Here is a 72,089-nt window from a genome sequence, read left to right on the forward strand (position 1 = left end):
ACACTCGAACACCTATACGGATTCTCCTGCACAGTGGCAGATATGTAAATACGGGGTTTACATACCATTTCTTGCGCATTACGGAACGAACACTCGAACACCTATACGGATTCTCCTGCACAGTGGCAGATATGTAAATACGGGGTTTACATACCATTTCTTGCGCATTACGGTTCGAACACTCGAACACCTATACGGATTCTCCAGCACAGTGGCAGATATGTAAATACGGGGTTTACATACCATTTTTTGCGCATTATGGTTCGAACACACGAACACCTATGCGGATTCTCCTGCACAGTGGCAGATATGTAAATACGGGGTTTACATACCATTTCTTGCGTATTACGGTTCGAACACTGGAACACCTATACGGATTCTCCTGCACAGTGACAGATATGTAAATACGCGTTTACTTACCATTTCTTGCGCATTAGGGTTCGAATACTCGAACACCTATACGGATTCTTCTGCACAGTGGCAGATATGTAAATACGGGATTTACATACCATTTCCTGCGCATTATGGTTCGAACACTCGAATACCTATACGGATTCTCCCGCACAGTGGCAGATATGTAAATACGGGGTTTACAAACCATTTCTTGCGCATTACGGTTCGAACACTCGAACACCTATACGGATTCTCCCGCACAGTGGCAGATATGTAAATACGGGGTTTACTTACCATTTCTTGCGCATTACGGTTCGAACACTTGAACACCTATACGGATTCTCCTGCACAGTGGCTGATATGTAAATACGGGGTTTACATACCATTTCTTGCGCATTACGGTTCGAACACTCGAACACCTATACGGATTCTCCTGCACAGTGGCAGATATGTAAATACGGGGTTTACATACCATTTCTGGCGCATTACGGTTCGAACACTCGAACACCTATACGGATTCTCCTGCACAGTGGCAGATATGTAAATACGGGGTTTACATACCATTTCTTGCGCATTACGGTTTGAACACTCGAACACCTATACGGATTCTCCTGCACAGTGGCAGATATGTAAATACGGGGTTTACATACCATTTCTTGCGCATTACGGTTCGAACACTCGAACACCTATACAGATTCTCCTGCACAGTGGCAGATATGTAAATACGGGGTTTACATACCATTTCTTGCGCATTACGGTTCGAACACTCGAACACCTATACGGATTCTCCCGCACAGGGGCAGATATGTAAATATGGGGTTTACAAACCATTTCTTGCGCATTACGGTTCGAACACTCGAACACCTATACGGATTCTCCCGCACAGTGGCAGATATGTAAATACGGGGTTTACTTACCCTTTCTTGCGCATTACGGTTCGACCACTCGAACACCTATACGGATTCTCCTGCACAGTGGCAGATATGTAAATACGGGGTTTACATACAATTTCTTGCGCATTACGGTTCGAACACTCGAACACCTATACGGATTCTCCCGCACAGGAGCAGATATGTAAATATGGGGTTTACAAACCATTTCTTGCGCATTACGGTTCGAACACTCGTACACCAATACGGATTCTCCCGCACAGTGGCAGATATGTGAATACGGGGTTTACTTACCATTTCTTGCGCATTACGGTTCGAACACTCGAACACCTATACGGATTCTCCTCCACAGTGGCAGATATGTAAATACGGGGTTTACATACCATTTCTTGCGCATTACGGTTCGAACACTCGAACACCAATACGGATTCTCCTGCACAGTGGCAGATATGTAAATACGGGGTTTACATACCATTTCTTGCGCATTACGGTTCGAACACTCGAACACCTATACGGATTCTCCCGCACAGGGGCAGATATGTAAATATGGGGTTTACAAACCATTTCTTGCGCATTACGGTTCGAACACTCGAACACCTATACGGATTCTCCCGCACAGTGGCAGATATGTAAATACGGGGTTTACATACCATTTCTTGCGCATTACGGTTCGAACACTTGAACACCTACACGGATTCTCCAGCACAGTGGCAGATATGTAAATACGGGGTTTACATACCATTTCTTGCGCATTACGGTTCGAACACTCGAACACCTATACGGATTCTCCTGCACAGTGGCAGATATGTAAATACGGGGTTTACATACCATTTCTTGCGCATTACGATTCGAACACTCGAACACCTATACGGATTCTCCCGCACAGTGGCAGATATGTAAATACGGGGTTTACATACCATTTCTTGCGCATTACGGATCGAACACTCGAACACCTATACGGATTCTCCTGCACAGTGGCAGATATGTGAATACGGGGTTTACATACCATTTCTTGCGCATTACGGTTCGAACACTCGAACACCTATACGGATTCTCCTGCACAGTGGCAGATATGTAAATACGGGGTTTACATACCATTTCTTGCGCATTACGGTTCGAACACTCGAACACCTATACGGATTCTCCTGCACAGTGGCAATATGTAAATACGGGGTTTACATACCATTTCTTGCGCATTACGGATCGAACACTCGAACACCTATACGGATTCTCCTGCACAGTGGCAGATATGTAATTACGGGGTTTACATACCATTTTTTGCGCATTATGGTTCGAACACACGAACTCCAATGCGGATTCTCCAGCACAGTGGCAGATATGTAAATACGGGGTTTACATACCATTTCTTGCGCATTACGGTTCGAACAATCGAACACCTATACAGATTCTCCAGCACAGTGGCAGATATGTAAATACGGCGTTTACTTACCATTTCTCACGCATTAGGGTTCGAACACTCGAACACCTATACGGATTCTTCGGCACAGTGGCAGATATGTAAATACGGGGTTTACATACCATTTCTTGCGCATTACGGTTCGAACACTTGAACACCTATACGGATTCTCCCGCACAGTGGCAGATATGTAAATACGGGGTTTACAAACCATTTCTTGCGCATTGCGGTTCGAACACCTGAACACCTATACGGATTCTCCTGCACAGTGGCAGATATGTAAATACGGGGTTTACATACCATTTCTTGCGCATTACGGTTCGAACACTCGAACACCTATACGGATTCTCCTGCACAGTGGCAGATATGTAAATACGGGGTTTACATACCATTTCTTGCGCATTACGGTTCGAACACTCGAACACCTATACGGATTCTCCTGCACAGTGGCAGATATGTAAATACGGGGTTTACATACCATTTCTTGCGCATTACGGTTCGAACACTCGAACACCTATACGGATTCTCCTGCACAGTGGCAGATATGTAAATACGGGGTATACATACCATTTCTTGCGCATTACGGTTCGAACAATCGAACACCTATACGGATTCTCCTGCACAGTGGCAGATATGTAAATACGGGGTTTACATACCATTTCTTGCGCATTACGGAACGAACACTCGAACACCTATACGGATTCTCCTGCACAGTGGCAGATATGTAAATACGGGGTTTACATACCATTTCTTGCGCATTACGGTTCGAACACTCGAACACCTATACGGATTCTCCCGCACAGTGGCAGATATGTAAATACGGGGTTTACAAACCATTTTTTGCGCAATATGGTTCGAACACACGAACACCTATGCGGATTCTCCTGCACAGTGGCAGATATGTAAGTACGGGGTTTACATACCATTTCTTGCGTATTACGGTTCGAACACTCGAACACCTATACGGATTCTCCTGCACAGTGGCAGATATGTAAATACGCGTTTACTTACCATTTCTCACGCATTAGGGTTCGAACACTCGAACACCTATACGGATTCTTCTGCACAGTGGCAGATATGTAAATACGGGGTTTACATACCATTTCCTGCGCATTACGGTTCGAACACTCGAACACCTATACGGATTCTCCTGCACAGTGGCAGATATGTAAATACGGGGTTTACATACCATTTCTTGCGCATTACGGTTCGAACACTCGAACACCTATACGGATTCTCCGGCACAGTGGCAGATATGTAAATACGGGGTTTACATACCATTTCTTGCGCATTACGGAACGAGCACTCGAACACCTATACGGATTCTCCTGCACAGTGGCAGATATGTAAATACGGGGTTTACATACCATTTCTTGCGCATTACGGTTCGAACACTCGAACACCTATACGGATTCTCCAGCACAGTGGCAGATATGTAAATACGGGGTTTACATACCATTTCTTGCGCATTATGGTTCGAACACACGAACACCTATGCGGATTCTCCTGCACAGTGGCAGATATGTAAATACGGGGTTTACATACCATTTCTTGCGTATTACGGTTCGAACACTCGAACACCTATACGGATTCTCCTGCACAGTGGCAGATATGTAAATACGCGTTTACTTACCATTTCTCACGCGTTAGGGTTCGAACACTCGAACACCTATACGGATTCTTCTGCACAGTGGCAGATATGTAAATACGGGATTTACATACCATTTCCTACGCATTATGGTTCGAACACTCGAATACCTATACGGATTCTCCCGCACAGTGGCAGATATGTAAATACGGGGTTTACAAACCATTTCTTGCGCATTACGGTTCGAACACTCGAACACCTATACGGATTCTCCCGCACAGTGGCAGATATGTAAATATGGGGTTTACTTACCATTTCTTGCGCATTACGGTTCGAACACTTGAACACCTATACGGATTCTCCTGCACAGTGGCTGATATGTAAATACGGGGTTTACATACCATTTCTTGCGCATTACGGTTCGAACACTCGAACACCTATACGGATTCTCCTGCACAGTGGCAGATATGTAAATACGGGGTTTACATACCATTTCTTGCGCATTATGGTTCGAACACTCGAACACCTATACGGATTCTCCTGCACAGTGGCAGATATGTAAATACGGGGTTTACATACCACTTCTTGCGCATTACGGTTTTAACACTCGAACACCTATACGGATTCTCCTGCACAGTGGCAGATATGTAAATACGGGGTTTACATACCATTTCTTGCGCATTACGGTTCGAACACTCGAACACCTATACAGATTCTCCTGCACAGTGGCAGATATGTAAATACGGGGTTTACATACCATTTCTTGCGCATTACGGTTCGAACACTCGAACACCTATACGGATTCTCCCGCACAGGGGCAGATATGTAAATATGGGGTTTACAAACCATTTCTTGCGCATTACGGTTCGAACACTCGAACACCTATACGGATTCTCCCGCACAGTGGCAGATATGTAAATACGGGGTTTACATACCATTTCTTGCGCATTACGGTTCGAACACTTGAACACCTATACGGATTCTCCTGCACAGTGGCAGATATGTAAATACGGGGTTTACATACCATTTCTTGCGCATTACGGTTCCAACACTCGAACACCTATACGGATTCTCCTGCACAGTGGCAGATATGTAAATACGGGGTTTACATACCATTTCTTGCGCATTACGGTTCGAACACTCGAACACCTATACAGATTCTCCAGCACAGTGGCAGATATGTAAATACGGGGTTTACATACCATTTCTTGCGCATTATGGTTCGAACACACGAACACCTATGCGGATTCTCCTGCACAGTGGCAGATATGTAAATACGGGGTTTACATACCATTTCTTGCGTATTACGGTTCGAACACTCGAACACCTATACGGATTCTCCTGCACAGTGGCAAATATGTAAATACGCGTTTACTTACCATTTCTCACGCGTTAGGGTTCGAACACTCGAACACCTATACGGATTCTTCTGCACAGTGGCAGATATGTAAATACGGGATTTACATACCATTTCCTGCGCATTATGGTTCGAACACTCGAATACCTATACGGATTCTCCCGCACAGTGGCAGATATGTAAATACGGGGTTTACTAACCATTTCTTGCGCATTACGGTTCGAACACTCGAACACCTATACGGATTCTCCCGCACAGTGGCAGATATGTAAATATGGGGTTTACTTACCATTTCTTGCGCATTACGGTTTGAACACTTGAACACCTATACGGATTCTCCTGCACAGTGGCTGATATGTAAATACGGGGTTTACATACCATTTCTTGCGCATTACGGTTCGAACACTCGAACACCTATACGGATTCTCCTGCACAGTGGCAGATATGTAAATACGGGGTTTACATACCATTTCTTGCGCATTACGGTTCGAACACTCGAACACCTATACGGATTCTCCTGCACAGTGGCAGATATGTAAATACGGGGTTTACATACCACTTCTTGCGCATTACGGTTTGAACACTCGAACACCTATACGGATTCTCCTGCACAGTGGCAGATATGTAAATACGGGGTTTACATACCATTTCTTGCGCATTACGGTTCGAACACTCGAACACCTATACAGATTCTCCTGCACAGTGGCAGATATGTAAATACGGGGTTTACATACCATTTCTTGCGCATTACGGTTCGAACACTCGAACACCTATACGGATTCTCCCGCACAGGGGCAGATATGTAAATATGGGGTTTACAAACCATTTCTTGCGCATTACGGTTCGAACACTCGAACACCTATACGGATTCTCCCGCACAGTGGCAGATATGTAAATACGGGGTTTACATACCATTTCTTGCGCATTACGGTTCGAACACTTGAACACCTATACGGATTCTCCTGCACAGTGGCAGATATGTAAATACGGGGTTTACATACCATTTCTTGCGCATTACGGTTCCAACACTCGAACACCTATACGGATTCTCCTGCACAGTGGCAGATATGTAAATACGGGGTTTACATACCATTTCTTGCGCATTACGGTTCGAACACTCGAACACCTATACGGATTCTCCTGCACAGTGGCAGATATGTAAATACGGGGTTTACATACCATTTATTGCGCATTACGGAACGAACACTCGAACACCTATACGGATTCTCCTGCACAGTGGCAGATATGTAAATACGGGGTTTACATACCATTTCTTGCGCATTACGGTTCGAACACTCGAACACCTATACGGATTCTCCAGCACAGTGGCAGATATGTAAATACGGGGTTTACATACCATTTTTTGCGCAATATGGTTCGAACACACGAACACCTATGCGGATTCTCCTGCACAGTGGCAGATATGTAAATATGGGGTTTACATACCATTTCTTGCGTATTACGGTTCGAACACTCGAACACCTATACGGATTCTCCTGCACAGTGGCAGATATGTAAATACGCGTTTACTTACCATTTCTCACGCATTAGGGTTCGAACACTCGAACACCTATACGGATTCTTCTGCACAGTGGCAGATATGTAAATACGGGGTTTACATACCATTTCCAGCGCATTACGGTTCGAACACTCGAACACCTATACGGATTCTCCTGCACAGTGGCAGATACGTAAATACGGGGTTTACATACCATTTCTTGCGCATTACGGTTCGAACACTCGAACACCTATACGGATTCTCCTGCACAGTGGCAGATATGTAAATACGGGGTTTACATACCATTTCTTGCGCATTACGGAACGAACACTCGAACACCTATACGGATTCTCCTGCACAGTGGCAGATATGTAAATACGGGGTTTACATACCATTTCTTGCGCATTACGGTTCGAACACTCGAACACCTATACGGATTCTCCAGCACAGTGGCAGATATGTAAATACGGGGTTTACATACCATTTTTTGCGCATTATGGTTCGAACACACGAACACCTATGCGGATTCTCCTACACAGTGGCAGATATGTAAATACGGGGTTTACATACCATTTCTTGCGTATTACGGTTCGAACACTGGAACACCTATACGGATTCTCCTGCACAGTGACAGATATGTAAATACGCGTTTACTTACCATTTCTCACGCATTAGGGTTCGAATACTCGAACACCTATACGGATTCTTCTGCACAGTGGCAGATATGTAAATACGGGATTTACATACCATTTCCTGCGCATTATGGTTCGAACACTCGAATACCTATACGGATTCTCCCGCACAGTGGCAGATATGTAAATACGGGGTTTACAAACCATTTCTTGCGCATTACGGTTCGAACACTCGAACACCTATACGGATTCTCCCGCACAGTGGCAGATATGTAAATACGGGGTTTACTTACCATTTCTTGCGCATTACGGTTCGAACACTTGAACACCTATACGGATTCTCCTGCACAGTGGCTGATATGTAAATACGGGGTTTACATACCATTTCTTGCGCATTACGGTTCGAACACTCGAACACCTATACGGATTCTCCTGCACAGTGGCAGATATGTAAATACGGGGTTTACATACCATTTCTGGCGCATTACGGTTCGAACACTCGAACACCTATACGGATTCTCCTGCACAGTGGCAGATATGTAAATACGGGGTTTACATACCATTTCTTGCGCATTACGGTTTGAACACTCGAACACCTATACGGATTCTCCTGCACAGTGGCAGATATGTAAATACGGGGTTTACATACCATTTCTTGCGCATTACGGTTCGAACACTCGAACACCTATACAGATTCTCCTGCACAGTGGCAGATATGTAAATACGGGGTTTACATACCATTTCTTGCGCATTACGGTTCGAACACTCGAACACCTATACGGATTCTCCCGCACAGGGGCAGATATGTAAATATGGGGTTTACAAACCATTTCTTGCGCATTACGGTTCGAACACTCGAACACCTATACGGATTCTCCCGCACAGTGGCAGATATGTAAATACGGGGTTTACTTACCATTTCTTGCGCATTACGGTTCGAACACTTGAACACCTATACGGATTCTCCTGCACAGTGGCAGATATGTAAATACGGGGTTTACATACCATTTCTTGCGCATTACGGTTCGAACACTCGAACACCTATACGGATTCTTCTGCACAGTGGCAGATATGTAAATACGGGGTTTACATAGCATTTCTTGCGCATTACGATTCGAACACTCGAACACCTATACGGATTCTCTCGCACAGTGGCAGATATGTAAATACGGGGTTTACATACCATTTGTTGCGCATTACGGATCGAACACTCGAACACCTATACGGATTCTCCTGCACAGTGGCAGATATGTAAATACGGGGTTTACATACCATTTCTTGCGCATTACGGTTCGAACACTCGAACACCTATACGGATTCTCCTGCACAGTGGCAGATATGTAAATACGGGGTTTACATACCATTTCTTGCGCATTACGGTTCGAACACTCGAACACCTATACGGATTCTCCTGCACAGTGGCAATATGTAAATACGGGGTTTACATACCATTTCTTGCGCATTACGGATCGAACACTCGAACACCTATACGGATTCTCCTGCACAGTGGCAGATATGTAAATACGGGGTTTACATACCATTTCTTGCGCATTACGGTTCGAACACTCGAACACCTATACGGATTCTCCAGCACAGTGGCAGATATGTAAATACGGGGTTTAGATACCATTTTTTGCGCATTATGGTTCGAACACGCGAACTCCAATGCGGATTCACCTGCACAGTGGCAGATATGTAAATACGGGGTTTACATACCATTTCTTGCGCATTACGGTTCGAACAATCGAACACCTATACAGATTCTCCAGCACAGTGGCAGATATGTAAATACGGCGTTTACTTACCATTTCTCACGCATTAGGGTTCGAATACTCGAACACCTATACGGATTCTTCGGCACAGTGGCAGATATGTAAATACGGGGTTTACATACCATTTCTTGCACATTACGGTTCGAACACTCGAACACCTATACGGATTCTCCCGCACAGTGGCAGATATGTAAATACGGGGTTTACATACCATTTCTTGCGCATTACGGTTCGAACACTTGAACACCTATACGGATTCTCCTGCACAGTGGCAGATATGTAAATACGGGGTTTACATACCATTTCTTGCGCATTACGGTTCGAACACTCGAACAACTATACGGATTCTCCTGCACAGTGGCAGATATGTAAATACGGGGTTTACATACCATTTCTTGCGCATTACGGTTCGAATACTCGAACACCTATACGGATTCTCCTGCACAGTGGCAGATATGTAAATACGGGGTTTACATACCATTTCTTGCGCATTACGGTTCGAACACTCGAACACCTATACGGATTCTACTGCACAGTGGCAGATATGTAAATACGGGGTTTACATACCATTTCTTGCGCATTACGGAACGAACACTCGAACACCTATACGGATTCTCCTGCACAGTGGCAGATATGTAAATACGGGGTTTACATACCATTTCTTGCGCATTACGGTTCGAACACTCGAACACCTATACGGATTCTCCTGCACTGTGGCAGATATGTAAATACGGGGTTTACATACCATTTCTTGCGCATTACGGAACGAGCACTCGAACACCTATACGGATTCTCCTGCACAGTGGCAGATATGTAAATACGGGGTTTACATACCATTTCTTGCGCATTACGGTTCGAACACTCGAACACCTATACGGATTCTCCAGCACAGTGGCAGATATGTAAATACGGGGTTTACATACCATTTCTTTGGCATTATGGTTCGAACACACGAACACCTATGCGGATTCTCCTGCACAGTGGCAGATATGTAAATACGGGGTTTACATACCATTTCTTGCGTATTACGGTTCGAACACTCGAACACCTATACGGATTCTCCTGCACAGTGTCAGATATGTAAATACGCGTTTACTTACCATTTCTCACGCGTTAGGGTTCGAACACTCGAACACCTATACGGATTCTTCTGCACAGTGGCAGATATGTAAATACGGGATTTACATACCATTTCCTGCGCATTATGGTTCGAACACTCGAATACCTATACGGATTCTCCCGCACAGTGGCAGATATGTAAATACGGGGTTTACAAACCATTTCTTGCGCATTACGGTTCGAACACTCGAACACCTATACGGATTCTCCCGCACAGTGGCAGATATGTAAATATGGGGTTTACTTACCATTTCTTGCGCATTACGGTTCGAACACTTGAACACCTATACGGATTCTCCTACACAGTGGCTGATATGTAAATACGGGGTTTACATACCATTTCTTGCGCATTACGGTTCGAACACTCGAACACCTATACGGATTCTCCTGCACAGTGGCAGATATGTAAATACGGGGTTTACATACCATTTCTTGCGCATTACGGTTCGAACACTCGAACACCTATACGGATTCTCCTGCACAGTGGCAGATATGTAAATACGGGGTTTACATACCACTTCTTGCGCATTACGGTTTGAACACTCGAACACCTATACGGATTCTCCTGCACAGTGGCAGATATGTAAATACGGGGTTTACATACCATTTCTTGCGCATTACGGTTCGAACACTCGAACACCTATACAGATTCTCCTGCACAGTGGCAGATATGTAAATACGGGGTTTACATACCATTTCTTGCGCATTACGGTTCGAACACTCGAACACCTATACGGATTCTCCCGCACAGGGGCAGATATGTAAATATGGGGTTTACAAACCATTTCTTGCGCATTACGGTTCGAACACTCGAACACCTATACGGATTCTCCCGCACAGTGGCAGATATGTAAATACGGGGTTTACATACCATTTCTTGCGCATTACGGTTCGAACACTTGAACACCTATACGGATTCTCCTGCACAGTGGCAGATATGTAAATACGGGGTTTACATACCATTTCTTGCGCATTACGGTTCCAACACTCGAACACCTATACGGATTCTCCTGCACAGTGGCAGATATGTAAATACGGGGTTTACATACCATTTCTTGCGCATTACGGTTCGAACACTCGAACACCTATACAGATTCTCCAGCACAGTGGCAGATATGTAAATACGGGGTTTACATACCATTTCTTGCGCATTATGGTTCGAACACACGAACACCTATGCGGATTCTCCTGCACAGTGGCAGATATGTAAATACGGGGTTTACATACCATTTCTTGCGTATTACGGTTCGAACACTCGAACACCTATACGGATTCTCCTGCACAGTGGCAGATATGTAAATACGCGTTTACTTACCATTTCTCACGCGTTAGGGTTCGAACACTCGAACACCTATACGGATTCTTCTGCACAGTGGCAGATATGTAAATACGGGATTTACATACCATTTCCTGCGCATTATGGTTCGAACACTCGAATACCTATACGGATTCTCCCGCACAGTGGCAGATATGTAAATACGGGGTTTACAAACCATTTCTTGCGCATTACGGTTCGAACACTCGAACACCTATACGGATTCTCCCGCACAGTGGCAGATATGTAAATATGGGGTTTACTTACCATTTCTTGCGCATTACGGTTCGAACACTTGAACACCTATACGGATTCTCCTGCACAGTGGCTGATATGTAAATACGGGGTTTACATACCATTTCTTGCGCATTACGGTTCGAACACTCGAACACCTATACGGATTCTCCTGCACAGTGGCAGATATGTAAATACGGGGTTTACATACCATTTCTTGCGCATTACGGTTCGAACACTCGAACACCTATACGGATTCTCCTGCACAGTGGCAGATATGTAAATACGGGGTTTACATACCACTTCTTGCGCATTACGGTTTGAACACTCGAACACCTATACGGATTCTCCTGCACAGTGGCAGATATGTAAATACGGGGTTTACATACCATTTCTTGCGCATTACGGTTCGAACACTCGAACACCTATACAGATTCTCCTGCACAGTGGCAGATATGTAAATACGGGGTTTACATACCATTTCTTGCGCATTACGGTTCGAACACTCGAACACCTATACGGATTCTCCCGCACAGGGGCAGATATGTAAATATGGGGTTTACAAACCATTTCTTGCGCATTACGGTTCGAACACTCGAACACCTATACGGATTCTCCCGCACAGTGGCAGATATGTAAATACGGGGTTTACATACCATTTCTTGCGCATTACGGTTCGAACACTTGAACACCTATACGGATTCTCCTGCACAGTGGCAGATATGTAAATACGGGGTTTACATACCATTTCTTGCGCATTACGGTTCCAACACTCGAACACCTATACGGATTCTCCTGCACAGTGGCAGATATGTAAATACGGGGTTTACATACCATTTCTTGCGCATTACGGTTCGAACACTCGAACACCTATACGGATTCTCCTGCACAGTGGCAGATATGTAAATACGGGGTTTACATACCATTTCTTGCGCATTACGGAACGAACACTCGAACACCTATACGGATTCTCCTGCACAGTGGCAGATATGTAAATACGGGGTTTACATACCATTTCTTGCGCATTACGGTTCGAACACTCGAACACCTATACGGATTCTCCAGCACAGTGGCAGATATGTAAATACGGGGTTTACATACCATTTTTTGCGCAATATGGTTCGAACACACGAACACCTATGCGGATTCTCCTGCACAGTGGCAGATATGTAAATATGGGGTTTACATACCATTTCTTGCGTATTACGGTTCGAACACTCGAACACCTATACGGATTCTCCTGCACAGTGGCAGATATGTAAATACGCGTTTACTTACCATTTCTCACGCATTAGGGTTCGAACACTCGAACACCTATACGGATTCTTCTGCACAGTGGCAGATATGTAAATACGGGGTTTACATACCATTTCCAGCGCATTACGGTTCGAACACTCGAACACCTATACGGATTCTCCTGCACAGTGGCAGATACGTAAATACGGGGTTTACATATCATTTCTTGCGCATTACGGTTCGAACACTCGAACACCTATACGGATTCTCCTGCACAGTGGCAGATATGTAAATACGGGGTTTACATACCATTTCTTGCGCATTACGGAACGAACACTCGAACACCTATACGGATTCTCCTGCACAGTGGCAGATATGTAAATACGGGGTTTACATACCATTTCTTGCGCATTACGGTTCGAACACTCGAACACCTATACGGATTCTCCAGCACAGTGGCAGATATGTAAATACGGGGTTTACATACCATTTTTTGCGCATTATGATTCGAACACACGAACACCTATGCGGATTCTCCTGCACAGTGGCAGATATGTAAATACGGGGTTTACATACCATTTCTTGCGTATTACGGTTCGAACACTGGAACACCTATACGGATTCTCCTGCACAGTGACAGATATGTAAATACGCGTTTACTTACCATTTCTTGCGCATTAGGGTTCGAATACTCGAACACCTATACGGATTCTTCTGCACAGTGGCAGATATGTATATACGGGATTTACATACCATTTCCTGCGCATTATGGTTCGAACACTCGAATACCTATACGGATTCTCCCGCACAGTGGCAGATATGTAAATACGGGGTTTACAAACCATTTCTTGCGCATTACGGTTCGAACACTCGAACACCTATACGGATTCTCCCGCACAGTGGCAGATATGTAAATACGGGGTTTACTTACCATTTCTTGCGCATTACGGTTCGAACACTTGAACACCTATACGGATTCTCCTGCACAGTGGCTGATATGTAAATACGGGGTTTACATACCATTTCTTGCGCATTACGGTTCGAACACTCGAACACCTATACGGATTCTCCTGCACAGTGGCAGATATGTAAATACGGGGTTTACATACCATTTCTGGCGCATTACGGTTCGAACACTCGAACACCTATACGGATTCTCCTGCACAGTGGCAGATATGTAAATACGGGGTTTACATACCATTTCTTGCGCATTACGGTTCGAACACTCGAACACCTATACGGATTCTCCGGCACAGTGGCAGATATGTAAATACGGGGTTTACATACCATTTCTTGCGCATTACGGAACGAGCACTCGAACACCTATACGGATTCTCCTGCACAGTGGCAGATATGTAAATACGGGGTTTACATACCATTTCTTGCGCATTACGGTTCGAACACTCGAACACCTATACGGATTCTCCAGCACAGTGGCAGATATGTAAATACGGGGTTTACATACCATTTCTTGCGCATTATGGTTCGAACACACGAACACCTATGCGGATTCTCCTGCACAGTGGCAGATATGTAAATACGGGGTTTACATACCATTTCTTGCGTATTGCGGTTCGAACACTCGAACACCTATACGGATTCTCCTGCACAGTGGCAGATATGTAAATACGCGTTTACTTACCATTTCTCACGCGTTAGGGTTCGAACACTCGAACACCTATACGGATTCTTCTGCACAGTGGCAGATATGTAAATACGGGATTTACATACCATTTCCTGCGCATTATGGTTCGAACACTCGAATACCTATACGGATTCTCCCGCACAGTGGCAGATATGTAAATACGGGGTTTACAAACCATTTCTTGCGCATTACGGTTCGAACACTCGAACACCTATACGGATTCTCCCGCACAGTGGCAGATATGTAAATATGGAGTTTACTTACCATTTCTTGCGCATTACGGTTCGAACACTTGAACACCTATACGGATTCTCCTGCACAGTGGCTGATATGTAAATACGGGGTTTACATACCATTTCTTGCGCATTACGGTTCGAACACTCGAACACCTATACGGATTCTCCAGCACAGTGGCAGATATGTAAATACGGGGTTTACATATCATTTCTTGCGCATTATGGTTCGAACACACGAACACCTATGCGGATTCTCCTGCACAGTGGCAGATATGTAAATACGGGGTTTACATACCATTTCTTGCGTATTACGGTTCGAACACTCGAACACCTATACGGATTCTCCTGCACAGTGGCAGATATGTAAATACGCGTTTACTTACCATTTCTCACGCGTTAGGGTTCGAACACTCGAACACCTATACGGATTCTTCTGCACAGTGGCAGATATGTAAATACGGGATTTACATACCATTTCCTGCGCATTATGGTTCGAACACTCGAATACCTATACGGATTCTCCCGCACAGTGGCAGATATGTAAATACGGGGTTTACAAACCATTTCTTGCGCATTACGGTTCGAACACTCGAACACCTATACGGATTCTCCCGCACAGTGGCAGATATGTAAATATGGGGTTTACTTACCATTTCTTGCGCATTACGGTTCGAACACTTGAACACCTATACGGATTCTCCTGCACAGTGGCTGATATGTAAATACGGGGTTTACATACCATTTCTTGCGTATTACGGTTCGAACACTCGAACACCTATACGGATTCTCCTGCACAGTGGCAGATATGTAAATACGGGGTTTACATACCATTTCTTGCGCATTATGGTTCGAACACTCGAACACCTATACGGATTCTCCTGCACAGTGGCAGATATGTAAATACGGGGTTTGCATACCACTTCTTGCGCATTACGGTTTGAACACTCGAACACCTATACGGATTCTCCTGCACAGTGGCAGATATGTAAATACGGGGTTTACATACCATTTCTCGCGCATTACGGTTCGAACACTCGAACACCTATACAGATTCTCCTGCACAGTGGCAGATATGTAAATACGGGGTTTACATACCATTTCTTGCGCATTACGGTTCGAACACTCGAACACCTATACGGATTCTCCCGCACAGGGGCAGATATGTAAATATGGGGTTTACAAACCATTTCTTGCGCATTACGGTTCGAACACTCGAACACCTATACGGATTCTCCCGCACAGTGGCAGATATGTAAATACGGGGTTTACATACCATTTCTTGCGCATTACGGTTCGAACACTTGAACACCTATACGGATTCTCCTGCACAGTGGCAGATATGTAAATACGGGGTTTACATACCATTTCTTGCGCATTACGGTTCCAACACTCGAACACCTATACGGATTCTCCTGCACAGTGGCAGATATGTAAATACGGGGTTTACATACCATTTCTTGCGCATTACGGTTCGAACACTCGAACACCTATACAGATTCTCCAGCACAGTGGCAGATATGTAAATACGGGGTTTACATACCATTTCTTGCGCATTATGGTTCGAACACACGAACACCTATGCGGATTCTCCTGCACAGTGGCAGATATGTAAATACGGGGTTTACATACCATTTCTTGCGTATTACGGTTCGAACACTCGAACACCTATACGGATTCTCCTGCACAGTGGCAGATATGTAAATACGCGTTTACTTACCATTTCTCACGCGTTAGGGTTCGAACACTCGAACACCTATACGGATTCTTCTGCACAGTGGCAGATATGTAAATACGGGATTTACATACCATTTCCTGCGCATTATGGTTCGAACACTCGAATACCTATACGGATTCTCCCGCACAGTGGCAGATATGTAAATACGGGGTTTACAAACCATTTCTTGCGCATTACGGTTCGAACACTCGAACACCTATACGGATTCTCCCGCACAGTGGCAGATATGTAAATATGGGGTTTACTTACCATTTCTTGCGCATTACGGTTCGAACACTTGAACACCTATACGGATTCTCCTGCACAGTGGCTGATATGTAAATACGGGGTTTACATACCATTTCTTGCGCATTACGGTTCGAACACTCGAACACCTATACGGATTCTCCTGCACAGTGGCAGATATGTAAATACGGGGTTTACATACCATTTCTTGCGCATTACGGTTCGAACACTCGAACACCTATACGGATTCTCCTGCACAGTGGCAGATATGTAAATACGGGGTTTACATACCACTTCTTGCGCATTACGGTTTGAACACTCGAACACCTATACGGATTCTCCTGCACAGTGGCAGATATGTAAATACGGGGTTTACATACCATTTCTTGCGCATTACGGTTCGAACACTCGAACACCTATACAGATTCTCCTGCACAGTGGCAGATATGTAAATACGGGGTTTACATACAATTTCTTGCGCATTACGGTTCGAACACTCGAACACCTATACGGATTCTCCCGCACAGGGGCAGATATGTAAATATGGGGTTTACAAACCATTTCTTGCGCATTACGGTTCGAACACTCGAACACCTATACGGATTCTCCCGCACAGTGGCAGATATGTAAATACGGGGTTTACATACCATTTCTTGCGCATTACGGTTCGAACACTTGAACACCTATACGGATTCTCCTGCACAGTGGCAGATATGTAAATACGGGGTTTACATACCATTTCTTGCGCATTACGGTTCCAACACTCGAACACCTATACGGATTCTCCTGCACAGTGGCAGATATGTAAATACGGGGTTTACATACCATTTCTTGCGCATTACGGTTCGAACACTCGAACACCTATACGGATTCTCCTGCACAGTGGCAGATATGTAAATACGGGGTTTACATACCATTTCTTGCGCATTACGGAACGAACACTCGAACACCTATACGGATTCTCCTGCACAGTGGCAGATATGTAAATACGGGGTTTACATACCATTTCTTGCGCATTACGGTTCGAACACTCGAACACCTATACGGATTCTCCAGCACAGTGGCAGATATGTAAATACGGGGTTTACATACCATTTTTTGCGCAATATGGTTCGAACACACGAACACCTATGCGGATTCTCCTGCACAGTGGCAGATATGTAAATATGGGGTTTACATACCATTTCTTGCGTATTACGGTTCGAACACTCGAACACCTATACGGATTCTCCTGCACAGTGGCAGATATGTAAATACGCGTTTACTTACCATTTCTCACGCATTAGGGTTCGAACACTCGAACACCTATACGGATTCTTCTGCACAGTGGCAGATATGTAAATACGGGGTTTACATACCATTTCCAGCGCATTACGGTTCGAACACTCGAACACCTATACGGATTCTCCTGCACAGTGGCAGATACGTAAATACGGGGTTTACATACCATTTCTTGCGCATTACGGTTCGAACACTCGAACACCTATACGGATTCTCCTGCACAGTGGCAGATATGTAAATACGGGGTTTACATACCATTTCTTGCGCATTACGGAACGAACACTCGAACACCTATACGGATTCTCCTGCACAGTGGCAGATATGTAAATACGGGGTTTACATACCATTTCTTGCGCATTACGGTTCGAACACTCGAACACCTATACGGATTCTCCAGCACAGTGGCAGATATGTAAATACGGGGTTTACATACCATTTTTTGCGCATTATGGTTCGAACACACGAACACCTATGCGGATTCTCCTGCACAGTGGCAGATATGTAAATACGGGGTTTACATACCATTTCTTGCGTATTACGGTTCGAACACTGGAACACCTATACGGATTCTCCTGCACAGTGACAGATATGTAAATACGCGTTTACTTACCATTTCTCACGCATTAGGGTTCGAATACTCGAACACCTATACGGATTCTTCTGTACAGTGGCAGATATGTAAATACGGGATTTACATACCATTTCCTGCGCATTATGGTTCGAACACTCGAATACCTATACGGATTCTCCCGCACAGTGGCAGATATGTAAATACGGGGTTTACAAACCATTTCTTGCGCATTACGGTTCGAACACTCGAACACCTATACGGATTCTCCCGCACAGTGGCAGATATGTAAATACGGGGTTTACTTACCATTTCTTGCGCATTACGGTTCGAACACTTGAACACCTATACGGATTCTCCTGCACAGTGGCTGATATGTAAATACGGGGTTTACATACCATTTCTTGCGCATTACGGTTCGAACACTCGAACACCTATACGGATTCTCCTGCACAGTGGCAGATATGTAAATACGGGGTTTACATACCATTTCTGGCGCATTACGGTTCGAACACTCGAACACCTATACGGATTCTCCTGCACAGTGGCAGATATGTAAATACGGGGTTTACATACCATTTCTTGCGCATTACGGTTTGAACACTCGAACACCTATACGGATTCTCCTGCACAGTGGCAGATATGTAAATACGGGGTTTACATACCATTTCTTGCGCATTACGGTTCGAACACTCGAACACCTATACAGATTCTCCTGCACAGTGGCAGATATGTAAATACGGGGTTTACATACCATTTCTTGCGCATTACGGTTCGAACACTCGAACACCTATACGGATTCTCCCGCACAGGGGCAGATATGTAAATATGGGGTTTACAAACCATTTCTTGCGCATTACGGTTCGAACACTCGAACACCTATACGGACTCTCCCGCACAGTGGCAGATATGTAAATACGGGGTTTACTTACCATTTCTTGCGCATTACGGTTCGAACACTTGAACACCTATACGGATTCTCCTGCACAGTGGCAGATATGTAAATACGGGGTTTACATACCATTTCTTGCGCATTACGGTTCGAACACTCGAACACCTATACGGATTCTTCTGCACAGTGGCAGATATGTAAATACGGGGTTTACATAGCATTTCTTGCGCATTACGATTCGAACACTCGAACACCTATACGGATTCTCTCGCACAGTGGCAGATATGTAAATACGGGGTTTACATACCATTTGTTGCGCATTACGGATCGAACACTCGAACACCTATACGGATTCTCCTGCACAGTGGCAGATATGTAAATACGGGGTTTACATACCATTTCTTGCGCATTACGGTTCGAACACTCGAACACCTATACGGATTCTCCTGCACAGTGGCAGATATGTAAATACGGGGTTTACATACCATTTCTTGCGCATTACGGTTCGAACACTCGAACACCTATACGGATTCTCCTGCACAGTGGCAATATGTAAATACGGGGTTTACATACCATTTCTTGCGCATTACGGATCGAACACTCGAACACCTATACGGATTCTCCTGCACAGTGGCAGATATGTAAATACGGGGTTTACATACCATTTCTTGCGCATTACGGTTCGAACACTCGAACACCTATACGGATTCTCCAGCACAGTGGCAGATATGTAAATACGGGGTTTACATACCATTTTTTGCGCATTATGGTTCGAACACGCGAACTCCAATGCGGATTCACCTGCACAGTGGCAGATATGTAAATACGGGGTTTACATACCATTTCTTGCGCATTACGGTTCGAACAATCGAACACCTATACAGATTCTCCAGCACAGTGGCAGATATGTAAATACGGCGTTTACTTACCATTTCTCACGCATTAGGGTTCGAATACTCGAACACCTATACGGATTCTTCGGCACAGTGGCAGATATGTAAATACGGGGTTTACATACCATTTCTTGCACATTACGGTTCGAACACTCGAACACCTATACGGATTCTCCCGCACAGTGGCAGATATGTAAATACGGGGTTTACATACCATTTCTTGCGCATTACGGTTCGAACACTTGAACACCTATACGGATTCTCCTGCACAGTGGCAGATATGTAAATACGGGGTTTACATACCATTTCTTGCGCATTACGGTTCGAACACTCGAACAACTATACGGATTCTCCTGCACAGTGGCAGATATGTAAATACGGGGTTTACATACCATTTCTTGCGCATTACGGTTCGAACACTCGAACACCTATACGGATTCTCCTGCACAGTGGCAGATATGTAAATACGGGGTTTACATACCATTTCTTGCGCATTACGGTTCGAACACTCGAACACCTATACGGATTCTACTGCACAGTGGCAGATATGTAAATACGGGGTTTACATACCATTTCTTGCGCATTACGGAACGAACACTCGAACACCTATACGGATTCTCCTGCACAGTGGCAGATATGTAAATACGGGGTTTACATACCATTTCTTGCGCATTACGGTTCGAACACTCGAACACCTATACGGATTCTCCTGCACTGTGGCAGATATGTAAATACGGGGTTTACATACCATTTCTTGCGCATTACGGTTCGAACACTCGAACACCTATACGGATTCTCCTGCACAGTGGCAGATATGTAAATACGGGGTTTACATACCATTTCTTGCGCATTACGGTTTGAACACTCGAACACCTATACGGATTCTCCTGCACAGTGGCAGATATGTAAATACGGGGTTTACATACCATTTCTTGCGCATTACGGTTCGAACACTCGAACACCTATACAGATTCTCCTGCACAGTGGCAGATATGTAAATACGGGGTTTACATACCATTTCTTGCGCATTACGGTTCGAACACTCGAACACCTATACGGATTCTCCCGCACAGGGGCAGATATGTAAATATGGGGTTTACAAACCATTTCTTGCGCATTACGGTTCGAACACTCGAACACCTATACGGATTCTCCCGCACAGTGGCAGATATGTAAATACGGGGTTTACTTACCATTTCTTGCGCATTACGGTTCGAACACTTGAACACCTATACGGATTCTCCTGCACAGTGGCAGATATGTAAATACGGGGTTTACATACCATTTCTTGCGCATTACGGTTCCAACACTCGAACACCTATACGGATTCTCCGGCACAGTGGCAGATATGTAAATACGGGGTTTACCTACCATTTCTTGCGCATTACGGTTCGAACACTCGAACACCTATACGGATTCTCCCGCACAGTGGCAGATATGTAAATACGGGGTTTACCTACCATTTCTTGCGCATTACGGTTCGAACACTTGAACACCTATACGGATTCTCCTGCACAGTGGCAGATATGTAAATACGGGGTTTACATACCATTTCTTGCGCATTACGGTTCGAACACTCGAACACCTATACGGATTCTCCTGCACAGTGGCAGATATGTAAATACGGGGTTTACATAGCATTTCTTGCGCATTACGATTCGAACACTCGAACACCTATACGGATTCTCTCGCACAGTGGCAGATATGTAAATACGGGGTTTACATACCATTTGTTGCGCATTACGGATCGAACACTCGAACACCTATACGGATTCTCCTGCACAGTGGCAGATATGTAAATACGGGGTTTACATACCATTTCTTGCGCATTACGGTTCGAACACTCGAACACCTATACGGATTCTACTGCACAGTGGCAGATATGTAAATACGGGGTTTACATACCATTTCTTGCGCATTACGGAACGAACACTCGAACACCTATACGGATTCTCCTGCACAGTGGCAGATATGTAAATACGGGGTTTACATACCATTTCTTGCGCATTACGGTTCGAACACTCGAACACCTATACGGATTCTCCTGCACTGTGGCAGATATGTAAATACGGGGTTTACATACCATTTCTTGCGCATTACGGTTCGAACACTCGAACACCTATACGGATTCTCCTGCACAGTGGCAGATATGTAAATACGGGGTTTACATACCATTTCTTGCGCATTACGGTTTGAACACTCGAACACCTATACGGATTCTCCTGCACAGTGGCAGATATGTAAATACGGGGTTTACATACCATTTCTTGCGCATTACGGTTCGAACACTCGAACACCTATACAGATTCTCCTGCACAGTGGCAGATATGTAAATACGGGGTTTACATACCATTTCTTGCGCATTACGGTTCGAACACTCGAACACCTATACGGATTCTCCCGCACAGGGGCAGATATGTAAATATGGGGTTTACAAACCATTTCTTGCGCATTACGGTTCGAACACTCGAACACCTATACGGATTCTCCCGCACAGTGGCAGATATGTAAATACGGGGTTTACTTACCATTTCTTGCGCATTACGGTTCGAACACTTGAACACCTATACGGATTCTCCTGCACAGTGGCAGATATGTAAATACGGGGTTTACATACCATTTCTTGCGCATTACGGTTCCAACACTCGAACACCTATACGGATTCTCCGGCACAGTGGCAGATATGTAAATACGGGGTTTACCTACCATTTCTTGCGCATTACGGTTCGAACACTCGAACACCTATACGGATTCTCCCGCACAGTGGCAGATATGTAAATACGGGGTTTACCTACCATTTCTTGCGCATTACGGTTCGAACACTTGAACACCTATACGGATTCTCCTGCACAGTGGCAGATATGTAAATACGGGGTTTACATACCATTTCTTGCGCATTACGGTTCGAACACTCGAACACCTATACGGATTCTCCTGCACAGTGGCAGATATGTAAATACGGGGTTTACATAGCATTTCTTGCGCATTACGATTCGAACACTCGAACACCTATACGGATTCTCTCGCACAGTGGCAGATATGTAAATACGGGGTTTACATACCATTTGTTGCGCATTACGGATCGAACACTCGAACACCTATACGGATTCTCCTGCACAGTGGCAGATATGTAAATACGGGGTTTACATACCATTTCTTGCGCATTACGGTTCGAACACTCGAACACCTATACGGATTCTCCCGCACAGTGGCAGATATGTAAATACGGGGTTTACATACCATTTCTTGCGCATTACGGTTCGAACACTTGAACACCTATACGGATTCTCCTGCACAGTGGCAGATATGTAAATACGGGGTTTACATACCATTTCTTGCGCATTACGGTTCCAACACTCGAACACCTATACGGATTCTCCTGCACAGTGGCAGATATGTAAATACGGGGTTTACATACCATTTCTTGCGCATTACGGTTCGAACACTCGAACACCTATACGGATTCTCCTGCACAGTGGCAGATATGTAAATACGGGGTTTACATACCATTTCTTGCGCATTACGGAACGAACACTCGAACACCTATACGGATTCTCCTGCACAGTGGCAGATATGTAAATACGGGGTTTACATACCATTTCTTGCGCATTACGGTTCGAACACTCGAACACCTATACGGATTCTCCAGCACAGTGGCAGATATGTAAATACGGGGTTTACATACCATTTTTTGCGCAATATGGTTCGAACACACGAACACCTATGCGGATTCTCCTGCACAGTGGCAGATATGTAAATATGGGGTTTACATACCATTTCTTGCGTATTACGGTTCGAACACTCGAACACCTATACGGATTCTCCTGCACAGTGGCAGATATGTAAATACGCGTTTACTTACCATTTCTCACGCATTAGGGTTCGAACACTCGAACACCTATACGGATTCTTCTGCACAGTGGCAGATATGTAAATACGGGGTTTACATACCATTTCCAGCGCATTACGGTTCGAACACTCGAACACCTATACGGATTCTCCTGCACAGTGGCAGATACGTAAATACGGGGTTTACATACCATTTCTTGCGCATTACGGTTCGAACACTCGAACACCTATACGGATTCTCCTGCACAGTGGCAGATATGTAAATACGGGGTTTACATACCATTTCTTGCGCATTACGGAACGAACACTCGAACACCTATACGGATTCTCCTGCACAGTGGCAGATATGTAAATACGGGGTTTACATACCATTTCTTGCGCATTACGGTTCGAACACTCGAACACCTATACGGATTCTCCAGCACAGTGGCAGATATGTAAATACGGGGTTTACATACCATTTTTTGCGCATTATGGTTCGAACACACGAACACCTATGCGGATTCTCCTGCACAGTGGCAGATATGTAAATACGGGGTTTACATACCATTTCTTGCGTATTACGGTTCGAACACTGGAACACCTATACGGATTCTCCTGCACAGTGACAGATATGTAAATACGCGTTTACTTACCATTTCTCACGCATTAGGGTTCGAATACTCGAACACCTATACGGATTCTTCTGCACAGTGGCAGATATGTAAATACGGGATTTACATACCATTTCCTGCGCATTATGGTTCGAACACTCGAATACCTATACGGATTCTCCCGCACAGTGGCAGATATGTAAATACGGGGTTTACAAACCATTTCTTGCGCATTACGGTTCGAACACTCGAACACCTATACGGATTCTCCCGCACAGTGGCAGATATGTAAATACGGGGTTTACTTACCATTTCTTGCGCATTACGGTTCGAACACTTGAACACCTATACGGATTCTCCTACACAGTGGCTGATATGTAAATACGGGGTTTACATACCATTTCTTGCGCATTACGGTTCGAACACTCGAACACCTATACGGATTCTCCTGCACAGTGGCAGATATGTAAATACGGGGTTTACATACCATTTCTGGAGCATTACGGTTCGAACACTCGAACACCTATACGGATTCTCCTGCACAGTGGCAGATATGTAAATACGGGGTTTACATACCATTTCTTGCGCATTACGGTTTGAACACTCGAACACCTATACGGATTCTCCTGCACAGTGGCAGATATGTAAATACGGGGTTTACATACCATTTCTTGCGCATTACGGTTCGAACACTCGAACACCTATACAGATTCTCCTGCACAGTGGCAGATATGTAAATACGGGGTTTACATACCATTTCTTGCGCATTACGGTTCGAACACTCGAACACCTATACGGATTCTCCCGCACAGGGGCAGATATGTAAATATGGGGTTTACAAACCATTTCTTGCGCATTACGGTTCGAACACTCGAACACCTATACGGACTCTCCCGCACAGTGGCAGATATGTAAATACGGGGTTTACTTACCATTTCTTGCGCATTACGGTTCGAACACTTGAACACCTATACGGATTCTCCTGCACAGTGGCAGATATGTAAATACGGGGTTTACATACCATTTCTTGCGCATTACGGTTCGAACACTCGAACACCTATACGGATTCTTCTGCACAGTGGCAGATATGTAAATACGGGGTTTACATAGCATTTCTTGCGCATTACGATTCGAACACTCGAACACCTATACGGATTCTCTCGCACAGTGGCAGATATGTAAATACGGGGTTTACATACCATTTGTTGCGCATTACGGATCGAACACTCGAACACCTATACGGATTCTCCTGCACAGTGGCAGATATGTAAATACGGGGTTTACATACCATTTCTTGCGCATTACGGTTCGAACACTCGAACACCTATACGGATTCTCCTGCACAGTGGCAGATATGTAAATACGGGGTTTACATACCATTTCTTGCGCATTACGGTTCGAACACTCGAACACCTATACGGATTCTCCTGCACAGTGGCAATATGTAAATACGGGGTTTACATACCATTTCTTGCGCATTACGGATCGAACACTCGAACACCTATACGGATTCTCCTGCACAGTGGCAGATATGTAAATACGGGGTTTACATACCATTTCTTGCGCATTACGGTTCGAACACTCGAACACCTATACGGATTCTCCAGCACAGTGGCAGATATGTAAATACGGGGTTTACATACCATTTTTTGCGCATTATGGTTCGAACACGCGAACTCCAATGCGGATTCACCTGCACAGTGGCAGATATGTAAATACGGGGTTTACATACCATTTCTTGCGCATTACGGTTCGAACAATCGAACACCTATACAGATTCTCCAGCACAGTGGCAGATATGTAAATACGGCGTTTACTTACCATTTCTCACGCATTAGGGTTCGAATACTCGAACACCTATACGGATTCTTCGGCACAGTGGCAGATATGTAAATACGGGGTTTACATACCATTTCTTGCACATTACGGTTAGAACACTCGAACACCTATACGGATTCTCCCGCACAGTGGCAGATATGTAAATACGGGGTTTACATACCATTTCTTGCGCATTACGGTTCGAACACTTGAACACCTATACGGATTCTCCTGCACAGTGGCAGATATGTAAATACGGGGTTTACATACCATTTCTTGCGCATTACGGTTCGAACACTCGAACAACTATACGGATTCTCCTGCACAGTGGCAGATATGTAAATACGGGGTTTACATACCATTTCTTGCGCATTACGGTTCGAACACTCGAACACCTATACGGATTCTCCTGCACAGTGGCAGATATGTAAATACGGGGTTTACATACCATTTCTTGCGCATTACGGTTCGAACACTCGAACACCTATACGGATTCTACTGCACAGTGGCAGATATGTAAATACGGGGTTTACATACCATTTCTTGCGCATTACGGAACGAACACTCGAACACCTATACGGATTCTCCTGCACAGTGGCAGATATGTAAATACGGGGTTTACATACCATTTCTTGCGCATTACGGAACGAACACTCGAACACCTATACGGATTCTCCTGCACAGTGGCAGATATGTAAATACGGGGTTTACATACCATTTCTTGCGCATTACGGTTCGAACACTCGAACACCTATACGGATTCTCCTGCACTGTGGCAGATATGTAAATACGGGGTTTACATACCATTTCTTGCGCATTACGGTTCGAACACTCGAACACCTATACGGATTCTCCTGCACAGTGGCAGATATGTAAATACGGGGTTTACATACCATTTCTTGCGCATTACGGTTTGAACACTCGAACACCTATACGGATTCTCCTGCACAGTGGCAGATATGTAAATACGGGGTTTACATACCATTTCTTGCGCATTACGGTTCGAACACTCGAACACCTATACAGATTCTCCTGCACAGTGGCAGATATGTAAATACGGGGTTTACATACCATTTCTTGCGCATTACGGTTCGAACACTCGAACACCTATACGGATTCTTCTGCACAGTGGCAGATATGTAAATACGGGGTTTACATAGCATTTCTTGCGCATTACGATTCGAACACTCGAACACCTATACGGATTCTCTCGCACAGTGGCAGATATGTAAATACGGGGTTTACATACCATTTGTTGCGCATTACGGATCGAACACTCGAACACCTATACGGATTCTCCTGCACAGTGGCAGATATGTAAATACGGGGTTTACATACCATTTCTTGCGCATTACGGTTCGAACACTCGAACACCTATACGGATTCTCCTGCACAGTGGCAGATATGTAAATACGGGGTTTACATACCATTTCTTGCGCATTACGGTTCGAACACTCGAACACCTATACGGATTCTCCTGCACAGTGGCAATATGTAAATACGGGGTTTACATACCATTTCTTGCGCATTACGGATCGAACACTCGAACACCTATACGGATTCTCCTGCACAGTGGCAGATATATAAATACGGGGTTTACATACCATTTCTTGCGCATTACGGTTCGAACACTCGAACACCTATACGGATTCTCCAGCACAGTGGCAGATATGTAAATACGGGGTTTACATACCATTTTTTGCGCATTATGGTTCGAACACGCGAACTCCAATGCGGATTCACCTGCACAGTGGCAGATATGTAAATACGGGGTTTACATACCATTTCTTGCGCATTACGGTTCGAACAATCGAACACCTATACAGATTCTCCAGCACAGTGGCAGATATGTAAATACGGCGTTTACTTACCATTTCTCACGCATTAGGGTTCGAATACTCGAACACCTATACGGATTCTTCGGCACAGTGGCAGATATGTAAATACGGGGTTTACATACCATTTCTTGCACATTACGGTTCGAACACTCGAACACCTATACGGATTCTCCCGCACAGTGGCAGATATGTAAATACGGGGTTTACATACCATTTCTTGCGCATTACGGTTCGAACACTTGAACACCTATACGGATTCTCCTGCACAGTGGCAGATATGTAAATACGGGGTTTACATACCATTTCTTGCGCATTACGGTTCGAACACTCGAACAACTATACGGATTCTCCTGCACAGTGGCAGATATGTAAATACGGGGTTTACATACCATTTCTTGCGCATTACGGTTCGAACACTCGAACACCTATACGGATTCTCCTGCACAGTGGCAGATATGTAAATACGGGGTTTACATACCATTTCTTGCGCATTACGGTTCGAACACTCGAACACCTATACGGATTCTACTGCACAGTGGCAGATATGTAAATACGGGGTTTACATACCATTTCTTGCGCATTACGGAACGAACACTCGAACACCTATACGGATTCTCCTGCACAGTGGCAGATATGTAAATACGGGGTTTACATACCATTTCTTGCGCATTACGGTTCGAACACTCGAACACCTATACGGATTCTCCTGCACTGTGGCAGATATGTAAATACGGGGTTTACATACCATTTCTTGCGCATTACGGTTCGAACACTCGAACACCTATACGGATTCTCCTGCACAGTGGCAGATATGTAAATACGGGGTTTACATACCATTTCTTGCGCATTACGGTTTGAACACTCGAACACCTATACGGATTCTCCTGCACAGTGGCAGGTATGTAAATACGGGGTTTACATACCATTTCTTGCGCATTACGGTTCGAACACTCGAACACCTATACAGATTCTCCTGCACAGTGGCAGATATGTAAATACGGGGTTTACATACCATTTCTTGCGCATTACGGTTCGAACACTCGAACACCTATACGGATTCTTCTGCACAGTGGCAGATATGTAAATACGGGGTTTACATAGCATTTCTTGCGCATTACGATTCGAACACTCGAACACCTATACGGATTCTCTCGCACAGTGGCAGATATGTAAATACGGGGTTTACATACCATTTGTTGCGCATTACGGATCGAACACTCGAACACCTATACGGATTCTCCTGCACAGTGGCAGATATGTAAATACGGGGTTTACATACCATTTCTTGCGCATTACGGTTCGAACACTCGAACACCTATACGGATTCTCCTGCACAGTGGCAGATATGTAAATACGGGGTTTACATACCATTTCTTGCGCATTACGGTTCGAACACTCGAACACCTATACGGATTCTCCTGCACAGTGGCAATATGTAAATACGGGGTTTACATACCATTTCTTGCGCATTACGGATCGAACACTCGAACACCTATACGGATTCTCCTGCACAGTGGCAGATATGTAAATACGGGGTTTACATACCATTTCTTGCGCATTACGGTTCGAACACTCGAACACCTATACGGATTCTCCAGCACAGTGGCAGATATGTAAATACGGGGTTTACATACCATTTTTTGCGCATTATGGTTCGAACACGCGAACTCCAATGCGGATTCACCTGCACAGTGGCAGATATGTAAATACGGGGTTTACATACCATTTCTTGCGCATTACGGTTCGAACAATCGAACACCTATACAGATTCTCCAGCACAGTGGCAGATATGTAAATACGGCGTTTACTTACCATTTCTCACGCATTAGGGTTCGAATACTCGAACACCTATACGGATTCTTCGGCACAGTGGCAGATATGTAAATACGGGGTTTACATACCATTTCTTGCACATTACGGTTCGAACACTCGAACACCTATACGGATTCTCCCGCACAGTGGCAGATATGTAAATACGGGGTTTACATACCATTTCTTGCGCATTACGGTTCGAACACTTGAACACCTATACGGATTCTCCTGCACAGTGGCAGATATGTAAATACGGGGTTTACATACCATTTCTTGCGCATTACGGTTCGAACACTCGAACAACTATACGGATTCTCCTGCACAGTGGCAGATATGTAAATACGGGGTTTACATACCATTTCTTGCGCATTACGGTTCGAACACTCGAACACCTATACGGATTCTCCTGCACAGTGGCAGATATGTAAATACGGGGTTTACATACCATTTCTTGCGCATTACGGTTCGAACACTCGAACACCTATACGGATTCTACTGCACAGTGGCAGATATGTAAATACGGGGTTTACATACCATTTCTTGCGCATTACGGAACGAACACTCGAACACCTATACGGATTCTCCTGCACAGTGGCAGATATGTAAATACGGGGTTTACATACCATTTCTTGCGCATTACGGTTCGAACACTCGAACACCTATACGGATTCTCCTGCACTGTGGCAGATATGTAAATACGGGGTTTACATACCATTTCTTGCGCATTACGGTTCGAACACTCGAACACCTATACGGATTCTCCTGCACAGTGGCAGATATGTAAATACGGGGTTTACATACCATTTCTTGCGCATTACGGTTTGAACACTCGAACACCTATACGGATTCTCCTGCACAGTGGCAGATATGTAAATACGGGGTTTACATACCATTTCTTGCGCATTACGGTTCGAACACTCGAACACCTATACGGATTCTCCAGCACAGTGGCAGATATGTAAATACGGGGTTTACATACCATTTTTTGCGCATTATGGTTCGAACACGCGAACTCCAATGCGGATTCACCTGCACAGTGGCAGATATGTAAATACGGGGTTTACATACCATTTCTTGCGCATTACGGTTCGAACAATCGAACACCTATACAGATTCTCCAGCACAGTGGCAGATATGTAAATACGGCGTTTACTTACCATTTCTCACGCATTAGGGTTCGAATACTCGAACACCTATACGGATTCTTCGGCACAGTGGCAGATATGTAAATACGGGGTTTACATACCATTTCTTGCACATTACGGTTCGAACACTCGAACACCTATACGGATTCTCCCGCACAGTGGCAGATATGTAAATACGGGGTTTACATACCATTTCTTGCGCATTACGGTTCGAACACTTGAACACCTATACGGATTCTCCTGCACAGTGGCAGATATGTAAATACGGGGTTTACATACCATTTCTTGCGCATTACGGTTCGAACACTCGAACAACTATACGGATTCTCCTGCACAGTGGCAGATATGTAAATACGGGGTTTACATACCATTTCTTGCGCATTACGGTTCGAACACTCGAACACCTATACGGATTCTCCCGCACAGGGGCAGATATGTAAATATGGGGTTTACAAACCATTTCTTGCGCATTACGGTTCGAACACTCGAACACCTATACGGATTCTCCCGCACAGTGGCAGATATGTAAATACGGGGTTTACTTACCATTTCTTGCGCATTACGGTTCGAACACTTGAACACCTATACGGATTCTCCTGCACAGTGGCAGATATGTAAATACGGGGTTTACATACCATTTCTTGCGCATTACGGTTCCAACACTCGAACACCTATACGGATTCTCCGGCACAGTGGCAGATATGTAAATACGGGGTTTACCTACCATTTCTTGCGCATTACGGTTCGAACACTCGAACACCTATACGGATTCTCCCGCACAGTGGCAGATATGTAAATACGGGGTTTACCTACCATTTCTTGCGCATTACGGTTCGAACACTTGAACACCTATACGGATTCTCCTGCACAGTGGCAGATATGTAAATACGGGGTTTACATACCATTTCTTGCGCATTACGGTTCGAACACTCGAACACCTATACGGATTCTCCTGCACAGTGGCAGATATGTAAATACGGGGTTTACATAGCATTTCTTGCGCATTACGATTCGAACACTCGAACACCTATACGGATTCTCTCGCACAGTGGCAGATATGTAAATACGGGGTTTACATACCATTTGTTGCGCATTACGGATCGAACACTCGAACACCTATACGGATTCTCCTGCACAGTGGCAGATATGTAAATACGGGGTTTACATACCATTTCTTGCGCATTACGGTTCGAACACTCGAACACCTATACGGATTCTCCCGCATAGTGGCAGATATGTAAATACGGGGTTTACATACCATTTCTTGCGCATTACGGTTCGAACACTTGAACACCTATACGGATTCTCCTGCACAGTGGCAGATATGTAAATACGGGGTTTACATACCATTTCTTGCGCATTACGGTTCCAACACTCGAACACCTATACGGATTCTCCTGCACAGTGGCAGATATGTAAATACGGGGTTTACATACCATTTCTTGCGCATTACGGTTTGAACACTCGAACACCTATACGGATTCTCCTGCACAGTGGCAGATATGTAAATACGGGGTTTACATACCATTTCTTGCGCATTACGGTTCGAACACTCGAACACCTATACAGATTCTCCTGCACAGTGGCAGATATGTAAATACGGGGTTTACATACCATTTCTTGCGCATTACGGTTCGAACACTCGAACACCTATACGGATTCTTCTGCACAGTGGCAGATATGTAAATACGGGGTTTACATAGCATTTCTTGCGCATTACGATTCGAACACTCGAACACCTATACGGATTCTCTCGCACAGTGGCAGATATGTAAATACGGGGTTTACATACCATTTGTTGCGCATTACGGATCGAACACTCGAACACCTATACGGATTCTCCTGCACAGTGGCAGATATGTAAATACGGGGTTTACATACCATTTCTTGCGCATTACGGTTCGAACACTCGAACACCTATACGGATTCTCCTGCACAGTGGCAGATATGTAAATACGGGGTTTACATACCATTTCTTGCGCATTACGGTTCGAACACTCGAACACCTATACGGATTCTCCTGCACAGTGGCAATATGTAAATACGGGGTTTACATACCATTTCTTGCGCATTACGGATCGAACACTCGAACACCTATACGGATTCTCCTGCACAGTGGCAGATATGTAAATACGGGGTTTACATACCATTTCTTGCGCATTACGGTTCGAACACTCGAACACCTATACGGATTCTCCAGCACAGTGGCAGATATGTAAATACGGGGTTTACATACCATTTTTTGCGCATTATGGTTCGAACACGCGAACTCCAATGCGGATTCACCTGCACAGTGGCAGATATGTAAATACGGGGTTTACATACCATTTCTTGCGCATTACGGTTCGAACAATCGAACACCTATACAGATTCTCCAGCACAGTGGCAGATATGTAAATACGGCGTTTACTTACCATTTCTCACGCATTAGGGTTCGAATACTCGAACACCTATACGGATTCTTCGGCACAGTGGCAGATATGTAAATACGGGGTTTACATACCATTTCTTGCACATTACGGTTCGAACACTCGAACACCTATACGGATTCTCCCGCACAGTGGCAGATATGTAAATACGGGGTTTACATACCATTTCTTGCGCATTACGGTTCGAACACTTGAACACCTATACGGATTCTCCTGCACAGTGGCAGATATGTAAATACGGGGTTTACATACCATTTCTTGCGCATTACGGTTCGAACACTCGAACAACTATACGGATTCTCCTGCACAGTGGCAGATATGTAAATACGGGGTTTACATACCATTTCTTGCGCATTACGGTTCGAACACTCGAACACCTATACGGATTCTCCTGCACAGTGGCAGATATGTAAATACGGGGTTTACATACCATTTCTTGCGCATTACGGTTCGAACACTCGAACACCTATACGGATTCTACTGCACAGTGGCAGATATGTAAATACGGGGTTTACATACCATTTCTTGCGCATTACGGAACGAACACTCGAACACCTATACGGATTCTCCTGCACAGTGGCAGATATGTAAATACGGGGTTTACATACCATTTCTTGCGCATTACGGTTCGAACACTCGAACACCTGTACGGATTCTCCCGCACAGTGGCAGATATGTAAATACGGGGTTTACATACCATTTCTTGCGCATTACGGTTCGAACACTCGAACACCTATACAGATTCTCCTGCACAGTGGCAGATATGTAAATACGGGGTTTACATACCATTTCTTGCGCATTACGGTTCGAACACTCGAACACCTATACGGATTCTTCTGCACAGTGGCAGATATGTAAATACGGGGTTTACATAGCATTTCTTGCGCATTACGATTCGAACACTCGAACACCTATACGGATTCTCTCGCACAGTGGCAGATATGTAAATACGGGGTTTACATACCATTTGTTGCGCATTACGGATCGAACACTCGAACACCTATACGGATTCTCCTGCACAGTGGCAGATATGTAAATACGGGGTTTACATACCATTTCTTGCGCATTACGGTTCGAACACTCGAACACCTATACGGATTCTCCTGCACAGTGGCAGATATGTAAATACGGGGTTTACATACCATTTCTTGCGCATTACGGTTCGAACACTCGAACACCTATACGGATTCTCCTGCACAGTGGCAATATGTAAATACGGGGTTTACATACCATTTCTTGCGCATTACGGATCGAACACTCGAACACCTATACGGATTCTCCTGCACAGTGGCAGATATGTAAATACGGGGTTTACATACCATTTCTTGCGCATTACGGTTCGAACACTCGAACACCTATACGGATTCTCCAGCACAGTGGCAGATATGTAAATACGGGGTTTACATACCATTTTTTGCGCATTATGGTTCGAACACGCGAACTCCAATGCGGATTCACCTGCACAGTGGCAGATATGTAAATACGGGGTTTACATACCATTTCTTGCGCATTACGGTTCGAACAATCGAACACCTATACAGATTCTCCAGCACAGTGGCAGATATGTAAATACGGCGTTTACTTACCATTTCTCACGCATTAGGGTTCGAATACTCGAACACCTATACGGATTCTTCGGCACAGTGGCAGATATGTAAATACGGGGTTTACATACCATTTCTTGCACATTACGGTTCGAACACTCGAACACCTATACGGATTCTCCCGCACAGTGGCAGATATGTAAATACGGGGTTTACATACCATTTCTTGCGCATTACGGTTCGAACACTTGAACACCTATACGGATTCTCCTGCACAGTGGCAGATATGTAAATACGGGGTTTACATACCATTTCTTGCGCATTACGGTTCGAACACTCGAACAACTATACGGATTCTCCTGCACAGTGGCAGATATGTAAATACGGGGTTTACATACCATTTCTTGCGCATTACGGTTCGAACACTCGAACACCTATACGGATTCTCCTGCACAGTGGCAGATATGTAAATACGGGGTTTACATACCATTTCTTGCGCATTACGGTTCGAACACTCGAACACCTATACGGATTCTACTGCACAGTGGCAGATATGTAAATACGGGGTTTACATACCATTTCTTGCGCATTACGGAACGAACACTCGAACACCTATACGGATTCTCCTGCACAGTGGCAGATATGTAAATACGGGGTTTACATACCATTTCTTGCGCATTACGGTTCGAACACTCGAACACCTATACGGATTCTCCTGCACTGTGGCAGATATGTAAATACGGGGTTTACATACCATTTCTTGCGCATTACGGTTCGAACACTCGAACACCTATACGGATTCTCCTGCACAGTGGCAGATATGTAAATACGGGGTTTACATACCATTTCTTGCGCATTACGGTTTGAACACTCGAACACCTATACGGATTCTCCTGCACAGTGGCAGATATGTAAATACGGGGTTTACATACCATTTCTTGCGCATTACGGTTCGAACACTCGAACACCTATACAGATTCTCCTGCACAGTGGCAGATATGTAAATACGGGGTTTACATACCATTTCTTGCGCATTACGGTTCGAACACTCGAACACCTATACGGATTCTTCTGCACAGTGGCAGATATGTAAATACGGGGTTTACATAGCATTTCTTGCGCATTACGATTCGAACACTCGAACACCTATACGGATTCTCTCGCACAGTGGCAGATATGTAAATACGGGGTTTACATACCATTTGTTGCGCATTACGGATCGAACACTCGAACACCTATACGGATTCTCCTGCACAGTGGCAGATATGTAAATACGGGGTTTACATACCATTTCTTGCGCATTACGGTTCGAACACTCGAACACCTATACGGATTCTCCTGCACAGTGGCAGATATGTAAATACGGGGTTTACATACCATTTCTTGCGCATTACGGTTCGAACACTCGAACACCTATACGGATTCTCCTGCACAGTGGCAATATGTAAATACGGGGTTTACATACCATTTCTTGCGCATTACGGATCGAACACTCGAACACCTATACGGATTCTCCTGCACAGTGGCAGATATGTAAATACGGGGTTTACATACCATTTCTTGCGCATTACGGTTCGAACACTCGAACACCTATACGGATTCTCCAGCACAGTGGCAGATATGTAAATACGGGGTTTACATACCATTTTTTGCGCATTATGGTTCGAACACGCGAACTCCAATGCGGATTCACCTGCACAGTGGCAGATATGTAAATACGGGGTTTACATACCATTTCTTGCGCATTACGGTTCGAACAATCGAACACCTATACAGATTCTCCAGCACAGTGGCAGATATGTAAATACGGCGTTTACTTACCATTTCTCACGCATTAGGGTTCGAATACTCGAACACCTATACGGATTCTTCGGCACAGTGGCAGATATGTAAATACGGGGTTTACATACCATTTCTTGCACATTACGGTTCGAACACTCGAACACCTATACGGATTCTCCCGCACAGTGGCAGATATGTAAATACGGGGTTTACATACCATTTCTTGCGCATTACGGTTCGAACACTTGAACACCTATACGGATTCTCCTGCACAGTGGCAGATATGTAAATACGGGGTTTACATACCATTTCTTGCGCATTACGGTTCGAACACTCGAACAACTATACGGATTCTCCTGCACAGTGGCAGATATGTAAATACGGGGTTTACATACCATTTCTTGCGCATTACGGTTCGAACACTCGAACACCTATACGGATTCTCCTGCACAGTGGCAGATATGTAAATACGGGGTTTACATACCATTTCTTGCGCATTACGGTTCGAACACTCGAACACCTATACGGATTCTACTGCACAGTGGCAGATATGTAAATACGGGGTTTACATACCATTTCTTGCGCATTACGGAACGAACACTCGAACACCTATACGGATTCTCCTGCACAGTGGCAGATATGTAAATACGGGGTTTACATACCATTTCTTGCGCATTACGGTTCGAACACTCGAACACCTATACGGATTCTCCTGCACTGTGGCAGATATGTAAATACGGGGTTTACATACCATTTCTTGCGCATTACGGTTCGAACACTCGAACACCTATACGGATTCTCCTGCACAGTGGCAGATATGTAAATACGGGGTTTACATACCATTTCTTGCGCATTACGGTTTGAACACTCGAACACCTATACGGATTCTCCTGCACAGTGGCAGATATGTAAATACGGGGTTTACATACCATTTCTTGCGCATTACGGATCGAACACTCGAACACCTATACGGATTCTCCAGCACAGTGGCAGATATGTAAATACGGGGTTTACATACCATTTTTTGCGCATTATGGTTCGAACACGCGAACTCCAATGCGGATTCACCTGCACAGTGGCAGATATGTAAATACGGGGTTTACATACCATTTCTTGCGCATTACGGTTCGAACAATCGAACACCTATACAGATTCTCCAGCACAGTGGCAGATATGTAAATACGGCGTTTACTTACCATTTCTCACGCATTAGGGTTCGAATACTCGAACACCTATACGGATTCTTCGGCACAGTGGCAGATATGTAAATACGGGGTTTACATACCATTTCTTGCACATTACGGTTCGAACACTCGAACACCTATACGGATTCTCCCGCACAGTGGCAGATATGTAAATACGGGGTTTACATACCATTTCTTGCGCATTACGGTTCGAACACTTGAACACCTATACGGATTCTCCTGCACAGTGGCAGATATGTAAATACGGGGTTTACATACCATTTCTTGCGCATTACGGTTCGAACACTCGAACAACTATACGGATTCTCCTGCACAGTGGCAGATATGTAAATACGGGGTTTACATACCATTTCTTGCGCATTACGGTTCGAACACTCGAACACCTATACGGATTCTCCCGCACAGGGGCAGATATGTAAATATGGGGTTTACAAACCATTTCTTGCGCATTACGGTTCGAACACTCGAACACCTATACGGATTCTCCCGCACAGTGGCAGATATGTAAATACGGGGTTTACTTACCATTTCTTGCGCATTACGGTTCGAACACTTGAACACCTATACGGATTCTCCTGCACAGTGGCAGATATGTAAATACGGGGTTTACATACCATTTCTTGCGCATTACGGTTCCAACACTCGAACACCTATACGGATTCTCCGGCACAGTGGCAGATATGTAAATACGGGGTTTACCTACCATTTCTTGCGCATTACGGTTCGAACACTCGAACACCTATACGGATTCTCCCGCACAGTGGCAGATATGTAAATACGGGGTTTACCTACCATTTCTTGCGCATTACGGTTCGAACACTTGAACACCTATACGGATTCTCCTGCACAGTGGCAGATATGTAAATACGGGGTTTACATACCATTTCTTGCGCATTACGGTTCGAACACTCGAACACCTATACGGATTCTCCTGCACAGTGGCAGATATGTAAATACGGGGTTTACATAGCATTTCTTGCGCATTACGATTCGAACACTCGAACACCTATACGGATTCTCTCGCACAGTGGCAGATATGTAAATACGGGGTTTACATACCATTTGTTGCGCATTACGGATCGAACACTCGAACACCTATACGGATTCTCCTGCACAGTGGCAGATATGTAAATACGGGGTTTACATACCATTTCTTGCGCATTACGGTTCGAACACTCGAACACCTATACGGATTCTCCCGCACAGTGGCAGATATGTAAATACGGGGTTTACATACCATTTCTTGCGCATTACGGTTCGAACACTTGAACACCTATACGGATTCTCCTGCACAGTGGCAGATATGTAAATACGGGGTTTACATACCATTTCTTGCGCATTACGGTTCCAACACTCGAACACCTATACGGATTCTCCTGCACAGTGGCAGATATGTAAATACGGGGTTTACATACCATTTCTTGCGCATTACGGTTCGAACACTCGAACACCTATACGGATTCTCCTGCACAGTGGCAGATATGTAAATACGGGGTTTACATACCATTTCTTGCGCATTACGGAACGAACACTCGAACACCTATACGGATTCTCCTGCACAGTGGCAGATATGTAAATACGGGGTTTACATACCATTTCTTGCGCATTACGGTTCGAACACTCGAACACCTATACGGATTCTCCAGCACAGTGGCAGATCTGTAAATACGGGGTTTACATACCATTTTTTGCGCAATATGGTTCGAACACACGAACACCTATGCGGATTCTCCTGCACAGTGGCAGATATGTAAATATGGGGTTTACATACCATTTCTTGCGTATTACGGTTCGAACACTCGAACACCTATACGGATTCTCCTGCACAGTGGCAGATATGTAAATACGCGTTTACTTACCATTTCTCACGCATTAGGGTTCGAACACTCGAACACCTATACGGATTCTTCTGCACAGTGGCAGATATGTAAATACGGGGTTTACATACCATTTCCAGCGCATTACGGTTCGAACACTCGAACACCTATACGGATTCTCCTGCACAGTGGCAGATACGTAAATACGGGGTTTACATACCATTTCTTGCGCATTACGGTTCGAACACTCGAACACCTATACGGATTCTCCTGCACAGTGGCAGATATGTAAATACGGGGTTTACATACCATTTCTTGCGCATTACGGAACGAACACTCGAACACCTATACGGATTCTCCTGCACAGTGGCAGATATGTAAATACGGGGTTTACATACCATTTCTTGCGCATTACGGTTCGAACACTCGAACACCTATACGGATTCTCCAGCACAGTGGCAGATATGTAAATACGGGGTTTACATACCATTTTTTGCGCATTATGGTTCGAACACACGAACACCTATGCGGATTCTCCTGCACAGTGGCAGATATGTAAATACGGGGTTTACATACCATTTCTTGCGTATTACGGTTCGAACACTGGAACACCTATACGGATTCTCCTGCACAGTGACAGATATGTAAATACGCGTTTACTTACCATTTCTCACGCATTAGGGTTCGAATACTCGAACACCTATACGGATTCTTCTGCACAGTGGCAGATATGTAAATACGGGATTTACATACCATTTCCTGCGCATTATGGTTCGAACACTCGAATACCTATACGGATTCTCCCGCACAGTGGCAGATATGTAAATACGGGGTTTACAAACCATTTCTTGCGCATTACGGTTCGAACACTCGAACACCTATACGGATTCTCCCGCACAGTGGCAGATATGTAAATACGGGGTTTACTTACCATTTCTTGCGCATTACGGTTCGAACACTTGAACACCTATACGGATTCTCCTGCACAGTGGCTGATATGTAAATACGGGGTTTACATACCATTTCTTGCGCATTACGGTTCGAACACTCGAACACCTATACGGATTCTCCTGCACAGTGGCAGATATGTAAATACGGGGTTTACATACCATTTCTGGCGCATTACGGTTCGAACACTCGAACACCTATACGGATTCTCCTGCACAGTGGCAGATATGTAAATACGGGGTTTACATACCATTTCTTGCGCATTACGGTTTGAACACTCGAACACCTATACGGATTCTCCTGCACAGTGGCAGATATGTAAATACGGGGTTTACATACCATTTCTTGCGCATTACGGTTCGAACACTCGAACACCTATACAGATTCTCCTGCACAGTGGCAGATATGTAAATACGGGGTTTACATACCATTTCTTGCGCATTACGGTTCGAACACTCGAACACCTATACGGATTCTCCCGCACAGGGGCAGATATGTAAATATGGGGTTTACAAACCATTTCTTGCGCATTACGGTTCGAACACTCGAACACCTATACGGATTCTCCCGCACAGTGGCAGATATGTAAATACGGGGTTTACTTACCATTTCTTGCGCATTACGGTTCGAACACTTGAACACTTATACGGATTCTCCTGCACAGTGGCAGATATGTAAATACGGGGTTTACATACCGTTTCTTGCGCATTACGGTTCGAACACTCGAACACCTATACGGATTCTTCTGCACAGTGGCAGATATGTAAATACGGGGTTTACATAGCATTTCTTGCGCATTACGATTCGAACACTCGAACACCTATACGGATTCTCTCGCACAGTGGGAGATATGTAAATACGGGGTTTACATACCATTTGTTGCGCATTACGGATCGAACACTCGAACACCTATACGGATTCTCCTGCACAGTGGCAGATATGTAAATACGGGGTTTACATACCATTTCTTGCGCATTACGGTTCGAACACTCGAACACCTATACGGATTCTCCTGCACAGTGGCAGATATGTAAATACGGGGTTTACATACCATTTCTTGCGCATTACGGTTCGAACACTCGAACACCTATACGGATTCTCCTGCACAGTGGCAATATGTAAATACGGGGTTTACATACCATTTCTTGCGCATTACGGATCGAACACTCGAACAACTATACGGATTCTCCTGCACAGTGGCAGATATGTAAATACGGGGTTTACATACCATTTCTTGCGCATTACGGTTCGAACACTCGAACACCTATACGGATTCTCCAGCACAGTGGCAGATATGTAAATACGGGGTTTACATACCATTTTTTGCGCATTATGGTTCGAACACGCGAACTCCAATGCGGATTCACCTGCACAGTGGCAGATATGTAAATACGGGGTTTACATACCATTTCTTGCGCATTACGGTTCGAACAATCGAACACCTATACAGATTCTCCAGCACAGTGGCAGATATGTAAATACGGCGTTTACTTACCATTTCTCACGCATTAGGGTTCGAATACTCGAACACCTATACGGATTCTTCGGCACAGTGGCAGATATGTAAATACGGGGTTTACATACCATTTCTTGCACATTACGGTTCGAACACTCGAACACCTATACGGATTCTCCCGCACAGTGGCAGATATGTAAATACGGGGTTTACATACCATTTCTTGCGCATTACGGTTCGAACACTTGAACACCTATACGGATTCTCCTGCACAGTGGCAGATATGTAAATACGGGGTTTACATACCATTTCTTGCGCATTACGGTTCGAACACTCGAACAACTATACGGATTCTCCTGCACAGTGGCAGATATGTAAATACGGGGTTTACATACCATTTCTTGCGCATTACGGTTCGAACACTCGAACACCTATACGGATTCTCCTGCACAGTGGCAGATATGTAAATACGGGGTTTACATACCATTTCTTGCGCATTACGGTTCGAACACTCGAACACCTATACGGATTCTACTGCACAGTGGCAGATATGTAAATACGGGGTTTACATACCATTTCTTGCGCATTACGGAACGAACACTCGAACACCTATACGGATTCTCCTGCACAGTGGCAGATATGTAAATACGGGGTTTACATACCATTTCTTGCGCATTACGGTTCGAACACTCGAACACCTATACGGATTCTCCTGCACTGTGGCAGATATGTAAATACGGGGTTTACATACCATTTCTTGCGCATTACGGTTCGAACACTCGAACACCTATACGGATTCTCCTGCACAGTGGCAGATATGTAAATACGGGGTTTACATACCATTTCTTGCGCATTACGGTTTGAACACTCGAACACCTATACGGATTCTCCTGCACAGTGGCAGATATGTAAATACGGGGTTTACATACCATTTCTTGCGCATTACGGTTCGAACACTCGAACACCTATACAGATTCTCCTGCACAGTGGCAGATATGTAAATACGGGGTTTACATACCATTTCTTGCGCATTACGGTTCGAACACTCGAACACCTATACGGATTCTCCCGCACAGGGGCAGATATGTAAATATGGGGTTTACAAACCATTTCTTGCGCATTACGGTTCGAACACTCGAACAGCTATACGGATTCTCCCGCACAGTGGCAGATATGTAAATACGGGGTTTACTTACCATTTCTTGCGCATTACGGTTCGAACACTTGAACACCTATACGGATTCTCCTGCACAGTGGCAGATATGTAAATACGGGGTTTACATACCATTTCTTGCGCATTACGGTTCCAACACTCGAACACCTATACGGATTCTCCGGCACAGTGGCAGATATGTAAATACGGGGTTTACCTACCATTTCTTGCGCATTACGGTTCGAACACTCGAACACCTATACGGATTCTCCCGCACAGTGGCAGATATGTAAATACGGGGTTTACCTACCATTTCTTGCGCATTACGGTTCGAACACTTGAACACCTATACGGATTCTCCTGCACAGTGGCAGATATGTAAATACGGGGTTTACATACCATTTCTTGCGCATTACGGTTCGAACACTCGAACACCTATACGGATTCTCCTGCACAGTGGCAGATATGTAAATACGGGGTTTACATAGCATTTCTTGCGCATTACGATTCGAACACTCGAACACCTATACGGATTCTCTCGCACAGTGGCAGATATGTAAATACGGGGTTTACATACCATTTGTTGCGCATTACGGATCGAACACTCGAACACCTATACGGATTCTCCTGCACAGTGGCAGATATGTAAATACGGGGTTTACATACCATTTCTTGCGCATTACGGTTTGAACACTCGAACACCTATACGGATTCTCCTGCACAGTGGCAGATATGTAAATACGGGGTTTACATACCATTTCTTGCGCATTACGGTTCGAACACTCGAACACCTATACAGATTCTCCTGCACAGTGGCAGATATGTAAATACGGGGTTTACATACCATTTCTTGCGCATTACGGTTCGAACACTCGAACACCTATACGGATTCTCCCGCACAGGGGCAGATATGTAAATATGGGGTTTACAAACCATTTCTTGCGCATTACGGTTCGAACACTCGAACACCTATACGGATTCTCCCGCACAGTGGCAGATATGTAAATACGGGGTTTACTTACCATTTCTTGCGCATTACGGTTCGAACACTCGAACACCTATGCGGATTCTCCCGCACAGGGGCAGATATGTAAATACGGGGTTTACAAACCATTTCTTGCGCATTACGGTTCGAACACTCGAACACCTATACGGATTCTCCCGCACAGTGGCAGATATGTAAATACGGGGTTTACATACCATTTCTTGCGCATTACGGTTCGAACACTTGAACACCTATGCGGATTCTCCTGCACAGTGGCAGATATGTAAATACGGGGTTTACTTACCATTTCTTGCGCATTACGGTTCGAACACTCGAACACCTATACGGATTCTCCTGGACAGTGGCAGATATGTAAATACGGGGTTTACATACCATTTCTTGCGCATTACGGTTTGAACACTCGAACACCTATACGGATTCTCCTGCACAGTGGCAGATATGTAAATACGGGGTTTACATACCATTTCTTGCGCATTACGGTTCGAACACTCGAACACCTATACGGATTCTCCTGCACAGTGGCAGATATGTAAATACGGGGTTTACATACCATTTCTTGCGCATTACGGTTCGAACACTCGAACACCTATGCGGATTCTCCCGCACAGGGGCAGATATGTAAATACGGGGTTTACATACCATTTCTTGCGCATTACGGTTCGAACACTCGAACACCTATGCGGATTCTCCTGCACAGTGGCAGATATGTAAATACGGGGTTTACATACCATTTCTTGCGCATTACGGTTCGAACACTCGAACACCTATACGGATTCTCCCGCACAGTGGCAGATATGTAAATACGGGGTTTACATACCATTTCTTGCGCATTACGGATCGAACACTCGAACACCTATACGGATTCTCCTGCACAGTGGCAGATATGTAAATACGGGGTTTACATACCATTTCTTGCGTATTACGGTTCGAACACTCGAACACCTATACGGATTCTCCCGCACAGGGGCAGATATGTAAATATGGGGTTTACAAACCATTTCTTGCGCATTACGGTTCGAACACTCGAACACCTATACGGATTCTCCCGCACAGTGGCAGATATGTAAATACGGGGTTTACTTACCATTTCTTGCGCATTACGGTTCGAACACTTGAACACCTATACGGATTCTCCTGCACAGTGGCAGATATGTAAATACGGGGTTTACATACCATTTCTTGCGCATTACGGTTCGAACACTCGAACACCTATACGGATTCTCCTGCACAGTGGCAGATATGTAAATACGGGGTTTACCTACCATTTCTTGCGCATTACGGTTCGAACACTCGAACACCTATACGGATTCTCCAGCACAGTGGCAGATATGCAAATACGGGGTTTACATACCATTTTTTGCGCATTATGGTTCGAACACGCGAACTCCAATGCGGATTCTCCTGCACAGTGGCAGATATGTAAATACGGGGTTTACATACCATTTCTTGCGCATTACGGTTCGAACAATCGAACACCTATACAGATTCTCCAGCACAGTGGCAGATATGTAAATACGGCGTTTACTTACCATTTCTCACGCATTAGGGTTCGAACACTCGAACACCTATACGGATTCTTCGGCACAGTGGCAGATATGTAAATACGGGGTTTACATACCATTTCTTGCACATTACGGTTCGAACACTCGAACACCTATACGGATTCTCCCGGACAGTGGCAGATATGTAAATACGGGGTTTACATACCATTTCTTGCGCATTACGGTTCGAACACTCGAACACCAATACGGATTCTCCTCCACAGTGGCAGATATGTAAATACGGGGTTTACATACCATTTCTTGCGCATTACGGTTCGAACAATCGAACACCTATACAGATTCTCCAGCACAGTGGCAGATATGTAAATACGGCGTTCACTTACCATTTCTCACGCATTAGGGTTCGAACACTCGAACACCTATACGGATTCTTCGGCACAGTGGCAGATATGTAAATACGGGGTTTACATACCATTTCTTGCGCATTACGGTTCGAACACTCGAACACCTATACGGATTCTCCTGCACAGTGGCAGATATGTAAATACGGGGTTTACATACCATTTCTTGCGCATTACGGTTCGAACACTCGAACACCTATACGGATTCTCCTACACAGTGGCAGATATGTAAATACGGGGTTTACATACCATTTCTTGCGCATTACGGAACGAACACTCGAACACCTATACGGATTCTCCTGCACAGTGGCAGATATGTAAATACGGGGTTTACATACCATTTCATGCGCATTACGGTTCGAACACTCGAACACCTATACGGATTCTCCAGCACAGTGGCAGATATGTAAATACGGGGTTTACATACCATTTTTTGCGCATTATGGTTCGAACACATGAACACCTATGCAGATTCTCCTGCACAGTGGCAGATATGTAAATACGGGGTTCACATACCATTTCTTGCGTATTACGGTTCGAACACTCGAACACCTATACGGATTCTCCTGCATAGTGGCAGATATGTAAATACTCGTTTACTTACCATTTCTCACGCATTAGGGTTCGACCATTCGAACACCTATACGGATTCTTCTGCATAGTGGCAGATATGTAAATACGGGGTTTACATACCATTTCCTGCGCATTATGGTTCGAACACTCGAATACCTATACGGATTCTCCCGCACAGTGGCAGATATGTAAATACGGGGTTTACAAACCATTTCTTGCGCATTACGGTTCGAACACTCGAACACCTATACGGATTCTCCCGCACAGTGGCAGATATGTAAATACGGGGTTTACTTACCATTTCTTGCGCATTACGGTTCGAACACTTGAACACCTATACGGATTCTCCTGCACAGTGGCAGATATGTAAATACGGGGTTTACATACCATTTCTTGCGCATTACGGTTCGAACACTCGAACACCTATACGGATTCTCCTGCACAGTGGCAGATATGTAAATACGGGGTTTACTTACCATTTCTTGCGCATTACGGTTCGAACACTCGAACACCTATACGGATTCTCTCGCACAGTGGCAGATATGTAAATACGGGGTTTACATACCATTTCTTGCGCATTACGGTTCGAACACTCGAACACCTATACGGATTCTCCTGCACAGTGGCAGATATGTAAATACGGGGTTTACATACCATTTCTTGCGCATTACGGAACGAACACTCGAACACCTATACAGATTCTCCTGCACAGTGGCAGATATGTAAATACGGGGTTTACATACCATTTCTTGCGCATTACGGTTCGAACACTCGAACACCTATACGGATTCTCCAGCACAGTGGCTGATATGTAAATACGGGGTTTACATACCATTTTTTGCGCATTATGGTTCGAACACACGAACACCTATGCAGATTCTCCTGCACAGTGGCAGATATGTAAATACGGGGTTTACATACCATTTCTTGCGCATTACGGTTCGAACAATCGAACACCTATACAGATTCTCCAGCACAGTGGCAGATATGTAAATACGGCGTTTACTTACCATTTCTCACGCATTAGGGTTCGAACACTCGAACACCTATACGGATTCTTCGGCACAGTGGCAGATATGTAAATACGGGGTTTACATACCATTTCTTGCACATTACGGTTCGAACACTCGAACACCTATACGGATTCTCCCGCACAGTGGCAGATATGTAAATACGGGGTTTACATACCATTTCTTGCGCATTACGGTTCGAACACTCGAACACCAATACGGATTCTCCTGCACAGTGGCAGATATGTAAATACGGGGTTTACATACCATTTCTTGCGCATTACGGTTCGAACAATCGAACACCTATACAGATTCTCCAGCACAGTGGCAGATATGTAAATACGGCGTTCACTTACCATTTCTCACGCATTAGGGTTCGAACACTCGAACACCTATACGGATTCTTCGGCACAGTGGCAGATATGTAAATACGGGGTTTACATACCATTTCTTGCGCATTACGGTTCGAACACTCGAACACCAATACGGATTCTCCTGCACAGTGGCAGATATGTAAATACGGGGTTTACATACCATTTCTTGCGCATTACGGTTCGAACACTCGAACACCTATACGGATTCTCCTACACAGTGGCAGATATGTAAATACGGGGTTTACATACCATTTCTTGCGCATTACGGAACGAACACTCGAACACCTATACGGATTCTCCTGCACAGTGGCAGATATGTAAATACGGGGTTTACATACCATTTCTTGCGCATTACGGTTCGAACACTCGAACACCTATACGGATTCTCCAGCACAGTGGCAGATATGTAAATACGGGGTTTACATACCATTTTTTGCGCATTATGGTTCGAACACATGAACACCTATGCAGATTCTCCTGCACAGTGGCAGATATGTAAATACGGGGTTCACATACCATTTCTTGCGTATTACGGTTCGAACACTCGAACACCTATACGGATTCTCCTGCATAGTGGCAGATATGTAAATACTCGTTTACTTACCATTTCTCACGCATTAGGGTTCGACCATTCGAACACCTATACGGATTCTTCTGCATAGTGGCAGATATGTAAATACGGGGTTTACATACCATTTCCTGCGCATTATGGTTCGAACACTCGAATACCTATACGGATTCTCCCGCACAGTGGCAGATATGTAAATACGGGGTTTACAAACCATTTCTTGCGCATTACGGTTCGAACACTCGAACACCTATACGGATTCTCCCGCACAGTGGCAGATATGTAAATACGGGGTTTACTTACCATTTCTTGCGCATTACGGTTCGAACACTTGAACACCTATACGGATTCTCCTGCACAGTGGCAGATATGTAAATACGGGGTTTACATACCATTTCATGCGCATTACGGTTCGAACACTCGAACACCTATACGGATTCTCCTGCACAGTCGCAGATATGTGAATACGGGGTTTACTTACCATTTCTTGCGCATTACGGTTTGAACACTCGAACACCTATACGGATTCTCTCGCACAGTGGCAGATATGTAAATACGGGGTTTACATACCATTTCTTGCGCATTACGGTTCGAACACTCGAACACCTATACGGATTCTCCTGCACAGTGGCAGATATGTAAATACGGGGTTTACATACCATTTCTTGCGCATTACGGAACGAACACTCGAACACCTATACAGATTCTCCTGCACAGTGGCAGATATGTAAATACGGGGTTTACATACCATTTCTTGCGCATTACGGTTCGAACACTCGAACACCTATACGGATTCTCCAGCACAGTGGCTGATATGTAAATACGGGGTTTACATACCATTTTTTGCGCATTATGGTTCGAACACACGAACACCTATGCAGATTCTCCTGCACAGTGGCAGATATGTAAATACGGGGTTTACATACCATTTCTTGCGCATTACGGTTCGAACAATCGAACACCTATACAGATTCTCCAGCACAGTGGCAGATATGTAAATACGGCGTTTACTTACCATTTCTCACGCATTAGGGTTCGAACACTCGAACACCTATACGGATTCTTCGGCACAGTGGCAGATATGTAAATACGGGGTTTACATACCATTTCTTGCACATTACGGTTCGAACACTCGAACACCTATACGGATTCTCCCGCACAGTGGCAGATATGTAAATACGGGGTTTACATACCATTTCTTGCGCATTACGGTTCGAACACTTGAACACCTATACGGATTCTCCTGCACAGTGGCAGATATGTAAATACGGGGTTTACATACCATTTCTTGCGCATTACGGTTCGAACACTCGAACAACTATACGGATTCTCCTGCACAGTGGCAGATATGTAAATACGGGGTTTACATACCATTTCTTGCGCATTACGGTTCGAACACTCGAACACCTATACGGATTCTCCTGCACAGTGGCAGATATGTAAATACGGGGTTTACATACCATTTCTTGCGCATTACGGTTCGAACACTCGAACACCTATACGGATTCTACTGCACAGTGGCAGATATGTAAATACGGGGTTTACATACCATTTCTTGCGCATTACGGAACGAACACTCGCACACCTATACGGATTCTCCTGTACAGTGGCAGATATGTAAATACGGGGTTTACATACCATTTCTTGCGCATTACGGTTCGAACACTCGAACACCTATACGGATTCTCCAGCACAGTGGCAGATATGTAAATACGGGGTTTACATACCATTTTTTGCGCATTATGGTTCGAACACACGAACACCTATGCAGATTCTCCTGCACAGTGGCAGATATGTAAATACGGGGTTTACATACCATTTCTTGCGTATTACGGTTCGAACACTCGAACACCTATACGGATTCTCCTGCACAGTGGCAGATATGTAAATACGCGTTTACTTACCATTTCTCACGCATTAGGGTTCGAACACTCGAACACCTATACGGATTCTTCTGCATAGTGGCAGATATGTAAATACGGGGTTTACATACCATTTCCTGCGCATTATGGTTCGAACACTCGAATACCTATACGGATTCTCCCGCACAGTGGCAGATATGTAAATACGGGGTTTACAAACCATTTCTTGCGCATTACGGTTCGAACACTCGAACACCTATACGGATTCTCCCGCACAGTGGCAGATATGTAAATACGGGGTTTACATACCATTTCTTGCGCATTACGGTTCGAACACTTGAACACCTATGCGGATTCTCCTGCACAGTGGCAGATATGTAAATACGGGGTTTACTTACCATTTCTTGCGCATTACGGTTCGAACACTCGAACACCTATACGGATTCTCCTGGACAGTGGCAGATATGTAAATACGGGGTTTACATACCATTTCTTGCGCATTACGGTTTGAACACTCGAACACCTATACGGATTCTCCTGCACAGTGGCAGATATGTAAATACGGGGTTTACATACCATTTCTTGCGCATTACGGTTCGAACACTCGAACACCTATACGGATTCTCCTGCACAGTGGCAGATATGTAAATACGGGGTTTACATACCATTTCTTGCGCAATACGGTTCGAACACTCGAACACCTATGCGGATTCTCCCGCACAGGGGCAGATATGTAAATACGGGGTTTACATACCATTTCTTGCGCATTACGGTTCGAACACTCGAACACCTATGCGGATTCTCCTGCACAGTGGCAGATATGTAAATACGGGGTTTACATACCATTTCTTGCGCATTACGGTTCGAACACTCGAACACCTATACGGATTCTCCCGCACAGTGGCAGATATGTAAATACGGGGTTTACATACCATTTCTTGCGCATTACGGATCGAACACTCGAACACCTATACGGATTCTCCTGCACAGTGGCAGATATGTAAATACGGGGTTTACATACCATTTCTTGCGCATTACGGTTCGAACACTCGAACACCTATACAGATTCTCCCGCACAGGGGCAGATATGTAAATATGGGGTTTACAAACCATTTCTTGCGCATTACGGTTCGAACACTCGAACACCTATACGGATTCTCCCGCACAGTGGCAGATATGTATATACGGGGTTTACTTACCATTTCTTGCGCATTACGGTTCGAACACTTGAACACCTATACGGATTCTCCTGCACAGTGGCAGATATGTAAATACGGGGTTTACATACCATTTCTTGCGCATTACGGTTCGAACACTCGAACACCTATACGGATTCTCCTGCACAGTGGCAGATATGTAAATACGGGGTTTACCTACCATTTCTTGCGCATTACGGTTCGAACACTCGAACACCTATACGGATTCTCCAGCACAGTGGCAGATATGTAAATACGGGGTTTACATACCATTTTTTGCGCATTATGGTTCGAACACGCGAACTCCAATGCGGATTCTCCTGCACAGTGGCAGATATGTAAATACGGGGTTTACATACCATTTCTTGCGCATTACGGTTCGAACAATCGAACACCTATACAGATTCTCCAGCACAGTGGCAGATATGTAAATACGGCGTTTACTTACCATTTCTCACGCATTAGGGTTCGAACACTCGAACACCTATACGGATTCTTCGGCACAGTGGCAGATATGTAAATACGGGGTTTACATACCATTTCTTGCACATTACGGTTCGAACACTCGAACACCTATACGGATTCTCCCGCACAGTGGCAGATATGTAAATACGGGGTTTACATACCATTTCTTGCGCATTACGGTTCGAACACTCGAACACCAATACGGATTCTCCTGCACAGTGGCAGATATGTAAATACGGGGTTTACATACCATTTCTTGCGCATTACGGTTCGAACAATCGAACACCTATACAGATTCTCCAGCACAGTGGCAGATATGTAAATACGGCGTTTACTTACCATTTCTCACGCATTAGGGTTCGAACACTCGAACACCTATACGGATTCTTCGGCACAGTGGCAGATATGTAAATACGGGGTTTACATACCATTTCTTGCGCATTACGGTTCGAACACTCGAACACCTATACGGATTCTCCTGCACAGTGGCAGATATGTAAATACGGGGTTTACATACCATTTCTTGCGCATTACGGTTCGAACACTCGAACACCTATACGGATTCTCCTACACAGTGGCAGATATGTAAATACGGGGTTTACATACCATTTCTTGCGCATTACGGAACGAACACTCGAACACCTATACGGATTCTCCTGCACAGTGGCAGATATGTAAATACGGGGTTTACATACCATTTCTTGCGCATTACGGTTCGAACACTCGAACACCTATACGGATTCTCCAGCACAGTGGTAGATATGTAAATACGGGGTTTACATACCATTTTTTGCGCATTATGGTTCGAACACATGAACACCTATGCAGATTCTCCTGCACAGGGGCAGATATGTAAATACGGGGTTCACATACCATTTCTTGCGTATTACGGTTCGAACACTCGAACACCTATACGGATTCTCCTGCATAGTGGCAGATATGTAAATACGCGTTTACTTACCATTTCTCACGCATTAGGGTTCGAACATTCGAACACCTATACGGATTCTTCTGCATAGTGGCAGATATGTAAATACGGGGTTTACATACCATTTCCTGCGCATTATGGTTCGAACACTCGAATACCTATACGGATTCTCCCGCACAGTGGCAGATACGTAAATACGGGGTTTACAAACCATTTCTTGCGCATTACGGTTCGAACACTCGAACACCTATACGGATTCTCCCGCACAGTGGCAGATATGTAAATACGGGGTTTACTTACCATTTCTTGCGCATTACGGTTCGAACACTTGAACACCTATACGGATTCTCCTGCACAGTGGCAGATATGTAAATACGGGGTTTACATACCATTTCTTGCGCATTACGGTTCGAACACTCGAACACCTATACGGATTCTCCTGCACAGTGGCAGATATGTAAATACGGGGTTTACTTACCATTTCTTGCGCATTACGGTTCGAACACTCGAACACCTATACGGATTCTCTTGCACAGTGGCAGATATGTAAATACGGGGTTTACATACCATTTCTTGCGCATTACGGTTCGAACACTCGAACACCTATACGGATTCTCCTGCACAGTGGCAGATATGTAAATACGGGGTTTACATACCATTTCTTGCGCATTACGGAACGAACACTCGAACACCTATACGGATTCTCCTGCACAGTGGCAGATATGTAAATACGGGGTTTACATACCATTTCTTGCGCATTACGGTTCGAACACTCGAACACCTATACGGATTCTCCAGCACAGTGGCTGATATGTAAATACGGGGTTTACATACCATTTTTTGCGCATTATGGTTCGAACACACGAACACCTATGCAGATTCTCCTGCACAGTGGCAGATATGTAAATACGGGGTTTACATACCATTTCTTGCGTATTACGGTTCGAACACTCGAACACCTATACGGATTCTCCTGCACAGTGGCAGATATGTAAATACGCGTTTACTTACCATTTCTCACGCATTAGGGTTCGAACACTCGAACACCTATACGGATTCTTCTGCATAGTGGCAGATATGTAAATACGGGGTTTACATACCATTTCCTGCGCATTATGGTTCGAACACTCGAATACCTATACGGATTCTCCCGCACAGTGGCAGATATGTAAATACGGGGTTTACAAACCATTTCTTGCGCATTACGGTTCGAACACTCGAACACCTATACGGATTCTCCCGCACAGTGGCAGATATGTAAATACGGGGTTTACTTACCATTTCTTGCGCATTACGGTTCGAACACTTGAACACCTATACGGATTCTCCTGCACAGTGGCAGATATGTAAATACGGGGTTTACATACCATTTCTTGCGCATTACGGTTCGAACACTCGAACACCTATACGGATTCTCCTGCACAGTGGCAGATATGTAAATACGGGGTTTACTTACCATTTCTTGCGCATTACGGTTCGAACACTCGAACACCTATACGGATTCTCCAGCACAGTGCCAGATATGTAAATACGGGGTTTACATACCATTTTTTGCGCATTATGGTTCGAACACACGAACACCTATGCAGATTCTCCTGCACAGTGGCAGATATGTAAATACGGGGTTCACATACCATTTCTTGCGTATTACGGTTCGAACACTCGAACACCTATACGGATTCTCCTGCATAGTGGCAGATATGTAAATACGCGTTTACTTACCATTTCTCACGCATTAGGGTTCGAACATTCGAACACCTATACGGATTCTTCTGCATAGTGGCAGATATGTAAATACGGGGTTTACATACCATTTCCTGCGCATTATGGTTCGAACACTCGAATACCTATACGGATTCTCCCGCACAGTGGCAGATATGTAAATACGGGGTTTACAACCATTTCTTGCGCATTACGGTTCGAACACTCGAACACCTATACGGATTCTCCCGCACAGTGGCAGATATGTAAATACGGGGTTTACTTACCATTTCTTGCGCATTACGGTTCGAACACTTGAACACCTATACGGATTCTCCTGCACAGTGGCAGATATGTAAATACGGGGTTTACATACCATTTCTTGCGCATTACGGTTCGAACACTCGAACACCTATACGGATTCTCCTGCACAGTGGCAGATATGTAAATACGGGGTTTACTTACCATTTCTTGCGCATTACGGTTCGAACACTCGAACACCTATACGGATTCTCTTGCACAGTGGCAGATATGTAAATACGGGGTTTACATACCATTTCTTGCGCATTACGGTTCGAACACTCGAACACCTATACGGATTCTCCTGCACAGTGGCAGATATGTAAATACGGGGTTTACATACCATTTCTTGCGCATTACGGAACGAACACTCGAACACCTATACGGATTCTCCTGCACAGTGGCAGATATGTAAATACGGGGTTTACATACCATTTCTTGCGCATTACGGTTCGAACACTCGAACGCCTATACGGATTCTCCAGCACAGTGGCAGATATGTAAATACGGGGTTTACATACCATTTTTTGCGCATTATGGTTCGAACACACGAACACCTATGCAGATTCTCCTGCACAGTGGCAGATATGTAAATACGGGGTTTACATACCATTTCGTGCGTATTACGGTTCGAACACTCGAACACCTATACGGATTCTCCTGCACAGTGGCAGATATGTAAATACACGTTTACTTACCATTTCTCACGCATTAGGGTTCGAACACTCGAAAACCTATACGGATTCTTCTGCATAGTGGCAGATATGTAAATACGGGGTTTACATACCATTTCCTGCGCATTATGGTTCGAACACTCGAATACCTATACGGATTCTCCCGCACAGTGGCAGATATGTAAATACGGGGTTTACAAACCATTTCTTGCGCATTACGGTTCGAAAAATCGAACACCTATACGGATTCTCCCGCACAGTGGCGGATATGTAAATACGGGGTTTACTTACCATTTCTTGCGAATTACGGTTCGAACACTTGAACACCTATACGGATTCTCCTGCACAGTGGCAGATATGTAAATACGGGGTTTACATACCATTTCTTGCGCATTACGGTTCGAACACTCGAACACCTATACGGATTCTCCTGCACTGTGGCAGATATGTAAATACGGGGTTTACTTACCATTTCTTGCGCATTACGGTTCGAACACTCGAACACCTATACGAATTCTCCTGCACAGTGGCAGATATGTAAATACGGGGTTTACATACCATTTCTTGCGCATTACGGTTTGAACACTCGAACACCTATACGGATTCTCCTGCACAGTGGCAGATATGTAAATACGGGGTTTACATACCATTTCTTACGCATTACGGTTCGAACACTCGAACACCTATACGGATTCTCCTGCACAGTGGCAGATATGTAAATACGGGGTTTACATACCATTTCTTGCGCATTACGGTTCGAACACTCGAACACCTATGCGGATTCTCCCGCACAGGGGCAGATATGTAAATATGGGGTTTACAAACCATTTCTTGCGCATTACGGTTCGAACACTCGAACACCTATACGGATTCTCCCGCACAGTGGCAGATATGTAAATACGGGGTTTACATACCATTTCTTGCGCATTACGGATCGAACACTCGAACACCTATACGGATTCTCCTGCACAGTGGCAGATATGTAAATACGGGGTTTACATACCATTTCTTGCGCATTACGGTTCGAACACTCGAACACCTATACGGATTCTCCCGCACAGGGGCAGATATGTAAATATGGGGTTTACAAACCATTTCTTGCGCATTACGGTTCGAACACTCGAACACCTATACGGATTCTCCCGCACAGTGGCAGATATGTAAATACGGGGTTTACTTACCATTTCTTGCGGATTACGGTTCGAACACTTGAACACCTATACGGATTCTCCTGCACAGTGGCAGATATGTAAATACGGGGTTTACATACCATTTCTTGCGCATTACGGTTCGAACACTCGAACACCTATACGGATTCTCCTGCACAGTGGCAGATATGTAAATACGGGGTTTACCTACCATTTCTTGCGCATTACGGTTCGAACACTCGAACACCTATACGGATTCTCCAGCACAGTGGCAGATATGTAAATACGGGGTTTACATACCATTTTTTGCGCATTATGGTTCGAACACGCGAACTCCAATGCGGATTCTCCTGCACAGTGGCAGATATGTAAATACGGGGTTTACATACCATTTCTTGCGCATTACGGTTCGAACAATCGAACACCTATACACATTCTCCAGCACAGTGGCAGATATGTAAATACGGCGTTTACTTACCATTTCTCACGCATTAGGGTTCGAACACTCGAACACCTATACGGATTCTTCGGCACAGTGGCAGATATGTAAATACGGGGTTTACATACCATTTCTTGCACATTACGGTTCGAACACTCGAACACCTATACGGATTCTCCCGCACAGTGGCAGATATGTAAATACGGGGTTTACATACCATTTCTTGCGCATTACGGTTCGAACACTCGAACACCAATACGGATTCTCCTGCACAGTGGCAGATATGTAAATACGGGGTTTACATACCATTTCTTGCGCATTACGGTTCGAACAATCGAACACCTATACAGATTCTCCAGCACAGTGGCAGATATGTAAATACGGCGTTTACTTACCATTTCTCACGCATTAGGGTTCGAACCCTCGAACACCTATACGGATTCTTCGGCACAGTGGCAGATATGTAAATACGGGGTTTACATACCATTTCTTGCGCATTACGGTTCGAACACTCGAACACCTATACGGATTCTCCTGCACAGTGGCAGATATGTAAATACGGGGTTTACATACCATTTCTTGCGCATTACGGTTCGAACACTCGAACACCTATACGGATTCTCCTGCACAGTGGCAGATATGTAAATACGGGGTTTACATACCATTTCTTGCGCATTACGGAACGAACACTCGAACACCTATACGGATTCTCCTGCACAGTGGCAGATATGTAAATACGGGGTTTACATACCATTTCTTGCGCATTACGGTTCGAACACTCGAACACCTATACGGATTCTCCAGCACAGTGGCAGATATGTAAATACGGGGTTTACATACCATTTTTTGCGCATTATGGTTCGAACACACGAACAGCTATGCAGATTCTCCTGCACAGTGGCAGATATGTAAATACGGGGTTTACATACCATTTCTTGCGTATTACGGTTCGAACACTCGAACACCTATACGGATTCTCCTGCACAGTGGCAGATATGTAAATACGCGTTTACTTACCATTTCTCACGCATTAGGGTTCGAACACTCGAACACCTATACGGATTCTTCTGCATAGTGGCAGATATGTAAATACGGGGTTTACATACCATTTCCTGCGCATTATGGTTCGAACACTCGAATACCTATACGGATTCTCCCGCACAGTGGCAGATATGTAAATACGGGGTTTACAAACCATTTCTTGCGCATTACGGTTCGAACACTCGAACACCTATACGGATTCTCCCGCACAGTGGCAGATATGTAAATACGGGGTTTACTTACCATTTCTTGCGCATTACGGTTCGAACACTTGAACACCTATACGGATTCTCCTGCACAGTGGCAGATATGCAAATACGGGGTTTACATACCATTTCATGTGCATTTCGGTTCGAACACTCGAACACCTATACGGATTCTCCTGCACTGTGGCAGATATGTAAATACGGGGTTTACTTACCATTTCTTGCGCATTACGGTTCGAACACTCGAACACCTATACGGATTCTCCTGCACAGTGGCAGATATGTAAATACGGGGTTTACATACCATTTCTTGCGCATTACGGTTTGAACACTCGAACACCTATACGGATTCTCCTGCACAGTGGCAGATATGTAAATACGGGGTTTACATACCATTTCTTACGCATTACGGTTCGAACACTCGAACACCTATACAGATTCTCCTGCACAGTGGCAGATATGTAAATACGGGGTTTACATACCATTTCTTGCGCATTACGGTTCGAACACTCGAACACCTATGCGGATTCTCCCGCACAGGGGCAGATATGTAAATATGGGGTTTACAAACCATTTCTTGCGCATTACGGTTCGAACACTCGAACACCTATACGGATTCTCCCGCACAGTGGCAGATATGTAAATACAGGGTTTACATACCATTTCTTGCGCATTACGGATCGAACACTCGAACACCTATACGGATTTTCCTGCACAGTGGCAGATATGTAAATACGGGGTTTACATACCATTTCTTGCGCATTACGGTTCGAACACTCGAACACCTATACGGATTCTCCTGCACAGTGGCAGATATGTAAATACGGGGTTTACATACCATTTCTTGCGCATTACGGTTCGAACACTCGAACACCTATACGGATTCTCCTGCACAGTGGCAGATATGTAAATACGGGGTTTACATACCATTTCTTGCGCATTACGGAACGAACACTCGAACACCTATACGGATTCTCCTGCACAGTGGCAGATATGTAAATACGGGGTTTACATACCATTTCTTGCGCATTACGGTTCGAACACTCGAACACCTATACGGATTCTCCAGCACAGTGGCAGATATGTAAATACGGGGTTTACATACCATTTTTTGCGCATTATGGTTCGAACACACGAACACCTATGCAGATTCTCCTGCACAGTGGCAGATATGTAAATACGGGGTTTACATACCATTTCTTGCGTATTACGGTTCGAACACTCGAACACCTATACGGATTCTCCTGCACAGTGGCAGATATGCAAATACGGGGTTTACATACCATTTCTTGTGCATTACGGTTCGAACACTCGAACACCTATACGGATTCTCCTGCACTGTGGCAGATATGTAAATACGGGGTTTACTTACCATTTCTTGCGCATTACGGTTCGAACACTCGAACACCTATACGGATTCTCCTGCACAGTGGCAGATATGTAAATACGGGGTTTACATACCATTTCTTGCGCATTACGGTTTGAACACTCGAACACCTATACGGATTCTCCTGCACAGTGGCAGATATGTAAATACGGGGTTTACATACCATTTCTTACGCATTACGGTTCGAACACTCGAACACCTATACAGATTCTCCTGCACAGTGGCAGATATGTAAATACGGGGTTTACATACCATTTCTTGCGCATTACGGTTCGAACAATCGAACACCTATGCGGATTCTCCCGCACAGGGGCAGATATGTAAATATGGGGTTTACAAACCATTTCTTGCGCATTACGGATCGAACACTTAAACACCTATACGGATTCTCCTGCACAGTGGCAGATATGTAAATACGGGGTTTACATACCATTTCTTGCGCATTACGGTTCGAACACTCGAACACCTATACGGATTCTCCTGCACAGTGGCAGATATGTAAATACGGGGTTTAACTACCATTTCTTGCGCATTACGGTTCGAACACTCGAACACCTATACGGATTCTCCAGCACAGTGGCAGATATGTAAATACGGGGTTTACATACCATTTTTTGCGCATTATGGTTCGAACACGCGAACTCCAATGCGGATTCTCCTGCACAGTGGCAGATATGTAAATACGGGGTTTACATACCATTTCTTGCGCATTACGGTTCGAACAATCGAACACCTATACAGATTCTCCAGCACAGTGGCAGTTATGTAAATACGGCATTTACTTACCATTTCTCACGCATTAGGGTTCGAACACTCGAACACCTATACGGATTCTTCGGCACAGTGGCAGATATGTAAATACGGGGTTTACATACCATTTCTTGCACATTACGGTTCGAACACTCGAACACCTATACGGATTCTCCCGCACAGTGGCAGATATGTAAATACGGGGTTTACATACCATTTCTTGCGCATTACGGTTCGAACACTTGAACACCTATACGGATTCTCCTGCACAGTGGCAGATATGTAAATACGGGGTTTACATACCATTTCTTGCGCATTACGGTTCGAACACTCGAACACCTATACGGATTCTCCTGCACAGTGGCAGATATGTAAATACGGGGTTTACATACCATTTCTTGCGCATTACGGTTCGAACACTCGAACACCTATACGGATTCTCCTGCACAGTGGCAGATATGTAAATACGGGGTTTACATACCATTTCTTGCGCATTACGGTTCGAACACTCGAACACCTATACGGATTCTCCTGCACAGTGGCAGATACGTAAATACGGGGTTTACATACCATTTCTTGCGCATTACGGTTCGAACACTCGAACACCTATACGGATTCTCCTGCACAGTGGCAGATATGTAAATACGGGGTTTACCTACCATTTCTTGCGCATTACGGTTCGAACACTCGAACACCTATACGGATTCTCCAGCACAGTGGCAGATATGTAAATACGGGGTTTACATACCATTTTTTACGCATTATGGTTCGAACACGCGAACTCCAATGCGGATTCTCCTGCACAGTGGCAGATATGTAAATACGGGGTTTACATACCATTTCTTGCGCATTACGGTTCGAACAATCGAACACCTATACAGATTCTCCAGCACAGTGGCAGATATGTAAATACGGCGTTTACTTACGATTTCTCACGCATTAGGGTTCGAACACTCGAACACCTATACGGATTCTTCGGCACAGTGGCAGATATGTAAATACGGGGTTTACATACCATTTCTTGCACATTACGGTTCGAACACTCGAACACCTATACGGATCCTCCCGCACAGTGGCAGATATGTAAATACGGGGTTTACATACCATTTCTTGCGCATTACGGTTCGAACACTCGAACACCAATACGGATTCTCCTGCACAGTGGCAGATATGTAAATACGGGGTTTACATACCATTTCTTGCGCATTACGGTTCGAACAATCGAACACCTATACAGATTCTCCAGCACAGTGGCAGATATGTAAATACGGCGTTTACTTACCATTTCTCACGCATTAGGGTTCGAACACTCGAACACCTATACGGATTCTTCGGCACAGTGGCAGATATGTAAATACGGGGTTTACATACCATTTCTTGCGCATTACGGTTCGAACACTCGAACACCTATACGGATTCTCCTGCACAGTGGCAGATATGTAAATACGGGGTTTACATACCATTTCTTGCGCATTACGGTTCGAACACTCGAACACCTATACGGATTCTCCTGCACAGTGGCAGATATGTAAATACGGGGTTTACATACCATTTCTTGCGCATTACGGAACGAACACTCGAACACCTATACGGATTCTCCTGCACAGTGGCAGATATGTAAATACGGGGTTTACTTACCATTTCTTGCGCATTACGGTTCGAACACTCGAACACCTATACGGATTCTCCAGCACAGTGGCAGATATGTAAATACGGGGTTTACATACCATTTTTTGCGCATTATGGTTCGAACACACGAACACCTATGCAGATTCTCCTGCATAGTGGCAGATATGTAAATACGGGGTTTACATACCATTTCTTGCGTATTACGGTTCGAACACTCGAACACCTATACGGATTCTCCTGCATAGTGGCAGATATGTAAATACGCGTTTACTTACCATTTCTCACGCATTAGGGTTCGAACACTCGAACTCCTATACGGATTCTTCTGCATAGTGGCAGATATGTAAATACGGGGTTTACATACCATTTCCTGCGCATTATGGTTCGAACACTCGAATACCTATACGGATTCTCCCGCACAGTGGCAGATATGTAAATACGGGGTTTACAAACCATTTCTTGCGCATTACGGTTCGAACACTCGAACACCTATACGGATTCTCCCGCACAGTGGCAGATATGTAAATACGGGGTTTACTTACCATTTCTTGCGCATTACGGTTCGAACACTTGAACACGTATACGGATTCTCCTGCACAGTGGCAGATATGTAAATACGGGGTTTACATACCATTTCTTGCTCATTACGGTTCGAACACTCGAACACCTATACGGATTCTCCTGCACAGTGGCAGATATGTAAATACGGGGTTTACTTACCATTTCTTGCGCATTACGGTTCGAACACTCGAACACCTATACGGATTCTCCTGCACAGTGGCAGATATGTAAATACGGGGTTTACATACCATTTCTTGCGCATTACGGTTTGAACACTCGAACACCTATACGGATTCTCCTGCACAGTGGCAGATATGTAAATACGGGGTTTACATACCATTTCTTGCGCATTACGGTTCGAACACTCGAGCACCTATACGGATTCTCCTGCACAGTGGCAGATATGTAAATACGGGGTTTACATACCATTTCTTGCGCATTACGGTTCGAACACTCGAACACCTATGCGGATTCTCCCGCACAGGGGCAGATATGTAAATATGGGGTTTACAAACCATTTCTTGCGCATTACGGTTCGAACACTCGAACACCTATACGGATTCTCCCGCACAGTGGCAGATATGTAAATACGGGGTTTACATACCATTTCTTCCGCATTACGGATCGAACACTCGAACACCTATACGGATTCTCCTGCACAGTGGCAGATATGTAAATACGGGGTTTACATACCATTTCTTGCGCATTACGGTTCGAACACTAGAACACCTATACGGATTCTCCCGCACAGGGACAGATATGTAAATATGGGGTTTACAAACCATTTCTTGCGCATTACGGTTCGAACACTCGAACACCTATACGGATTCTCCCGCACAGTGGCAGATATGTAAATACGGGGTTTACTTACCATTTCTTGCGCATTACGGTTCGAACACTTGAACACCTATACGGATTCTCCTGCACAGTGGCAGATATGTAAATACGGGGTTTACATACCATTTCTTGCGCATTACGGTTCGAACACTCGAACACCTATACGGATTCTCCTGCACAGTGGCAGATATGTAAATACGGGGTTTACCTACCATTTCTTCGCATTACGGTTCGAACACTCGAACACCTATACGGATTCTCCAGCACAGTGGCAGATATGTAAATACGGGGTTTACATACCATTTTTTGCGCATTATGGTTCGAACACGCGAACTCCAATGCGGATTCTCCTGCACAGTGGCAGATATGTAAATACGGGGTTTACATACCATTTCTTGCGCATTACGGTTCGAACAATCAAACACCTATACAGATTCTCCAGCACAGTGGCAGATATGTAAATACGGCGTTTACTTACCATTTCTCACGCATTAGGGTTCGAACACTCGAACACCTATACGGATTCTTCGGCACAGTGGCAGATATGTAAATACGGGGTTTACATACCATTTCTTGCACATTACGGTTCGAACACTCGAACACCTATACGGATTCTCCCGCACAGTGGCAGATATGTAAATACGGGGTTTACATACCATTTCTTGCGCATTACGGTTCGAACACTGGAACACCTATACGGATTCTCCTGCACAGTGGTAGATATGTAAATACGGGGTTTACATACCATTTCTTGCGCATTACGGTTCGAACACTCGAACACCTATACGGATTCTCCTGCACAGTGGCAGATATGTAAATACGGGGTTTACATACCATTTCTTGCGCATTACGGTTCGAACACTCGAACACCTATACGGATTCTCCTGCACAGTGGCAGATATGTAAATACGGGGTTTACATACCATTTCTTGCGCATTACGGTTCGAACACTCGAACACCTATACGGATTCTCCTGCACAGTGGCAGATATGTAAATACGGGGTTTACATACCATTTCTTGCGCATTACGGAACGAACACTCGAACACCTATACGGATTCTCCTGCACAGTGGCAGATATGTAAATACGGGGTTTACATACCATTTCTTGCGCATTACGGTTCGAACACTCGAACACCTATACGGATTCTCCAGCACAGTGGCAGATATGTAAATACGGGGTTTACATACCATTTTTTGCGCATTATGGTTCGAACACACGAACACCTATGCAGATTCTCCTGCACAGTGGCAGATATGTAAATACGGGGTTTACATACCATTTCTTGCGTATTACGGTTCGAACACTCGAACACCTATACGGATTCTCCTGCACAGTGGCAGATATGTAAATACGCGTTTACTTACCATTTCTCACGCATTAGGGTTCGAACACTCGAACACCTATACGGATTCTTCTGCATAGTGGCAGATATGTAAATACGGGGTTTACATACCATTTCCTGCGCATTATGGTTCGAACACTCGAATACCTATAGGGATTCTCCCGCACAGTGGCAGATATGTAAATACGGGGTTTACAAACCATTTCTTGCGCATTACGGTTCGAACACTCGAACACCTATACGGATTCTCCCGCACAGTGGCAGATATGTAAATACGGGGTTTACTTACCATTTCTTGCGCATTACGGTTCGAACACTTGAACACCTATACGGATTCTCCTGCACAGTGGCTGATATGTAAATACGGGGTTTACATACCATTTCTTGCGCATTACGGTTCGAACACTCGAACACCTATACGGATTCTCCTGCACAGTGGCAGATATGTAAATACGGGGTTTACTTACCATTTCTTGCGCATTACGGTTCGAACACTCGAACACCTATACGGATTCTCCTGCACAGTGGCAGATATGTAAATACGGGGTTTACATACCATTTCTTGCGCATTACGGTTTGAACACTCGAACACCTATACGGATTCTCCTGCACAGTGGCAGATATGTAAATACGGGGTTTACATACCATTTCTTGCGCATTACGGTTCGAACACTCGAACACCTATACGGATTCTCCTGCACAGTGGCATATATGTAAATACGGGGTTTACATACCATTTCTTGCGCATTACGGTTCGAACACTCGAACACCTATACGGATTCTCCTGCACAGTGGCGGATATGTAAATACGGGGTTTACATACCATTTCCTGCGCATTATGGTTCGAACACTCGAATACCTATACGGATTCTCCCGCACAGTGGCAGATATGTAAATACGGGGTTTACAAACCATTTCTTGCGCATTACGGTTCGAACACTCGAACACCTATACGGATACTCCCGCACAGTGGCAGATATGTAAATACGGGGTTTACTTACCATTTCTTGCGCATTACGGTTCGAACACTTGAACACCTATACGGATTCTCCCGCACAGTGGCAGATATGTAAATACGGGGTTTACATACCATTTCTTGCGCATTACGGTTCGAACACTTGAACACCTATACGGATTCTCCCGCACAGTGGCAGATATGTAAATACGGGGTTTACTTACCATTTCTTGCGCATTACGGTTCGAACACTTGAACACCTATACGGATTCTCCTGCACAGTGGCAGATATGTAAATACGGGGTTTACATATCATTTCTTGCGCATTACGGTTCGAACACTCGAACACCTATACGGATTCTCCTGCACAGTGGCAGATATGTAAATACGGGGTTTACTTACCATTTCTTGCGCATTACGGTTCGAACACTCGAACACCTATACGGATTCTCCTGCACAGTGGCAGATATGTAAATACGGGGTTTACATACCATTTCTTGCGCATTACGGTTTGAACACTCGAACACCTATACGGATTCTCCTGCACAGTGGCAGATATGTAAATACGGGGTTTACATACCATTTCTTGCGCATTACGGTTCGAACACTCGAACACCTATACGGATTCTCCTGCACAGTGGCAGATATGTAAATACGGGGTTTACATACCATTTCTTGCGCATTACGGTTCGAACACTCGAACACCTATACGGATTCTCCTACACAGTGGCATATATGTAAATACGGGGTTTACATACCATTTCTTACGCATTACGGTTCGAACACTCGAACACCTATACGGATTCTCCTGCACAGTGGCAGATATGTAAATACGCGGTTTACATACCATTTCTTGCGCATTACGGTTCGAACACTCGAACACCTATGCGGATTCTCCCGCACAGGGGCAGATATGTAAATATGGGGTTTACAAACCATTTCTTGTGCATTACGGTTCGAACACTCGAACACCTATACGGATTCTCCCGCACAGTGGCAGATATGTAAATACGGGGTTTACTTACCATTTCTTGCGCATTACGGTTCGAACACTTGAACACCTATACGGATTCTCCTGCACAGTGGCAGATATGTAAATACGGGGTTTACATACCATTTCTTGCGCATTACGGTTCGAACACTCGAACACCTATACGGATTCTCCTGCACAGTGGCAGATATGTAAATACGGGGTTTACCTACCATTTCTTGCGCATTACGGTTCGAACACTCGAACACCTATACGGATTCTCCCGCACAGTGACAGATATGTAAATACGGGGTTTACATACCATTTCTTGCGCATTACGGATCGAACACTCGAACACCTATACGGATTCTCCTGCACAGTGGCAGATATGTAAATACGGGGTTTACATACCATTTCTTGCGCATTACGGTTCGAACACTCGAACACCTATACGGATTCTCCCGCACAGGGGCAGATATGTAAATATGGGGTTTACAAACCATTTCTTGCGCATTACGGTTCGAACACTCGAACACCTATACGGATTCTCCCGCACAGTGGCAGATATGTAAATACGGGGTTTACTTACCATTTCTTGCGCATTACGGTTCGAACACTTGAACACCTATACGGATTCTCCTGCACAGTGGCAGATATGTAAATACGGGGTTTACATACCATTTCTTGCGCATTACGGTTCGAACACTCGAACACCTATACGGATTCTCCTGCACAGTGGCAGATATGTAAATACGGGGTTTACCTACCATTTCTTTCCCATTACGGTTCGAACACTCGAACACCTATACGGATTCTCCCGCACAGTGGCAGATATGTAAATACGGGGTTTACATACCATTTCTTGCGCATTACGGATCGAACACTCGAACACCTATACGGATTCTCCTGCACAGTGGCATATATGTAAATACGGGGTTTACATACCATTTCTTGCGCATTACGGTTCGAACACTCGAACACCTATACGGATTCTCCTCCACAGTGGCGGATATGTAAATACGGGGTTTACATACCATTTCTTGCGCATTACGGTTCGAACACTCGAACACCTATACGGATTCTCCTGCACAGTGGCGGATATGTAAATACGGGGTTTACATACCATTTCTTGCGAATTACGGTTCGAACACTCGAACACCTATACGGATTCTCCTGCACAGTGGCAGATATGTAAATACGGGGTTTACATACCATTTCTTGCGCATTACGGTTCGAACACTCGAACACCTATACGGATTCTCCCGCACAGTGGCAGATATGTAAATACGGGGTTTACTTACCATTTCTTGCGCATTACGGTTCGAACACTTGAACACCTATACGGATTCTCCTGCACAGTGGCAGATATGTAAATACGGGGTTTACATGCCATTTCTTGCGCATTACGGTTCGAACACTCGAACACCTATACGGATTCTCCTGCACAGTGGCAGATATGTAAATACGGGGTTTACATACCATTTCTTGCGCATTACGGTTCGAACACTCGAACACCTATACGAATTCTCCCGCACAGTGGCAGATTTGTAAATACGGGGTTTACATACCATTTCTTGCGCATTACGGATCGAACACTCGAACACCTATACGGATTCTCCTGCACAGTGGCAGATATGTAAATACGGGGTTTACATACCATTTCTTGCGCATTACGGGTCGAACACTCGAACGCCTATACGGATTCTCCTGCACAGTGGCAGATATGTAAATACGGGGTTTACATACCATTTCTTGCGCATTACGGTTCGAACACTCGAACACCTATACGGATTCTCCTGCACAGTGGCACTATGTAAATACGGGGTTTACATACCATTTCTTGCGCATTACGGATCGAACACTCGAACACCTATACGGATTCTCCTGCACAGTGGCAGATATGTAAATACGGGGTTTACATACCATTTCTTGCGCATTACGATTTGAACACTCGAACACCTATACGGATTCTCCTGCACAGTGGCAGATATGTAAATACGGGGTTTACATACCATTTCTTGCGCATTACGGTTCGAACACTCGAACACCTATACGGATTCTCCTGCACAGTGGCAGATATGTAAATACGGGGTTTACATACCATTTCTTGCGCATTACGGATCGAACACTCGAAAACCTATACGGATTCTCCCGCACAGGGGCAGATATTTAAATATGGGGTTTACAAACCATTTCTTGCGCATTACGGTTCGAACACTCGAACACCTATACGGATTCTCCCGCACAGTGGCAGATATGTAAATACGGGGTTTACTTACCATTTCTTGCGCATTACGGTTCGAACACTTGAACACCTATACGGATTCTCCTGCACAGTGGCAGATATGTAAATACGGGGTTTACATACCATTTCTTGCGCATTACGGTTTGAACACTCGAACACCTATACGGATTCTCCTGCACAGTGGCAGATATGTAAATACGGGGTTTACATACCATTTCTTGCGCATTACGGTTCGAACACTCGAACACCTATACGGATTCTCCCGCACAGTGGCAGATATGTAAATACGGGGTTTACATACCATTTCTTGCGCATTACGGATCGAACACTCGAACACCTATACGGATTCTCCTGCACAGTGGCAGATATGTAAATACGGGGTTTACATACCATTTCTTGCGCATTACGGTTCGAACACTCGAACGCCTATACGGATTCTCCTGCACAGTGGCAGATATGTAAATACGGGGTTTACATACCATTTCTTGCGCATTACGGTTCGAACACTCGAACACCTATACGGATTCTCCTGCATAGTGGCAATATGTAAATACGGGGTTTACATACCATTTCTTGCGCATTACGGATCGAACACTCGAACACCTATACGGATTCTCCTGCACAGTGGCAGATATGTAAATACGGGGTTTACATACCATTTCTTGCGCATTACGGTTCGAACACTCGAACACCTATACGGATTCTCCTGCACAGTGGCAGATATGTAAATACGGGGTTTACATACGATTTCTTGCGCATTACGGTTTGAACATTCAAACACCTATACGGATTCTCCGGCACAGTGGCAGATATGTAAATACGGGGTTTACATACCATTTCTTGCGCATTACGGTTCGAGCACTCGAACACCTATACGGATTCTCCTGCACAGTGGCAGATATGTAAATACGGGGTTTACATACCATTTCTTGCGCATTACGGTTCGAACACTCGAACACCTATACGGATTCTCCCGCACAGGGGCAGATATGTAAATATGGGGTTTACAAACCATTTCTTGCGCATTACGGTTCGAACACTCGAACACCTATACGGATTCTCCCGCACAGTGGCAAATATGTAAATACGGGGTTTACTTACCATTTCTTGCGCATTACGGTTCGAACACTCGAACACCTATACGGATTCTCCTGCACAGTGGCAGATATGTAAATACGGGGTTTACATACCATTTCTTGCGCATTACGGTTTGAACACTCGAACACCTTTACGGATTCTCCTGCACAATGGCAGATATGTAAATACGCGTTTACTTACCATTTCTCACGCATTAGGGTTCGAACACTCGAACACCTATACGGATTCTTCTGCACAGTGGCAGATATGTAAATACGTGGTTTACATACCATTTCCTGCGCATTATGGTTCGAACACTCGAATACCTATACGGATTCTCCCGCACAGTGGCAGATATGTAAATACGGGGTTTACAAACCATTTCTTGCGCATTACGGTTCGAACACTCGAACACCTATACGGATTCTCCCGCACAGTGGCAGATATGTAAATACGGGGTTTACTTACCATTTCTTGCGCATTACGGTTCGAACACTCGAACACCTATACGGATTCTCCTGCACAGTGGCAGATATGTAAATACGGGGTTTACATACCATTTCTTGCGCATTACGGTTCGAACACTCGAACACCTATACGGATTCTCCTGCACAGTGGCAGATA

The sequence above is a fragment of the Camellia sinensis genome, chromosome 14, assembly GCF_055761805.1.
Source record: "Camellia sinensis isolate YWXY chromosome 14, ASM5576180v1, whole genome shotgun sequence".
NCBI classification, from domain to species: domain Eukaryota; kingdom Viridiplantae; phylum Streptophyta; class Magnoliopsida; order Ericales; family Theaceae; genus Camellia; species Camellia sinensis.